The following is a 72089-nucleotide window of genomic DNA, read 5'->3' as shown; positions in this document are numbered from 1 at the left end:
TCAAACCCAACACAATTAGAGTTTTCAAATGAAATGACGATTAGGGTTAATTAGAAATACTTAACCCATTAAGGACATAATCTGTTAAGTCCATTAATCTACTAGGTCAATCATGCAATGTAATTGGGCATAATTCACACTTCAATCCACTGGTCCAAACGCGGGTCCTGACAATCCAAAAATAACATCTTCCAAAATTAGGGTTTTCTAAACCGTAATTAGGGTTTCCAACCCAACACAAGCCAACCAAGTCCAAGATTAAGTTTTTAGGTCCATTAGGGTCCCACTAGGCCAGGTAGCACCGACTACCACCTTGGATAGTGGTGGTCAATGACAACACACGGCGGCGGTCACCACCTCGTGGTGGGGGTGGCGATTATCTTCTTCACTTTTGACCAAGGAAACTGATATAGAATTTACCATTAAAACACAAACATAGTATGCACACACACAGCCACCACCCACAGTGGCTGGTGGCGGCAATGGGTGGCAGAAAATGGCAGCCACCATGGTTGGCTGCCATGGTGGTTCGCCTAACCTCCGGCCAACACTCTTCACAGGTTCAAGTAGCAACACTTGTAAAAACACGACATGAAATGACCACTCTCAGCCACCCACTTGGTGGTTGACGCTGCTCAGATTAAAAAAACGGTGGTCGTAGTTGGTAGCAAAAACAACGGCTAAGTCGTGCAAACAAGGAAGAAATAAGGCTTACCGTGAACTTCCGGTGGTGGAGCAGCAAGAAGACGGGAAGTGAAGGGGGGTGGTTGCAGCGGAGAATACTCATCCCGTCTTCATCGGAGGAGGGCAGCGGCGGCGGCCCACTACTGGCGTCTTTGTTCTGCTTTTCGTCGCTGGCGGTAGCTTCACCAACGGTTGGATTTGGTGGTTTCCAGATTCAAGGTCAGTAGGTGTCACCGCTAGCGGCTTTGGCGGTCGATCTTGGCTAAGCGACGACAGCTGAAAAGGGTTCACATGGTGGTGGTGGTGCTGCATCATATTAGGTTTAGGGTTGAAAGCAAGGTGGTGGTGGGTATAAGCCCCGTCCATTTTAAAACTTTTACACATTTGCAAGTCTGGTCCCTCCCCATAGGATCTTTTCAAATTAAACCCAAAACTTACCCTTTAGCCCCTGTCTCCATAAAATCTTTTCAGCTTTAATCCAATATTTACCATTCAACCCCTCTTTTCAAGATTTTATTTCAATTTAAATCTAGAATTTTTCAAACAACCATTAACCTCCAAAATTCTTTATAAGCTAATCTAGGAATTACATTTTAACCGCCAAACTCTCAATTATGACTTTTTAACCCCGAAAACAAACACCTTGCTAAATTATTCCACATTTAGGGATACTATTCATTTATAAATCTTTATCTATTTATTTATTTAATAAACGGGATGTTACACCTACGCAACAAAATTATTAAACTTAATTAATTAAGGTCCAAAACAACTCACGAGTACAAATACCACGACCGAACCTACTAAGGGAAAAAGGACCATTTTGCCCTTCCCTTGGTCTAAAAATCCTAAACTTTGACCAAAGGTCAGAGCCAACAAAAGTCAATATTCGACGAGTATTCTGGGCATACCACACTTTACGTTGGGCGTATAACTGGATCAACATGTGTCGGGGGAAAATCAAACTACCTTACGTGTAGTCAGGATTATGCACAACGTACTCCAAAAATCTCCAAATCCACTATTTGATATCTTAATCCATTAATAAAAGCATTCCAACTACAGATCTAACTAATTTAAAGCCTCTTCATCCACAAAGTTATGGGCTTTAAGCCATTGCATGGATAGGAGAGGCTCAAACCATCATTTCATCCCTTATAATCTACTTGACTCATGCATGAGTCAGAATGGAAGATCAAGCAAACATTTTTCAATCTACATGTCTTAATATGCATGAATGGACAACTTAAACCCTTTGGGGAGCCCCAAGCTTAAAAAGGTCCAAACTTAGGGAATTTTAGCTCATATGTCTTAAACTAAAGAGATCTAAAAGAACACTAGCCAAGGTATCAGCTTTATACCTGAAAATGATGCACAAAGGTGGGCTGTTTCTGGATCTTCAAGGTTGCTAACACCTTCTTCTTCTTCTCTAACTTCATTCTTCAACTACAAGAGCGAAGAACACTCAAAAAATGCAATAACACACATACTCCAGCCACACACACGGGATTAGGGTTAATGGGAGGGTTCGAGGTTGATACGGGTTGTTAGAAATGAGGTCATAATGTTATTATATAAGGATCAATTCAAATATTAGGGTTTTCCACCTGAGCTCGTCGAAGTTTTACGGCAAAACCGACACGGCACCGGGAGGTGTAAATAGTGAATTTACGATAGATGACTTTTTGGCCTTAGTGATCTAAACAAAACTTGTAGTATACATTAAACCGAGAACATACAAAAAAAGAACGCCCAAATCTGACTTCGTATGAGGAAATTATGATTTTTCAAAGATTTGGCCTAGCAGTGCACGACCGGAAACTCGAGTTCTAGATCGAGCGGTTTTTTGGCCAAAGCGACCTAAATGAGAATTGAAGATCTCATTAATAGGAACTCAATGACAAAAATACAGATGAAAACATAGTCCGTATGTAGAAGTTATGAATTTTACGTGGACATTTAACTGTATAATCTGCTCGTACTATTAAATTTAAGATCTGTCGAGAATTAGCCGGCGGAGTAAAAATGAGAGTTGTAGATCCTATTTTTACCTACGTGTGGATATAAAGAATGTAAAAAATGGAGCTCATATGCGAAACGCATGGATTTTAGAAGTCAGAAGTGTGATGTGCGAAAATGGGCGACGTGGCACAATCTTGGCCATTGCTTTCTCCCCAAGTCTGGCCAACAGATGGTGACATGTAGCACCAAGTTTAGCCATATTTCACCCTATAAATAGAACCTCTCCCACCCTCATTTTCTTCACACCTTTCACATTCTTTCTTCTCTCGACACTCTCTCTATACTTCGCAAAACTCCCTTAGCGCTAGAAGAAAGCCCCAGAGCGCTCGATGGCTCCGAGAAGACGAGCTTTCGGCTCGGAAGTTCTGCCCCTGCAGAGCCCGGCTTCTAGCCAAACCCCCTCGTAGGTAAGATACGCCTACGTTATTTTAAATATAGTTTTTACTTAAATATAGTAATGTTACTAGGACCTTATAATAAATATTTAGGCTATTATTATGAGTTATATAAGTGTCGTTATAATATCTTTTTAACCAATCGCGGTACGGGGAATCTGGTTTGGAGGGCCGCTTGGGTTGCTGGATTTCAGAAGTGCTATATGCCAAAATGATCCTGCCCTCCGGTGTTCCATGTCCGGCCCCTGTCTGTACATATTGGATGAAAAGTATTGTGTTAACGCTTATATAATAGTAATAATAGTTTGACTATTAATTAGTCTCGTTGAGCATTAGACTAGACTCTAGTGGTAATGATACTAGGTTCTGTAAAAGGAATTGTTTAAAGTAAACGAAGTGTCGTCCGAGTGCTGAGTCACCACCTTTTCAAGTGAGTGCATTTCATCTTACACATAGATTTGAAGTATTTTAATATAAATTACGTGCTATGTGTGCATATTGTCTGAATACATGCTGTCTATGCTGGATGAACGATGTTTTATATATGTTTTAAATGATTTAAACTGTATATGTATTTTATATCTACAAAATGTGTTGCGTAAACATGGGTAGATGAAATAGTTTTTGTGTGATAACACGATGTTAACAGTGATCCAGTCATCTAGTGGAGTATGGATGACGACCACAGACGATACTAGATAGTCCAGTGGAACACTGGAAGGCTCGTAACCTGCAGGTGTTTTTGAACTAGGTGCTCATTAGGTATTTTGAACTGAGTGTGTTCACTAGGTATTTTTGAACTAAGTGTGTTCACTAGTTATTTTTGAACTAAGTGTTCACCAGATGTTTTGGACTACATGTTCACCTGTCGTAATCTATAAACCTAGGCAACGATGGACTTCGTACCTATTCCTTAAGATAATCCTTAGCAATAAATGAACTAGGAATAGTTGATTCTTAGGGCATATCCTTAAGAGTAAAGAAGATAATGGGGATGGATAATTAAGTTGATTAATTGTTTGAAGATTAAACATAATAATTATATTATTGTGGGTTGAAAACCCTATGTATTCATCAGGTTTCCCAACTTGATGCACTCAGTTTATTTATATCACATGTGTTGATATGAAGTAACATTACACTGAGAGATTAAGGAGATATAAATCACTAGTGATAATGAATGTAAGTTTTGTTTATGCTTATGTTTCTTTATTGAAGATGACATCCCAAATGTTTTAAAATGAATAAAAATACTTTTTTTTGGAAATGCCTTGATAACATATTTATCATGTTTTACTAGGAACAAATTCCGCAACATTTTTATTAAAAGAGGTACTCTGATTTTTATAAAGCATAAACAAAATCGGTACTTTCTGGCCTTGAAAATGGGGATGTCACATTGGTATCAGAGCATTAGTTTAAGCGAACTATTAATAAGGATTTATTTCTGGGCTTAAACTTAGAATGTAAGCGATGATCGTGAGGAGTGTGTCTAATATTTTTAGGTAATACACCTGAATAGACATAAGCACTAGCTTATTTAGGGAAAAATGCCTAACATGCTTTCATGTGATAACTGATTTATGATATGCATTATATGATTGGATCTATGGTCTATTGCCGACCGGATCTAAAAACTTTATGTGTTCAGGATTCTGAATGTTTAATTACGGTATTAGAACTGGCATATAACTTTTTGGAGAGATAAGGGGATTTCTACGTCAATGATAGATAAAATATTTCCTATCTTAATTCTCGTCATTACACACCGACCGTCTGATTTGGTGTATAGATCGAAATGGCAAGAACCCGAAGTGGAGTTGGGAACGCGAATGGAAATAGGAATCAACAACCCCTAGTGATTGAACAAATACCTGTTGTAGTAACTGCATCTAAGCCAATCACAACGGTCGGGGTACAAGCGATGATCCAAATGATGTATGATCATCAAATGGAGGAAACGTGACCTTTACTTCAACAAAATCGAGAGGAACTTACGATGCCTATTGAACAACCCGAGCTGAATGATGGGCAGTCAAAAGGAGGGAACTACAGTGGGACGGTTGGTCAAGCCAATCCACCGATAGTTAGATGAAACAATTAGGATGGAGGAAATGATCGATGTAGATGCAAGTACAAGGATTTCATGGCATCCAAACCCCCAAGTCTTTCTGGAAGCCCATCACCGGTGGAATTTATGGACTGGATCTACGAGATGGAGACAATGTTTGAGAGTTGCAAGTGTAGCAACAAATAGAAGACCGCCCTTGCGGTCCCTCTGTTAAAGTCTGGAGTACTGAGCCGGTGGAAGCTACTAGCTAACACGATCCCCAAGGGAGAAGCATTCAAGATGTCTTGGGAAGATTTCCAAGTGCAATTAAAGATGCTTTACTGTTCTGAGCATGATCTTTTGGAGATCAACAATGAATTCGAGAATCTGAAGAAAGGGAGGATGAGTGTCACCGAGTATGCTGCAAGTTTTACAGAGAAGATGAAGCTCGTTCCTTATCTAGTTCGAACTGAGCTCTCCAAGGTCAACAAGTTTGCCCACGGATTACCAGCGTACTTTGGTCCAATGGTCAACCAAGCAACCACTCTGAAAGCCGCCATCTCGGCTGCTAAGAATGTAGAGACCCAAATAAGAGAAAAGGGTCTGGAGAGAGCTAAAGTTGGCGAGAAAAGGAAGCATGAAGGATCTTCAAGGTCCAAAAAGGAGAGAAAGCTCCTGGAGTCTAGAGGAGGAGGAGGTGAAGCAAGATGGTGTGATAAATACAAGAAGAAACACTTTGGAAAATGCGGTGAGGAGGTGACATGTTTCAAGTGTGGAAATTTTGGGCATTACGCCAATGAGTGTACATCTAACAAGAGGGTGTGTTATGAATGTAAAGGAGGGCATTTTTCAAAGAATTTCCTAAAGAAGAATGAAGCAGCAAGGCCAAACACACCACCAAGGCCAAGGGCATTCCACATGATTCTCGATGAAGCAGAAAACAATGCGATAAATCGAGGATGAGGACTTCATCAAGTTATGCAATAGTCGTGAGGATAGTATCACATGGTGTATCCTATTAGAGGCATAGTCTAGGGTGAACTTGAACACCTATGTAATCATTTCAAGGATTAATATAAAATTGTTTTTTTTTATTATCTGGTGTGTTAAGTTGTTATGTGATTTTCTTATATGGTGACTTGGAAAACTATGAGACAATACATGGGATGAGTATGAGTAGGTGTGAATGGTAGTAGAGGCCTATACTACCGGAAGCACAGGACTCACACTTGGATCAGGGAAAGTTACAATGTTACCAAGAACCTAGTAATTGATTTCGTTTTATTCAAGTATGTTGTTACCATCATTTCGGTAATGATTAAGAAGATAGTTGTTGTTTTGACCCTATTGGTCATATCAAATTGAGTCCGACTAATATGAGTATGTTACATGGTTTAGAGAACCAAGTTTGATGTAACACCTAACTTAAGCCAGAAGATTGAAGTGAAAGATAATTAAAGTGATCAATAGAAGTATCATGCTAGTTAAAGAAGTAGGTAGCTAGAAATGCTACATGTTAAAATGTGATTATATCACATTAGAACATGAAGGAAAGTATATTCCATTTAGGAATTTGACTCTAAGAGACCTGAGTCTGAGCATTGCAACATACGATGAGAGTTCATTAAAACGTGACCCATCGATCTATCATGGAAATAAAATAAACTTATCTTAAGTTTGTTAAGAAGAAGAAGGAGTCTATGATAAAGAGCGATTTTGTGACATGAAGGTCATGATTGAAAGTGTAACAAGACATAGAGAATGGGTGCAAGATCAAGCATCGCTTGCAGTCAAGAAGACCAGGAGTTAGATATGCATATGAAGAAAGATCAAAGTTACGGTTATTACTTAGGATGAAGAGATAACATATGGATTCATCATGTGAGAAATGTTTCGTTGTTGATTTTGGGGACATAATCATCCTAAGGGGGAGATAATTTTAATGCCCGTAGATCCGGGCTAGTCAATTTAGAGACAATAAGCATCAAAAATGAGTTATTTATGGAATATTATTTAAAATTAGTAATCTTAACCAGGTGTTAGTATATTTTACAAGGGTTTTGTACATATAAAGAACGCCAAAATCCGAGTTATAACGAAGAAGTTATGGCCCGTCGAAGTTTTACGACAAAACCGGCACGACCCCGGGAGACGTAAATAGTGAATTTACGATAGAGGACTTTTTACCCTTAGTTATCTAAGCAAAAGATTTAGTATACATTAAATCTAAAACATAAAAAAAAAGAACACCCAAATCTGACTTCGTATGAGGAAGCTATGATTTTTCTAAGATTTAGCATAGCAGTGCACAACCCGAAACTCGAATTCAAGATCGAGCGGCTTTTTGGGCAACGCGACCTAAATGAGAACTGAAGATCTCATTAATAGGAACTCAACGATAAAAATATAGATGAAAAAGGAGTCCGTACGTAGAAGTTATGAATTTTACATCGATATTTAACTGTATGATCTCCTCCTACTGTTAAATTTAAGATCGGTCGTGAATTAGCTGAGGGAGTCAAAATGAAAGTTGTGGATATTATTTTTACCTACGTGTGGATATAAAGAATGTCAAAAACGGAGCTCGTATGCGAAACCTACGGATTTTTGAAATCGGAAGCGTGTTGTGCGAAAATGGGTGACGTGGCACAAACCTGGCCATTGCTTTCTCCCCAAGTCTTGCCACCAGATGGTGACATGTGGCACCAAGTTCAGCCATATTTCACCCAATAAATAGAACCTCTCCCACCCACATTTTCTTCATACCTTTCCCATTCTTTCTTCCCTCTACACTCTGTATAACCTCCCAAAACTCCTCTAGCGCTAGAAGAAAGCCCCGGAGCACTCGACGGCTCCGAGAAGAAGAGCTTTCGGCTCGGAAGTTCTGCCCCTGCAGAGCCTGGCTTCTAGCCAAACCACCTCGTAGGTAAGATACGCCTACACTATTTTAAATATAGGTTTTATTTAAATATAGTAATGTTATTAGGACCTTATAATAAATATTTGGGCTATTATTATGAGTTATATAAGTGTCGTTATAATATCTTTTTAACCACTCGTCGTACGGGGAATATGGTTTGGAGGGCCGCTTGGGTTGCGGGATTTCAGAAGTGCTATGTGCCAAAATGATCCTGGCCTCCGATGTTCCATGTCTGGCCCCTGCCTTTACATAGTGGGTGAAAAGTATTATGTTAACGCTTATATAATTGTAACAATAGTTAGACTATTAATTAGTCTCGTCGAGCATTAGACTAAACTCTAGTGGTAATGATACTAGGTTCTGTCAAAGGAATTGTTTAAAGTAAACGAAGTGTCGTCCGAGTGCTGAGTCACCACCTTTTCAAGTGAGTGCATAGTCCCTTTGATCTTACACATAGATATGAAGTATTTTAGTATAAATTATGTGCTATGTGTGCATATTGTTTGAATACATGTTGTCTATGCTGGGTGAAAGGTATTTTTATACGTGTTTTAAATGATTTAAACTATATATGTATTTTATATCTACAAAATGTGTTGGGTAAAACATGGGTAGATGAAATAGTTGTTGTGTGATAACACGAAGAAAGAGATCAATGTTGACAGTGATCCAGTCATCTAGTGGAGTATAGATGACGACCACGGACTATACTAGACAGTCTAGTGGAACGCTAGTAGGCTCGTAACTTGTAGGTGTTTTTGAACTAGGTGCTCGTTAGATATTTTGAATTGAGTGTGTTCACTAGGTATTTTTGAACTAAGTGTGTTCACTTGTTATTTTTGAACTAAGTGTTCACCAGATGTTTTGGACTACCTGTTCATCCGTTGTAATCTATAAACCTTGGTAACGATAGACTTCGTACCTATTCCTTAGGAATCCTTAGGAATAAATGAACGAGGAATAGCTCATTCTTAGGGTAGATCCTTTAGAGTAAAGAAGATAATGGGGATGGGTAATTGGGTTGATTAATTGCTTGAAGATTAAACATAATAATTATATTATTGTGGGTTGAAAACCCTCTGTACTCACCAGGTTTCCCAACCTGACCCACTTAGTTTATTTATAAAATAGGTGTTGATATGAAGTCACATTACACTGAGAGATTAAGGAGATATAAATCACTAGTGATATTGATTATAAGTTCTGTTTATTCTTATGTTTCTGTATTGACGATGACATCACAAATGTTTTAAAATGAATAAAAATGCTTTTCTTCGGAAATTCCTTGATAACGTATTTATCAGGTTTTACTGGGAACAAATTCCGCAACATTTCGATTAAAAGAGGTACTCGGATTTTTATAAAGTATTAACAAAATCGGTCTTTTCTATCTGGTAAAATGGGGATGACACATACGCCCAATGTAGTAACTGGCCCTCTGCGTTCATGCATGATGCATGAGTACACTGCACGTACTCATGTGTACGCCCCATGTACGACCTTTTTGTCAACTTTTCTCAATTTTAAGACCAACTTTGATAATTTAGAAAAAGATTCAAAGAATGATAGGTGTACCTTATTTCAGGGTGTTACAATTCTCCCCCACTAAAATCAGACTTCTCCGTCGAAGTCATCCTCCAGAACAACTGAGGGTACTGCTCACATATCTCGGACTCTGATTCCCAAGTTCACAACCTTCTTCCTCAAGGTTATCACTTTCCGATCAAAGATCGCTACAAGAGTATCCACATAATTCAGGTGATCATCGACCTGAATGTCATCCAAGGTAACCACGACCACCTCATCGGCTATAAACTTCCTTAGCTAGGAAACATGGAAGGTATCATGAATCTAACTCAACTCGTCCGGTACATCCAACTGGTAGGTCACCTTGCCCACATGGGCCAATACTCGAAAAGCTCCAATAAACCTGGGGCCCAGTGTGCCCCGCTTCTAGAAATGGATAACACCTTTCTAGGGTGACACATTCAGGAGCACTAGATTCCCAACCTGAAACTCTAACTCAGAGCATCATCCATCCGTATAACTCTAACGGCTCTACACTGTGAATAGCCTCGGTAGAACATGTTGTATTAGCTCAGTCATCTTGAGCATGACCTCCGTGCTCACCATTGTTGGATTAGATGTCTAAGCCCAAACTATTATTGGTATGGTTCGACCGAACTTGGCATGGCCCATTTGGGTTACATGTCATCGGAACAATTGGATAGACAAAATGAGAAAAAGGATACTAGTGATTTATATTAATATATTATAAGTTCTAATATATTAATATGAAGTCATATTATTTAATTAGTATTGATCAAGAATTAGTTTAGAATTAATTTAGTGATCAAAAGGAACTAATTAAATATGGACTATTGTGTATATAGTGGGCCGAGTTCATTTAGGTTGGGCTAAGCTTTCATGGATAGTCCATGGAGTGTTTAACCCATGGATCCTATGGAAATGAAAGGTCATGGGTATTAGGGTTTACATGAACGTAACCCTAACCCTCCACACTATATAAAGAGGTCCATGGTTCATGAAAGACGCACTAGTGCATACACTAGAGTGTGGTCACTAAGAGGGCAAAGCCGGTTTCATTGGAGTGAACTTAAGTATCCTTATTCTCTAGTTTTTCCAAATCTTCTTGGAATAACTAGGCTCTTAAGCTCCATGGAATCAAGATACAACAAAGAGGTATGTCATTCTACTAGGTTTTGTATTACTTGTACTTCATGTTATGCTAGTTAGGATGAAACCTTAGAATAGTGAATATTTGCATGTATAATAGAGAAAACATAGATCCAGGGTTTATAGGGTTGCATATACACATCGGGAGTGTTAGAATGCTCAAAACCCAACAGTGGTATCAGAGCCTAGGTTTGTTTCAATTATACTTGATGCTATTTGCAAGAAAAATCTTTTTTTTTTAAATCTGCCAGTTCACCACGAGGTGGTGACTATTTAGTGAATTTTTTTTAGCTCTTTGGCCTGTTTTGGATTCGAATCATTACCACAAAGTGTTTTTGTTTATAAATCTTGATTTTGATGTTATGGTAATGTTTATTCTCATCCAAATAAATGATAATTGTCAAAGTTTCAAGACTTGTTTTAGTTTATGTGATTAGCTAAGTTCTTGAAAATTGTTCATATGCATTATATTCGCTTATGAGTTTGATCTTGTTCACAGAAAAATTACTTGATTATTGTGTTAATTGGTAATTTGATCTTAATGCTTTTTATGTACTCCATAACTTGCCCTCAAGTTGTGGAAAATAAAGATTTTTTTCCTTTTAAAGTGTCATTAAAAGGCATAGGTTACGAAAATGGAAGAGTCTCTAATTTTAATTTCATCATAAAATGTTTTTTATGTCTTCCATAAGTTATCCTCAAGTTATGGAACTTGAAAAGTCTTCCATAAAAACCATACTAAACTCATAAGTTATGGAAATCAAGATCTTTTGAATAGTTCAAAACATGCCCTCAAGTTTTGGAATTTGTAAAATTTCCTTCATGAATACTTTAATTCCAAGTTAAACCCTTAGAATTTTAAAAGTTAAAATTCAACCCTTATACTTTATAGTATTATAAGTTAATAATATACACACAACACATACACACACACACACACACACACATATATATATATATATATATATATATATATATATGTGTGTGTGTGTGTGTGTGTGTATAAGAGCAAGTGAGTCTTACAGTTAGTATGCCTCATTCACGAATCCGGTCTATAAGGCGGTATAAGGTTACTGCCTATAAAATGGCAGTTTAATGGGTGTCCACTCCCACCCACCGCTTCCTTGACTGGTGGAGGGTCGTTAGCCGAACGGGTAGGTCAAGGACTAGAATTCTCCCTTCATTAAAATTATTAATGATAAATACTAAGTAACTAAACTAATATGAATTCCCAATCTTAGTTACTTAGGAAAATGTGAATTTGGTGCTAACCCATGAAATTACACTTTGCACTTTTCTTAAGTCGTTAGTGGTTAACCGGCACACTAGCTTGATTTAACAAGGTAGGCAAAGGGTAACTTAAAGTCTATCATAGTATCGGTGGAGCGCGTGTGGCTAACCGGCACATCGATTGAGGGGTAAATACTAAGGGTACCTAGTATATTTGCATGGTTATTCACACCTTGTTTTGTGATCCTCAGCATCCTAGTTAGAAAACTTGAGAGGGCACACTCGAGATTGAAACATAACATTGACTAGTTCAAGGAATCTCAAAAGATCTAGGAGTTTCAAATCCAATTAAAACCTAATAAATTATTTCTCTTTTCAGGGTGGAAATTGGTGAATCGTCTTTCACCTACCTTCAAATATTTTATAGCTTGGATTACGACATCCCTCTTCTAAGTTATAAAATATTGTGTTGGGTCCTAGCCTTAATATATCATATTGGGTGTTATATTAAGAACTTAAATCAACTAACTTGAATATATCTCCCATTGTATCTAGTTCAGACAACTATGATCTTCCCAAATCTCTTGGAACAAGCTTTCCTAATGAAGATGATGTCCCATAAATCTTTCTTCACTCCCTCCACTTCCTCCAATTATTCTCCCTATCCCACAAGTTCAAGGTCACTCAAGCCCTATTGGCAAGCAAGGTCTATGTGTGATCACATCTTGGAGATGAAGTCACATATTGACAAGTCGGGAGAGTTGGATGTCAAAGTCTTGAGAAAGTTAGATGTTCAATCACTTTCTAAGTCACACTGTGAGTTCCTTTAAGACTACTATGAAACAGACTACGACATGACCCTTAATGATCTTATCAATTTGCTTGGTGCTGCTGAATCAACAATGATTTGGAGGACTAGTAAAGCAAATTTCATTAGAAGATCAACTACCCATGGACATTGATAATTGAAAATTTGGATACCCATAAAAGCTTTCTCTTCCCAATGGAAAGGGACCGGCCATAATCAACTCGGTTGACCAAATGGTAAAGAGAAAGGCTAAGTTTGAGATAGTCCAGTGTACCATTCTCAAAGGGTCCATATGTTTCTATTGCCAAAGTAAGGCCATTGGTTACGAAGCTGCCCTGGCTACCTGAAAGATGTTTGACTCTGATTCAGGTAAGTTCACTATCTAACTCTGTTAAGTTCCTAATTGATGATTCTTAATAAATTTTGATGTCTGGAAGGATCAAGCAAATGGAAGGAAGCTTAAAAGAAGAGTATGTTGAATCTGATCGCGAAGATGGGTCTCAACTGCATGGTTCGAAGATCGGATTCTTGCGCTACCACTTAAGAGTTATGATAGATTGCTAAGAAATATGTAATAGCATACTTTTCATTTAAAGCTGCATTGTAAGGAAAATGTTTTTCCGCATTTTATAAATAAATAAAAATTTTATTTTATTTTATTTTATATCTCCTTGCAATGGCTTTTATTGAAAATTGATATTTGAATGTTTCTAGCGATAATGGAAATATGAATTGGACTCTTTCATGTGTGGTAGTGTCTAAATTTACCAAATAAGGAAGATTCTCATCACCCAAGTTTCAATTGGACCGAAACTTGGAATCATGCAAGTTAAATAGTATGATGAATGAAAATATTCATATTTGGAAAATTAAGACTAATTCCATGTTCACATGTATGTGTGAGTCAAGTGATAGACTAAGGAATTGAGTATACATTCTTATGCACTGGTCAAGTCCACCACAAAAGATCGATAAGACTATTCGTCATGATTTACTAAAGTTTAGTAAATATGGTTATACTTACAAGTTTAAGTATAATTATGAAGCATTGAAATTTTTTCGATGTATGGCAGAACAAATGAGAAGAATCAAATTAGGCAGAAAGATAAAAGTTTCTCGAATCAGAAAAGATGGGAGAGTACTAGAGTATCTTGTTTTATGATTATTTTAAACATTAAGAAACCATATCACAATTGGTCCTCTAAGGACATCTTAGTGCATTCCTATGGCTAAGAAGAGGAATCGTGAATTGTTGAAATGGTTAAATCAAGAAAATGAGTCATACTTTGTTCCAAAACAAGTCTTAGAGTTATACTCCAAGATTCTAATTTGAGTGACACATCTTAAAGAAGGTTTATCAACACTTGTCAAATGTAAGAGTAAAAGTGTCCTACTCTTGTACATTTGAAATTGGTAAGTTGTGATGTTTTGGATAAAACAAAGACCAACTAAGGCCAATTGTGTGAAGTGTTTGTCTTGATAAAGTATCCGCACTATCTCTTGAATATTTGGCAAGTGAGTCTGATATTTCAAGAGGACAGTGGGAGTCTAAAAGATCCTGGAAGAGTTTCAAGATCTAATCAAGAATAAAACCTGAAGTTCTTCACTAGCACACAACTTGAGGTTTATAACCTGTCGTGTTGAAATTTATGTACCCATTCCAGTTAAAGTTGGCTTTGCATAGGAGTTCTGAGAGTTCTTAATTGATTGCAAAACTACTTGGAACCAATGGCAGGCCCTTGTGCTGCCAGGTGGCCAGAATTTAAGATTGCACAAGTTCAATCCATATGAGTTTGGGTTTGTCATTAACCTTGTCTTGTGATTATGGTTTTGATAAATTCACATGGATAGGAACACATACACCATAAAATCTAAGTGTCATAACGTTTCTCTCCGATTCATGAAAATGATAGTGAGGAAATGCTTTCATTGAAAATATTTTAAGTAGATAGCAATTATGATATTTGCATTCTCAAAGTTGTTAGTGGAGCATGTGTGTTTAACCGGCACACTAACATGGACTTGTGAGAAAAGGAAAAGGTCTAAACAATTGAGACTATGATTACGACATCCCTTTTCATAGTTTTGAATTTGTATAGACACACATGAGTGATATCTAAGGAAAGGTGTATGAATTTGATAAAGTTTTATCACAGCATCTCGTATCAGAAGTCTGAACTTTGGTAAGAAAGTCAATAAAGTATTGATTTCTAGAAGTCCAACTGATTTCTGAGTACATGTCAAAGCTAGTGGGACCATAAGTGTTATGCTAATACTCATCATGCTAGTAGGAGCATGATTATTATGTTAAGTGTTAATTATAGAAAACAAGAGTTTCAATTGGGAAAATTTGTTTTGCTATAATTAAGGGAGAGGAAATTATACTTCATTCAATTCTAAAAGCCTAGATTGAGGTTTTAATCATCTTTAGTCAACGATATATATATATATATATATATATATATATATATATATATATATATATATATATATATATATATATATATATATATATATATATATATATGAATTTTATGTTGGAATGGCTCAACATAAGGAAATTCTATATATGGGTCCATTATTTGCATTCTAAAATTCGATTATGATTACGACATCCCTTTTCATAATCTGAATTATGAGAACTTTGCAAATAGAAATAGAAATATTATAGCAAAAAGACTGGTCTAGTATCATGTCTTTATATGAGACATCATGAATCGTGTCCCATATGCTTCGGATATAGAATCGATTGCATGTGCTATAATATTCATCATTTCTAAATTTTCCAACTGCTCAGGGCATAAAGAGGGGAAAAGTCTAGAATTGGATATAACTAAAATGATTACGCAAATGTCAAGGACAATCTAAGGTTTACCAAAGATTGGTTGCTCAGGGACAGTTGGAAGTATAGTGTTAATTTTGGAAGGAAAATATTGACATATTCTGAAAAGAGGCAACTCTTGTTCAGAAGTGATAGTCAAAATGGTCCTATGGAAATGTTTCATAGCAAAAAGCTATTTAATGTGTAAGATTAGAAAAACTTAATGCAAGAAGGATGTTCAAAGCAATTTACTTTGAATATGAGACTTCGTTTCCATAGAGTTGATCTCCATTGGAATACCCTGTAATGTCTGTTGACAAGTCTTTTGGACTTTATGCATAGTCATTATGAGAGGATCAATGCATATAAGCTTAGAATCTAACATATTTTAGTAAATGGTAGGAATTTGGAGTTCATACATTTACGGTAAGGATTTGGAATTATGAAATGAGTATCATTGGAATCATGTTCAATCGATCTATTTCACAAAGTAAAGATCATAGACAAACATAGTGTGCATACTTGGTGTATGGCATGACTGTTGTTTGGACAAAACATAGTGTGCATGCTTGGAAGGAAGGCATGACTATTGTTTTGATTCAAGTATAAAGTTGATTATTTGAAACATTATGCAATGAATAATGTGTGATCAATATGGTGATAAATAAAAGGTGTTTTATTTATATTCATAAGTTCTGAGACCATATTGGATTCGATTAATCTTGTGTTTCACTTTGCATGTTTTGACTTCAAGAATACCTAGGTTATTCTTCCCGAGTGACTTAGTTATTCAAACCATCCACAGTCAATAATACGTTGTAGGTAAGTATTAAGGTAAGACTGTCATGAATGGGTCTGTAGTTTGTCTGGGACAAAAGGGCTACAATGTTCATGAGTACTCCTGGAATAGGGATTCGAGTATTGGATTCAGCCCATGCTCATTTGAATCACTTCATGGATTTTATCACGAGTGATCATGAGATGATAATATCTTATATTCTTCAAACCTAGAGATATGAGTTGTTGACTATGATTTGGTTATACATTGATTGCATGAAAACGCATTGGTAACTCGATGTAATAAAACGCGCCTTTGTGTATGATTCAACAAGTAGTAGAACAAGCATATGAGTCGAAGTTTATCCATTCCTTTTACCCTTAAAGGGATAAAATCGATATATGTGGGCCCCTCGATGATTTAGTGATGACACCCATAAGTGCTTGGCCAAGCCTGGACTGATTTGATTTGTTCAATTAGTCAGTCGTCATAAATCGAAAATAGGGAAACAACAAATGGACAGAGAGAATGATTGTAATTCATGTCTCAGTCCATATGATATCTAGAATGGATGAATATATGATCCCTTATCTAATGGATGTGTCATTGATTTGTTCAGAGTACGACATCGGCTTTAAGAGCTACGATATCTAGTCGGGTTTTGGAGTCAGACGCAATAATAGTTTTAGACTTATCCAAGTGGGAGACTATTAGATTAGATTTCTAAGCCCAAACTATTATTGGTATCTATTCGACCCGACTTTGCATGGTCCATTTGGGTTGCATGGCATCGAAACATTGGATATACAAAATGAGAAAAGGATACTAGTGATTTATATTAATATATTCTAAGTTCTAATATATTAATATGAAGTCATATTATTTAATTAGTATTCATCAAGAATTAGTTTAGAATTAACTTAGTAATGAAAAGGAACTAACTAAATATGGACTCTTGTGTATATAGTGGGCCAAGCTCATTTAGGTTGGGCTAAGCTTTCATGGATTTTCCGTGGAGTGTTGAACCTATGGATCCTATGGAAATGAAAGGTCATGGGTATTAGGGTTTACATGAATGTATCTCTAACCCTCCATACTATATAAAGAGGTCCATGGTTCATGAAAGATGCACTAGTGCATACACTAGAGTGTGGTCACTAAGAGGGCAAGGCCGATTTCATATGAGTGAACTTAAGTATCCTTATTCTCTAGTTATTCCAAATGTTCTTGGTGTTGTGTGAACCATTTGAGGTGTCACACTTGAGGCACTAGGCTCTTAATCTCCATCGAATCAAGCTACAATAAAGAGGTATGTCATTGTACTAGATTTTATATTAATTGTACTTCATATTATGCTAGTTAGGATGAAACCTTAGAACAAGGTTTATAGGGTTGCATTTACACCATAGGAGTGTTAGAATGCTCAAAACCCAACAACCATGACCCTTTGTCCTACCTTACCCCAAAAAATAGAAGTCTGGCATCTCCCACCATAAAGGTGCTTGAATGGGGCATACCAATACCGGAATGATGACTAATGTTATATGAGAACTCAGCCAACAGAATATATGAGTCCCACCTCCAACCAAAATCAGTAACACAAGCAAGTAATATATCTGCAAGCGTCTAAATCATCCGCTTGCTCTGACCGTCCATTTGTGGATGGTACACAGTACTGAAGTGTAGGTCGGGTACCCTACTCTTCATGAAATCTCTTCTAGAATTTGGAAGTAAAGTGAACATCTCAGTCAGACACAATAGACGTCGACACCCCATGCCGAGCCACCACCATGCGAACATAAATCTCAGCCAACTTTTCTGCAGAAGAGTTCTCACTAACGGCTAGGAAGAGATCACTCTTCAGCAAACGATACACTATCACCCAGATAGTGTCAGCACCCATCAGGGTTCTCAATAGCTATATAACTACATCCATACTAATCTGCTCCTACTTCCATAAGGGAACCTCCAGAGTCTGCAACTTCCCATGAGGGCGTTGGTGCTCCACCTTGAGCTTCCGGCAGGTCAAACACCACTCCACAAACCATGCCACATATCTTTTCATACATGGCCACCAATAATTGTGCTTTAATTTAAGATATATCTTTGAAACCCCTAGGTGGATAGAAAATCTCTACTTGTGGGCCTCTTCAAACAAAATTCATCGAGTCCCACCCGTATATGGTACCCATACCCACCCATGAAGTTTCAAAAGTCCTCTACTTTCCAAATAAAATGTTGAAATCTAATCGATAACCGGTTTTCCTCTTTTATGGCCTCTGTATGCACTTCCTTGATGATCTCTAAAAGTAGAGTCATCATGTTCATCCTCATGCACACATCTCGCGTCGGTGTACTCGCCACCCTTCGACTCAAGGCATCAGCCACCACATTGGCCTTATCTGGATGATATAAGATCTCACAATCATTGACCTTCTTTATTTCTAACCACCTCCTTTGCCTCATATTCAAGTTAGGTTGGTCTATAAGGTATCTCAGACTCTTATTGTCCGTGTAGATGGTACACCGAAGACTATAGAGGTAGTAGCGCCAAATCTTGAAGGAGAAAACCACCGCCCTAACTCCAAATCATGAGTGGGGTATCTAACCTCACGAGTCTTCATCTACCTTGAAGAGTAGGCTATCACATTCCATATATGCATCAACACAACACCCAATCCCAAAATGCATGCATTAGAATAGACTACAAAATCCTCAACTCCCTCTGGGAGGGTAAGTACTAGGCCTCGCATAATCTCTGGCGAAGAGTCTCAAATAATGACAAGTTTGTAGGACCCCAACTAAAAGCAGCATCCTTCCTGGGCAACTTGGTAAGAGGAACATAAATCTTGGAGAGTCTCTGATGAATCTCTGATAATAACCTACCAATCCGAGGAAGCTTCAAATCTCTGATGGAGATCTCGACACCTCCCACTTCATCACCGTCTCTATCTTGGCTAGGTCAACCAAGATACCATTCTGATTGACGACATGTCCCAAAAACTGAACCTCTCGCTACCACAATTCATACTTGGAGAATTTGGCATAAAGCCTCTCCATCCTCAAAACCCAAGAATCTATCGAAGATGCTCCTCATGTTGCTCCCTAGTCTTCGAGTATACGATGATGCCATCGATACAAATGATAATTGGCCGATGCAACATGGGCCTACACACCTGGTTCATGAGGTCCCTGAATGTTCTTAGTGCTTTGGTGAGCCTAAAAGGCATCACTACAAAATCGTAATGCCCATAACGAGTTCGAACGGCTGTCTTCTGAATATCCTCCTCCTGTACCCTCATCTGATGATAGCAGGACGTCAAATTGATCTTGGAATACCAAGATGGCCCGTGAAACTGGTCAACAAAATCATCAGTCCTCAATAAAGGGTAACGGTTTTTCTCCGTCAGCTTGTTCGGTTCCCGATAATCAATGTACATCTGGTACGGACAATCCTTCTTCCTAACGAAAAGGATCGGGGCACCCGCAAGGAGAACTGCTCAGTCAAATGAACCCTTTTACCAATAGCTCCTTCATCTGAGAGGATAACTCCTACATCTCAAGAGGTGCAATACGGTACAGTGACTTGGCGATCGGCACTGCACCTAGAATCAGATTGATCCAAAATGCTACCTGCCTATTAGGAGCAACAACCAGTAACTCCTCGATCCATACACCCATGTTCTAGAAAACCCATACACCTATGCTGTAAACTCTGCTCTTTATGAGTTTCATGCATAAGAACAATCCTATGTGCTCATAAAAACCCTAATGCTTGGATCTAGGTTTACTCTATTGTACATGCTTTGAATCCAAGACTTGAAATCCTAGATCTATCATACATGATTTGAAATTAAGATCATGAGAATAGATCTAAGTGTTTTACCTCTTTCAAATGGCTTGAAATCCTTGTAGTCTTCTTAATCTTGAGCTTAGAGTCACAATTGTAACTCCTCTAATGGTTCACAAACCCCACAAGCAAGAAGGCAATATGAGAAATGGTGAGAGAAGCTAAAATCGGCCCTAAGGTTCCCTTGGAATGAAGTGTAGCCAATTTTCATGGCCTAGGGGTCATAATTATACTGTATGCTGCTAGGGTTTCAGTCTAAACCATAATGGACAGCTTAGCCGCCAAGCAGCCCAGGAACCTTCTAGAATTAAGGCCTTGGACGAAAATATGATGATCCTTCATCATAATTTCATTCCCTTTAGTCCATTAGGTATCCTAGCCCAAAACTCAACTATCACAGATTTGACAGTTTATGCCCCTTTATTTAATTAATCTCTTTTAGTCACCAAATTAATTCCTAATCAATTTATGACTAATACTAATTAAATAAATATGATTTCTCCTTTAATATATTATTCTTATAATATATTAATAAACCATAATATTCTCTCTCTCTATCTCTCTTTCTCTCTCCTTAAATTACCTTGTCAAGTTGCTTTTGTGAAGGCAACCCAAGAGGACCATGCACAACCAGGTCAAGTACATACCAAATATAGTTACGGGCTTAGACACTAATCCAACAGTCTCACACTTCGATAAGGCTAGTAACTATATCTCACATATGACTTCAGAATCCAATTTGCAATCGTAGCTCTTAGACGTTGCTGTAAACTCTGATCAATAACTCGTCCTTCAGATAAGGGATTGTATAATCCTTTGTTCTAGATATCATGCTAACAATACTTATTGTCCAACATTTGTTCCTCGATCTCTGATTTTTTCGACATAGAACTTAGTTGAACACATCAACTTCATTCTGACCGGGCCCGACACATAAGTCAAACCAAATCATCAAGTGACCAAGATATCACCCTTATTCTCATAGAATAAAAGGAACATATCAACTTCGACTCATATACATCTATTATTTACCAATTAACTCATGCACAACAACGTGTTTTATAACATCAAGTTACTAATGCGTTTACACATTAGCAATGCACAACCAAGTAGGAAACAACAACCATATCTCTAAGTTTTAAGACTATATGATATTATCGCTTTCCGATCACCTAAAGTTAAACACCACGAAGTGATACCAGCAAACGCGGGTTTACTCCGATGCTCAAATCACAATTCATAAGCACTCACAAACTTTGTAGCAAACTTTTGCTATGCCCAAAACCTTTTTGAGAATCTACAAACAAATTCGTGACAGTCTTCATTCATATCTACTTCTAAAATATGAATGACTGTGGACTGTTTGAATAATCTTATTATTCAGGAAGTCAAAACATGCAAAACAGAAACAATAGATAAATAACCAACACAAGATAGTATCTTTACTCATAAATAACACAACTTTATTTATTCATCAAATGTTAAGCACAAAATATCTATTACACGTTTCCTATCTAATCCAAACTTATATCATCCTTCAGCCCACTGCTCCTAACGTGCTGCAAGTGCTTAAACCTGCTCACTCTCTTCGTAAGGGGATCTGCTGGATTTTCTTCTGATGATACCCTCTTCACAACGAGGAGTCCCTCTTCTACCCGATGTCTGATAAAATGGTAATTTCTGTCGATATGCCTGGATCTACCGTGATCCTTTGGTTCCTTTGTTAAGGCAACCGCTCCTTCATTATCACAGAAAATTCCATGGGCTCCTTTATGGATGGCACAACTCCAAGGTATCCAATGAAGTTCTTCAACCATATATCCTCTTTTGACGCTTCACTTGCCGCAATGTACTCTGATTCACACGTTGAGTCAGCTACAGTCTCCTGCTTGGAACTTTTCCAAGTCACTTCTCCTCCGTTAAGGGTAAAAACTCAGCCCGACTGCGATCGATATTTATCCCGATCCGTCTGAAAACTAGCATCACTGTACCCTCGTACCCTTAAGTCATCACTCCCACCGAGGACTAGAAACCATTCTTTGGTCCTTCACAAGTACTTAAGAATATTCTCAACTACAATCCAATGAGCTCAACCAGTACAAGTCATAGCGTACATGATCGAGCCAACTGCGGAAGCGTAAGGTACTCGGCTGATATCAACTATCTCTGCATCTGTACTCGGGCTCTGAGTCTTACTCAACTTGGTCTTACTTTGGATTGGCAGTTCCCTTTTTTTGAATTTTCCATACTAAAATGTTTTAGTACCTTATCCAAATATGTATCCTGACTGAGTCATATTAGTCTCTTTTCCTTGTTTCTTACTATTCTTATCCCAAGAATCTAAGCAGCCTCTCCGAGGTCCTTCATAGCGAAACACTTCCCAAGCTAGGACTTAACCTCCTGCAAGGTTTGGATGTCGTTTCCTATGAGCAATATGTCATCAACATACAATACGAGGAAGCTCACTATACTCCCACTAGCTTTGACATATACACACGACTCATCTTCGCTTTGTAGAAAACCAAACTCTTTGACCTTTTCATCGAAGTAAAGATTCGACCTACGAGACGCTTGTTTCAATCCATAAATGGATTTCTCAAGCTTGAACACTCTATTTGGATGCTTCGCATCGACAAACCTTCTGGCTGATTCATGTACACATCCTCAGTCAACTTTCCATTAAGGAAAGCGGTTTTCACGTCCATCTGCCAGATTTCATAATCATGAAACGCAACTATTGCAAGCATTACTCTAATAGACTTTATTTTAGCAACTGGTGAGAAGGTCTGATCATAGTCAACTCCAAGAGGTTGAGTAAAGCCCTTCACAACCAATCGTGCTTTATAAGTGTGCACTTTCCCATCCATGTCCGTCTTCTTCTTGAAGATCCACTTGCACCCGACTGTCTTACGACCCGGTACATTATCAACCAAATTCCAAACTTGGTTGGCGTACATGGACTGAATCTCTCTATCCATAGCCTCTTTCCATTTAGCAGACTCCGGGCCTACCATGGCTTCCTTGTAGCTGCTAGGTTCGTCCAAATTTATCAGTGTTTCATCACTAATAAACGTATCCCCTTCAGTAGTAATATGAAAACCATAGAACTGGAGTTGAACACTAACCCTACTAGAACGTCTAAGAGCTAAGGACTCGTCAACGGGTTCAACAGAAATTTCCTCCCCAAATTGAGTGCTAGTGTTAGAGGTTCCTTCTTCACTTTGCTCCTGAACCTCTTCAAGATCAATTTGCCTCCCACTGTCTTCTTGGTTTATCAATTCCCTTTCTCGGAACACTCCTCTTCTATCAACGAAGACAACATTGTCACTCGGTCTATAGAAGAGATAGCCAAAAGACTTCTGTGGATAGTCGATGAAATAACACTTCTCACTACGAGGTTCGACCTTCTCGTGAGTCTCTCGTCTTACGAAAGCCTCGCAACCCCAAACCTTTATATGTGCCAACGAGGGAGCTTTCCCTGTCCACATCTCGTGAGGTGTTTTGACAATCTTCTTGTTGGGAACTAAATTAAGGATATGGGCGGCAGTCTCTAAGGCATACCCCAGAAAGCTATAGGTAACAAAGCCCGACTCATCATAGAACGAACCATGTCCAACAAGGTCCGATTACGTCTCTCAGCCACACCATTCAATTATGGCGTCCTCGGAGGTGTCAATTGCGAAACAATTCCGCATTCTTTTAGATAGTCGTGAAACTCAAGACTTAGGTACTCTCCTCCTCGATCCAACTGAAGCATCTTGATTTTCCTACCCAGGCGATTCTCCAATTCATTCTTAACCTCTTTGAACTTTTCAAAAGTTTCTGACTTTTTCTTGATTAAGTAGATATATCCATATCTACAATAATCATCCGCAAAAGTCACGTAGAGGCGGCAAGCATCCCTTGTGGTGGATCTAAAGGGCCCACACACATCGGTGTGTATGAGATCCAATAGACCTTCACCCCTATCACAAGTGCCTCTGAAGGGTGACTTGGTCATCTTCCCAAGTAAACAAGATTCACTCACGTCATCGTCCCTAAGGTCGAATGACTCCAACACTCCATCCTTTTGGAGTTGGGCTATGCGTTTCTTGTTGACATGGCCAAGGTGACAATGCCACAAGCATGCCTTATCTAGACTAGTAGACGAATCAATATTCAAAACAGCATTTCCTAAACTATCAACAACCATCACAGATTCATAAATCCCATTACAAGGTAATGCATTGAAATAAAAGAAACCATTCAGATAAACATTAATAGAACCATTACTATTATCAAAAGAATATATGAAACCTTGTCAAAATAATCCATGAAATGAAATGATGTTTCTTGCCATATCTGGCGAATAGTAACAATTATTTAAATCTATCCCTAACCCATTACTCAACACTAAAGAATAAACTCTGACTTTGGTCACAGGCGACGATCTTCTGTTCTCCATAATGAAGTTCTTCATGACATGCTCCACTTCCCTACTTCTTCTTAGGCCCTGCAAATCAGAACAAATGTGGAAACTCCACCCTGTATCAAGAACCCATGAAGCAGCAAATGATGAGTTATTAGATTTAATAGAATACATACCTACAAAGGTGGGCTTTATCTTCCCATCCTTTATGTCTTGCAGATACTTGGCACAACTTCGTTTCCAGTGGCCCTTTTCGTGGCAATAGAAGCACTCAGCTTCCTTGGGGTCGGAAGAGGGTTTAGCAGGGCCTGCTTTGGTGCCATTAGAGGATGAACCATCACGGGACTTTCCCTTTTGGTGGCTATTTGAAGGATCCTTCCTCTTCTTTCCCTTCCCTTGGCCAACTACCATCACAGAAGCAGCCACAGTAGGGGACGGTGCCACATATTTGTCTTTTAGGTTGCTCTCAACAGTCCTCAACAATCCTTGGAGCTTGCTCAAGGAGAACTCTTCCTTATTCATGTGGTAGGCCATTCTGAACTGGTTGTAGCAGGATGGTAAGGAGTGGAGGATTATGTCGATAGCCAAATCCTCATCAAACCTAAAATTAAGTTTGAGAAGACGATCAACATACCTCTACATTTTCTGCAAATAAGAGGTTAGGGATTCTCCACTCCCCATCTTAGCAGTGATCTTGTTAATAATGATCTTATAGCGCTCTTGCCTCGCGCTTTGGTGGTACCTGTCCAGCAAATCTTGATGCATTTCATACGGATACATGGCCTCATAGGACTTTTGGAGTTCGAGGTTCGTGGTGGCCAGCATGATGCATTGAACTTTCGTAGCATCATGCGCGTGGGCCTCAAAGGCGGTCAGCTCTTCCGTAGTAGCAACATCTGGGATGATCTTCTCAAGCTTTTCATTAAAGACATATTTTTTGTCCTCATAGTGTGTGATCATGCAAATATACCTCATCCACTCGTTGAAGTTTGACCCATCAAATGTCACCTTTTGACATTGGTTCATCAACGAGAATGACCCAGAAGTGTTGTTGTTGTTTACAGACATCTGAAAAAGAAAGGAACAAAGTTTGATTAGAAAATGTTGAGATTAAAACCCTAATTGTGATTTGATGAATAAGATGCGGAAAATATGAACAAACACAAATAATGAAGGTTATGTCGAATGATCACTCGATTTATTCAAATATGAGGAATAAATTACACTTTCAGCATAGACTAAAGAATCTAACACTACATAAGAAACCTCACGTGGCGGCTACATTTTGCCTCACTCTTAACCCTAATTGTGAATGATTCATGACTATTTATAGGGAAAAGACAAGTCTTGGGCTTTTAACCTAGAATTCATCAAAGGGGCCCATTGCCATCATCCATGGAGTGCTTTGAAACCCTACAATCTCCCCCTCAAAGTATGGAATGGATGACAATGCTTTAACTTCCAAAACAAGCATCTAGCAAATAAAAAGATCTGCAACGAGGAATATATGAAGCAATCCACGAATCTTGATTCTTCAATAGTCTTCAAACACGGGCTCTAGGATATATAAACCAAGCACTGAAGTAATGTATTTAAACTTCATTTTCGAATGTAATCCCAAAGAATCTTCATGAAAACCAAACCCGCCATAAAAATCCATTTCAGAACAAAGAAACCGAATCACTTCTTGTCTTTGAAGAGCCCCCCCTCCAAATCACAATGATCTTCAAAAAAAGCTAATGGTATAAGCCATCAAAAAATATCATGTAACAACCCAAACTTTAAGATTTGTAACGCCACTTGATCGAGAAAATACAAGAAGTCGGAGATATAACAAGTCCTTAGCAGAGCTCGATAAAGAACTTCCGCTGTAAAGGATACTTCTCTGTAAAAGCTTTAGCAGAGCTCGATGAAGAACTTCCGCTGTAAAAGCTACCTTCGTAATTCTACCACAAGCTTTATAAAAAATCTTCAACTTTGAAAAGTCACAAATCCAATTTCAAATGACCATACCAAATTCTCCCCCAATTTATAATCAAAAAACATGATTATAAAGCCTTCAAATGGTCATGAGAATGATCTTGAATGGATAAAAATTTACTAAGCTCCCCCGTGACAAAATGATATTAACGATGAAGTATAAAATCCGAAAAAGTCGTGAAAATTTGACGTTATCACGAAAAACAACTTTCCGAAACGCCAAGACTTGATGGAATCGTTATTTTACTATTCACGAAAAAAATATGTGCGTTAAAGAATTGAAAACTGTTCACCAGCCCTTAAAATTGCAAACTTTTCGAAAAATGGGCTGAAATTGTCACTTGCTGAAAGTCAGTGGGCTAAATAGTAATTTTGCATCATTTTCCCCATTAGATTGAAATAAATTCGAAATTGCACCACGGCTTTCATGTTGCTGAAGATACAGGGACCAAATATGTAACTTGAAGTCATCTTCCCCATTTACCCATTTACACCATGATGAATGAACGAATCCTCACAACAGGTAAAGAAAACACAAACTCCGAATCCAAACAACAATGCTGATCAATCATTCATTCCGTGCACCCTGATGCAACCGAATCTAATTTCGTTCCAAGATCGTGAATTATTCACCTGAAGCGAACCCAACCGAAGGTTCGGTTCCTTTCGTTTCTTATTTCCATATCAAGCTTCATCAGGCGAAACTCCTTTCGCTTTCGGTTCATCCTTCGTTCACTCCAACCATTAACAAGCGAACCCAATTTCATTGATACAAAAGCAAAACCGAGCATCACGATTAGAATAAGGAGCGAAACCTTTGCCAAGCCGAACCATAGGGTCGCTTTCGGTCCTCCCCTCTTTTGTTCCAAGTGCTTTCGTTCCAATGTTCACAGTCAATTTTAACTTTCCGTTTTGACCCCTGTTCATCCCAGTTGAGATACGATTTCATTTGTTCGCAGGTAAAGGCTTTCACAACAATTTTGAGTTTTCTTGTTTGACAATTCAAATCGAGATATGGAAAATGTATCTGTTCCGATTCCTTCATTTTGTTTGCGTTCATAATCCATTCCTTCCGATCACAAATAGACACCCTTCGTTCAGATCACTTGCGTCCAATTCCAAGCATTCAATTTCATTATCGTTGCGAATTCAAACAAAATTTTCACAATTTCGATTAAGTCTCCAAATCGTAAATCAAATCAGATTCCTTTATTGAATCTTGAAAAACGTTGGCCATCGGAACCCAATACTCGACAAACACCAAATTGATTTTCACAAATCGATGTAAAGATCAAACATCATTTCAATCGAATTTATCACCATCTTCATCTGTTCTTTAAACTCAAAAACATCGAACGACAATTCTGGACCACAAAATCACAATCGATCTTAACAATAACAAGAGATGATTCACGTTTAATAACATCCAGAAAAATCATTATCAATTAGAAAACAAAATCAATGTTAAGACAGGGTGGATTGAATCAGATCTAAAATCTCGAATGTGAACAATTCATGATCAGATAGATACATGAAACCAGAATTAAGAACAAATAAATTGGTCAATCGAACAAGATTCGAGAACATGTTATCAAGCAGAAGAATCGCTTGATTTGAACAAAGGATTTTGAGATGTTTTGACTTGCGTGATTCAAAACTAATGATTTCAAAGAACAATAGATGGGCTTAAACATATGAACTGTACAGCGACAATAATGGGCTCATGAAACAATATAGGATCGGCTGAATGAATATGAATAAAAAATCGGGCTAGATGATTTGGTTTAGGGTACGAATTCAGATTAGATCCAAAGACAAATGAAAAATAACAGGAGAATTGGATCGAGATTATACCCAGATGAACATTAGATGAACAGCATAAATCCCCATGAACAGTAAGTTGAACATAAATCTTGATTCCAAACAGCCAAAACACCAAGAATCTTCAATAACTTGTGCAGAAAATCATCAAATCAAGAACCGATACTTCAAAAATCAATAGATCTTCAAAGACCCGCTCTGATACCACTTGTTGAGATTAAAACCCTAATTGTGATTTGATGAACAAGATGCGGAAAATATGAACAAACACAAATAATGAAGATTATGTCGAATGATCACTCGATTTATTCAAATATGAGGAATAAATTACACTTTCAGCATAGACTAAAGAATCTAACACTACATAAGAAACCTCACGTGGCGGCTACATTTTGCCTCACTCTTAACCCTAATTGTGAATAATACATGACTATTTATAGGGAAAAGACAAGTCTTGGGCTTTTAACCTAGAATTCATCAAAGGGGTCCATTGCCATCATCCATGGAGTGCTTTGAAACCCTACAGAAAATGAGTCCCTAATTAAACACCCAAATGAGAAATTAGGGCTAGGACCCAACAACATTATTTACAACTTAGAAAGGGATGCCGTACTCTAAAAGTAAATAATTTCAAGGTAAGTGAATGACGATTCACTAATTCTCACCATGAAAAACAAAAAAGCAATTAAGTTTTAAATGTGTTTGAAAACTCCTAGATCTTTGAGATTCATTGAACGTTTCAATGGCATGTTTAAATCTCGATATGCACTTCAAATTTACGATTGGGATACCGAGGATCACAAACTAGTTGTGAATAACCATGTGAATCAACATGGTGCACTCAATGTCTCTATCACCTAATCAATGTGTCGGTAAACCACACACACTCCATTGATATATGACAAACATCGAGCCACCCTTTCCTACCAATGTCAACCTCATATTAGTGTGTCGGTTAACCACACACACTCCATTAACGTGTGACAATGGTACAAAGTGTAATTCCATGGATTAGCATCATTTTCACATTTTACCCTAAAGTAACTAAGATTGGGAATTTGTAAAAACATATTAGTTACTTTGTATCATTCATTATACTTTTAATGAGGAGAGGATTGCCCTATCCTACCCGTTCGGCTAACGACCCTCCACCATTCAAGCAAGCGGTGGGTGTGAGTGTACACCCATTAAGCTTTATTTTATAAGCAGCAACCTTATACCCACCTTATAGACCGACTTCGTAAATGAGGCCTACTAACGGTAAGACTAGCACTTTATGTTATACATATATATATATATATATATATATATATATATATATGTGTGTGTGTGTGTGTGTGTGTGTGTATATATATATATATATATATATATATATATATATTAATTAAGCTTGTAATAATATAATAGTATAGGGTTGAATTTTAAACTTGCAAAATTCTAAGGGTTTGAAATTGAAATTACTCAAAATTAAACTTTTAATCATAAAATTTAAATTTCAAAACTTGAGAACAAGTTTTAAACTTTTCAAAACAAAAAGGATCAAATAAGAAATAATTTAAATTAAATAATTAATTTCATAATTATCTATATTTGAACTAATCCAATTTTAGTCATAAGATAATTACCAAATAATTTAAATAATCCATATTTATCATATAAACAACTAATATTTAGAAGATTTAAAATTATCTATTATTTTGGCAGGGATAATCATGCAAATATTATAAAATTCGGATTTTATACTTCAAAAACGATTTAGGCATCAATCCCATGACAAAACAGCAACAAAATCCTGAAATATCCTCTGTCTGACAGCAAAACTCGTCGAGTCCACATTGGAACTCATCGAGTTCATCCAACAGTTAGCACAAAAAACAATTTTCAGCAATCAAACAGTTAAAGCATCACATACAACTTAAACCAATCATGGCTCTGATACCACTGATGAGTTTCATGCATAAGAACAATCATATGTGCTCATACAAACCCTAATCCTTGGATCTACGTTTATCTATTGTACATGCTTTGAATCCAAGACTTGCAACCCTAGATCTATCATACATAATTCGAAATTAACATCATGAGAACAGATCTAAGTGTTTTACCTCTTTCAAATGGCTTGAAATACTTGTAGTCTTCTTATTCTTGAGCTTAGAGTCACAATTGTAACTCCTCTAATGGTTCACAAACCCCACAAGCAAGAAGGCAATATGAGAAATGGCGAGAGAAGCTAAAATCGGCCCTAGGGTTCCCTTGGAATGAAGTGTAGCCGATTTTCATGGCCTAGGGGTCACACTTATATTGTAGGCTGCTAGGGTTTCAGTCTAAACCCTAATGGACAGCTTAGCCACCAAGCACCCCAAGGAACCTTCTGGAATTATGGCCTTGGACAAAAATATGATGATCCTTCATCATAATTTCGTTCCCTTTTGTCCATTAGGTATCCTAGCCCAAAACTCAACTATCACATATTTGACAGTTTATGCCCCTTTATTTAATTAATCTCTTTTAGTCACCAAATTAATTTCTAATCAATTTAGGACTAATACTAATTAAATAAATATGATTTCTCCTTTAATATATTATTCTTATAATATATTAATAAACCATAATATTCTCTCTCTCTCTCTCTCTCTCTCTCTCTCCTTAAATTACCTTGTCAAGTTGCTTTGGTGAAGGCAACCCAAAAGGACCATGCACAACCGGGTCAAGTACATACCAAATATAGTTACGGGCTTAGACACTAATCCAACAGTTCTGCCCTAGCGGCGGAAAAGAAGGTTGATCCCGTTCTATTACCCTCGCCATCAATCAGAGCCCCAAACCGGCTCAACCAATCCTTACCCACGATCACACAAACATCCCCAAAGTACATGGCACAACCAAATATATAACAACATGCAAACCTAATCCATTAGGCTGACTCACCGCATTAAAAAACCTTCAACCTATCTCGACATCTCTCTGGGCCTTCAACCTAACTTGAACACTTAATAAGTCCTACAACCTATCCAGATCGCCCCATGGTGTCTTGGCCATCAACACAACGTAGGACCGCCTCAAGCCAACAAAGCATACATGTCAACATGTGCAACAGATAAACATAAACATATAACCAACAAGTACTTGTAATCTTATAGATCTACCAATCTACCAGTTTACTATATTTACATAATTTTGTATCCTAAAATAGGTGGGGGTAAAAAGAATCCATGAGCACTTTAGCTTCCTTAGTGGATAGAACACTAATAATCTTTTCCATTGTCTTTTTTGTTAAAACATTAATGATTTTTTGTTTGAAACAACGGACTTACAATACACATTAATGCACAAACACACGCCAACAAGTACATGTGTAATAGCCGTATCCCAGACTGGTCTAGCTTTACGTTTATTCGGTGCTAACGATGGAGTTTTGGAAAAACTCTATGACACAATACGGCACAAGGATACGTATGATGCGGCATCAAATAAAAGCATCGAGTTTTTATTGGACCGCCACAATGTGACCGAGGGTTACCACGGTGCAACAGTTGTTATGGATCAAGGCCATGGTTCTTTTAGAGTTCCCTTCATATTAACACTCTTCTAGGGTTCATTTCCTGCCTTCAACACTCTTTCACCTCAGAGAAACGCTAGACCTAATTCCCTTGGTAATTTGTGGCCCTTTTGGAGCATTTGTTAGCTTAGAGAAGAAGAAAAGAAACAAAAGAGGTGCTCTATTGGTGGATCTTCCAAGGAAACAACACCATCAACATCTCACTTTGCTATTGGACCTTTGTAAGTGTGAAAGGCTCAAACGTTATTTCTTAAAGTGGCTAGATCTAAGATATTGTCCCATGTTTTGATTTTTAAGCAACTTTGAAAGGAAGGAACACATCAAGTTGGCAAATTTATAACTCTCTTGAGTCCCATGAGCAACATACTTTGTAGATCTAAACTTTGGTTGGGGTTCTCGAACTTTCATGAGTTTTTGGGCATTTCTTAGCTCATTTAGACCTCAAATGGATTCTAGACATGTATTGGATATGCATGCCTATATTGCTCTCAACTTTATGATAGATCTTGTATTAGAAACCTTTCTAGAGTGGTTGGGTTAAAGACTTTTTCAGAGTAAGTGCTTAATGGTTAAGATATTGTGGTATTTAAATTTATTTGGAACTATGGTTGGAGATAATGATCTCTTTAGGTGCGTTAATGGATAAATTTGGAAACTTTATCCATTTAGATCATAGAATGGGCCTTATCTAATCTTTGGAGCATTTGAAATCGGAGAACCCCAATGTCAGACCACTTGATTATGTTATGTTATATAGGAAGACCAGGTGGTGGACCTTGGAAATTATATGAAAGACCTTGATACGAAACCTGACAAACTGTATGTAAGACTAGAGTCTAGACTATGACAGCTATATATAAAATGCTAGGTGTCTTTGTGATACATGTATGGAAGACGGGAGGTGGCTCTTGGTACTAATTTGTATGATCCGGGTTTTGGCCCCCGACATGGCAATGAAAGACCATGATATGGCTCATGGCATGATAGTAACTATAAGACAATGGATGACATATAAGACAATCTATTCTATGTATGGTATGTGGTATTTTTTGGAACTCACTACGCTTTGTGCTTACGATTTTATGTTTATGGTTTAATGTACGTCTGATTCCAAAGGGAAGGGCTCGTCGTTAATGCATTGCATCCCCTAGAGATTTTCGCATTGGCTATTTGTGATTTTTAGATGATATATTCACATTGACTAGCTTTGGAACAACTTCTTCGTATGGTTTATTGTTTTTAAAATAAAAATTTTACTAAGAATTTTTGGGACGTTACAAAATAGTTGTAAGTATGTTGCCTTTATATGTAAAGAAAGTTGATGTTGCTATCATTAATTTTGATTATATGTGTTTTGATGGACATCTATCGACAAGAAGCAAATTGCATGCAGATTGACAGTGGGAGGAAGTGGGTTGTGGCAAAGAGGTTGGGGTCAGAATCGTTCAACTAAGGTACATTTGAAAACTTGTTAAAGTTTGATCTTAATATTGGAAATTAATGATGATTTTATTATTTGGATATATTAAATCCATAAAATATAAATGTAGCAATTGTATATAATCAACCAACATTGGATCATTCTCACATACAAGAACCAAGTTTGTATTGTAGAATTGCATTGTTTAATAGGTTTCACATATGTCCAGCTCACAACATATTAGGTTGCAAAACCGGGTTATTTGAACTTTAAAATTCAAGTCCTTTTAGCTATTTTGTAGCAATAACTGCACTATTGATGCAAACTATTAGATTCTCCGATAGATCGAATGTTCTAAATAACATTAGGTGTGACTTTGGCAGCAATATCAAGTTTGAAACTTTTACGAGACATGGCGAGTCACGTCATTTGTAAGGTGTGACTTAAGACGACAACTTTGTATATAACTAATATTTTTATATGTATTTGCTACTATTATTCATTTTTGTATACATATATGACTAAAGACGACATTTTGTTAAAACTTGATGTCAAGTACAAGCATTGAAGTCATGACACGCCTTGACAAAGTTATGACGAGCTTTTTAGAACCTTGGATAGATGTATAAAACTTATGGGTAATGTTTAAAATTTATTTATGACTAAAAATAAAATCTATTACAATAATGTTAATTGTTAAAACTTCCAGGCGTTACACAATTTTATAAATGACTAGTTTAAACCCTTGGGAACCACGATTATAAAATTAATTAAGCTTTCATAATAAAATTTTATAATTATTAATCAATTATTTTAAATAAATTATTAATTATGAGATATATCAAAATTTTAAAGTTATTATAATATAAAATTTAACATATAATTAGAAAATGTAAATTTAATTTTTGAAATAAGTTGTTTAATATATATAGATGACAAATGACATGATATTAATTAATAGTTGTATTAGAATGACATTTGACAAATGAACATTAAAACTATTCATTTATTAAAATAAGGATTATCTTTAATATTTCAAAACGCACACGACTACGAGTAAACTGATATTTTTCAATATCTACTCGCTCGTAGGATTAATATTTTAGGGTTTTATATTTTATATATAATAAATATTTTCTATTTATGGTAAGGAAACTTAGTAATTCCAGCAAACAAGAGAAAATAATATAATAGAGAGGTTGTTAGAAAAAGAAAAAAAAAACATTTAGAATTGATTATATGATTACTTGGACGATCTTAAAAGAATAGTTAACTTGTATAGTTTCTTAGTATTAATTAATAACTTAAATATATTATTTAACTTTTGCGAGAAATACGTGCTGCTTTTATGTACTTTATTAAGCTTAGTCGACATGTTTAAAGCTTGCACGTTTAATTAAGAAGTATGACCATACCACCTCACAGAGTATTATATCTTATATCAATGTAAACGTTAATTAAATAAGTTAACAATAATACTAATAATAGTAGGTTTGTGTTTGCCTACTACCGCTCTCCACTTTGCGAGGATAGAGGGACAGGCTCACAATTTGAACGAAATACTAAAACACCGAAATACATTGTATATCTTCTTCTTGCCAAGTCCTAATTGAAATCTTTGAACGAAATACTAAAACACCGAAATACATTGTATATCTTCTTCTTGCCAAGTCCTAATTGAAATCCCAAGGACTTGAACACTCAATCTCGCATATAAATATACCACGGTCTTAGCCTACAAGATGGTTAATAATAATAATAATAATAATAATAATAATAATAATAATAATTGTTTATACAAACGTGTATCCTGTACAAATTTGTAAATTAAGCCGAGTCAAATTTTGAAATGATTTGAAGCCTAACTTGCATCCAAATTTTATACCCAAGTGAACAAGCCTTTACTTTTAACAACATAATACTATTGAAGAGGCGAGCAAAAAGATAATGCTAGGTGAAAGGGTTTACAAGACAGTGAATGCCAACTTAGGGCAAGGAGGGCCGGCTCAACAAGTTTTAGAGCTCTAAGTTTGGTGGCGGATGCAAAACGTTTTAGTAGGGTTGTTGGTGATTTTATCACAAAACATATTTTAGTGTAATAGACTTAATAAGTGTTTCAAGAATAATGATTTAGTTATAATACAAGTTAGGTGGTGTAAGAGTGCACACTTGTATTTACTAAAATTTATTAGTACTGAATATACTGTGTCAAGTCGGGGGTCTCGCTCCCCGGTGAGTGCACACTTGTCATTCTTGAAAAGACATTACAAAGTCTAATTTGTAATTCTTAAAAGATGGAAACTGTTGTGACTTATCCGTTGATTAGATAAACCTGTGAAAAAGGGTATTGAAACACATACGAAAACACAAAACGTTCTTTCACTTCATCTTCTTCAATTGATTCTGATTTTGTGCCTTAAATCGGAATTGCTACATCAAGAATTATCCTAAGTTTGGATTTCGTGATACTCTAGGCATATAGGGTTTAAATATCAAACAAGGAAAGTGTTTACACGATTCCTGTTTGTGATCTAGATTTCCAATAACCCTATTTCGAATTTCCCTAACAATCTTGTTTGATAATTACGTTTTCTGGAAAAGATGGCTGGCAATTCGCTGAAAGACATGAATACTTCATTTGGCAAATTAGAGAAATTTCAGGGCCAAGATTTCAGACGTTGGCAAAAGAAGATGCACTTCTGGTTGACTACTTTGAAAGTTGTCTATGTTCTTTCTACTTCAAAACTAGAAGAGGTTGAAGATGCAAGTCTGGAATAGATCAGAAGGAGAAGCAAATGGGAGAATGACAACTACATTTGCCTTGGTCACATTCTGAATGGTATGTGTGATTCCCTATTTGACACTCATCAAAACATTGAAACAACAAGTGAATTTTGGAACACACTTGAAGCAAAATATATTGTAGAAGATGCTTCAAGTAAAAAGTTCATTGTTTCTGATTTCAACAATTATAAAATGGTTGATTCTCGATCTGTAATGGAACATTATAATGAAATCCTACAAATTTATGGTCAATTCAAACAACACAACATGTCCATGGATGAATCCTTTGCTGTTTCAAGTTTGGTTGATAAACTTTCACCATCATGGAAAATTTTCAAATTATAAGTCCCTAAAATGCTTGTGTATCAATCAGATCCGTTTGATGGTGCAAAATCTCAATCAAACGGATAATGTCAGATCAAATAGAATAGAAGGAGAAGAAGAAGATGATGAATCTCAATGTATTAATGAATAGAATGATGATCCTTCACATGAGATTCACACACACTAACACACACTTGTTCTTGTCTCTTGTTTCTCTCTCTATAACACCTTAGAAAACACGCACATAAGCTCCTCTATTCTATTTCCCATCAATCCACTCCCCACCCCTTACACATACATTTATAGGGAACATGGGCTTGGTGAACATGGGCCGTGAATAGGTTTACGGCCGTAAACCTGTACACGACCGTAAACTCAACCATAAACACGTATACGGCCGTAAACACCAAGTTGTTTATGGTCCAAGACACAAAATACATTTTCCTAGAAAAGTAAAGTGTAAACCATATTTTTGACCCAATACAAACACCATTTGAAACATAGAAAGGAAGAGATAAGTTTGATTCAACTTGGGAGTCATTTGAAAATCAAAGAAGGACTTCGTGATAAAGAGAATGACAAAGGAACTGGAATGGGAAAATCTGATTTTGGACAGCCCCAAGTTCATATTGTTGAATGTGATAAAGAAGACAATTCTAATCACAAGGGCAAGGGTAAAAAAACGTAAGTATGAGGGTAACAACAAAAAATCCAACAAAAAATACAAGGATTCCAAGGAACTTGTGTGTTGGAGATGCCATCTGAAAGGGCATATGAAACGTGACTGTCGGGTGAAACTTGGAAATAAAGTTGATAGTGGTAGTGGAAGAGAGGGTGCTGGTGCTGGTGGTGGCAGTGGGTCTCATGATCAATCTACAACCAAAGGTCAATTAACTATTGATCTTGTAAGTTCAGTATTCAATGTTATGCTACTAACTCCTGAAGTTTCTTTTGTACAGGGGGATGATACAGATTCATGGTGGCTTGATACCTGTTCTACACATCACGTGTGTAATGATGAACGATGTTTCATGAAGTTGAACATAGTAAATAAAGGTTTTGTCTTACACATGGCGGATGAAGGATCAAAGCCAATTTTAGGAACTGGTGTTGTTAGTATTACGTTTACTTCTGGAAAAACAATTAGTTTGTTTGATGTATTGTATGTTCTAAAGGTTCGAAAGAACCTTGTGTCTAGTGGTTTGTTGAATTGTGCGGGTTATAAACAAGTAATCAAGTCGAACAAGTATGTGTTTTCTAAATGTGGAATATTAGTAGGATTTGGTTATTATTGTGAACGTGTTTTGAAGTTAAATGTTATAAGTTGTTTTGCATCACATGTCAAATCTACTTGTATGACTTCTGCATCTAATCTTGATAATTCTATGTTATGGCATAATAGATTAGGACATGCTCATATTAAAAGAATGGTTGAAATGTCAAAATCTGGATTGATTCCAGCTTTTGACATTAATTCTGAAAAATGCAAAACTTGTATGTTAACTAAAATAACGAAACAACCGTTTCCAAATCTTAATAGAAAATCAGAAGTGTTGGAATTGATTCATAGTGATCTATGTCATTTCCATGCTACACCTTCCTTGGGAAATAAAGAGTACATTGTTACTTTTATTGATGATTCAAGTCGGTTTTGTTATGTGTACTCGTTACATTCCAAAAATGAAGCATTCGAAAAGTTTAAAGTATATAAAACCAAAGTCGAATTACAGTTTTGTATTTCGATAAAATGTCTAAGGACAGATAGGGGAGGAGAGTACACCGATTCTAAGTACTTTCAATCGGTTGGAATCATTCATGAAACCACAACTCCTTACAATCCACAACAAAATGGTGTTGCTGAACGGAAAATCGAGTTTTAAAAGAAATGGTAAATTCGATGCTTTCTTTTTCGGGTTTAAGTGAAGGCTTTTGGGGTGAAGCTATGCTCAGAACTAATTATGTGCTAAATCGGGTTCCTAATAAACGGAACAAAGTTACTCCTTATGAACTTTGGCACAAGAAAACACCAAATTTGAATTATTTTCGAATTTGGGGATGTCGAGCAGTTATGAAATTACCTGAACCTAAAAAGAAAAATTTGGGTGACAGAGGAATTGACTACATATTTATTGGATATGCAGAACATTCCAAAGCTTATAAGTTTTATGTTATAGAACCTAATGAAGCATATTCCATTCATACCATTATAGAGTCGCGAGATGCGATTTTTGATGAGCTGCGATATTCTTCAATTAAAAGACCAAAGGATCTGATTCCAAGCACAAGTGAGGTGCCTAAATCAGATGGTAAGGAAGCTGTTTCAATTCCAGAAACACAGCAACTTCGTAAAAGAAAACGAGGTCGAGTCGCCAAAAATTTTGGTGAGGACTTTTAACTATTTTTAGTTGAATGTTCGAGGGATAAAGTGAAGAAACAATACTCATATTCCTCTCATCTTGAGACTGATCCAAAGACTTTTAAGGAAGATATGGAGTCTTGAGATAATTCGTTTTGGAAAGAAGTGGTTGATGAAGAAATGTCATCCATTATGGAGAATAATGTTTGGGTTTTATCTAATTTACCTCTTGGTTCTAAGCCTTTGGGATGTAAATGGATTTTCAAGAAGAATATGAAGGTAGATGGAACCATTGATAAATTCAAGGCTCGTCTGGTCATACAAGGTTTTAGACAAAAAGTCGGTATCGATTATTTTGATACATATGCACCGGTAGCACGAATTTCTACCATTAGATTGTTGCTTGCTTTGGCAGCTATTCACAATCTAGTGATTCATCAAATGGATGTTAAAAAAACTTTTTTGAATGGTGATCTTGACGAGGAAGTTTATATGAAACAACCAGAAGGTTTTGTTCTACCTGGAAATGAGCAAAAAGTGTGTAGACTTGTGAAATCTTTGTATGGAGTTAAACAAACTCCAGAACAATGGAATTTGAAGTTTGATGAAGTTATTCTGTCTAATGGTTTTTCTTTAAACCAATCTGACAAATGTGTTTACACCCGTTTTGATACATTTGGACCTAGTGTGATCATTTGCTTGTATGTAGATGATATGTTAATTTTTGGCACTGATCAAAATCAAATTAATGCAACAAAGAATTTATTGTCTTCAAAGTTTTCCATGAAGGATATGGGGGAGGCAGATGTAATCCTTGGAATAAGGATTAAACGGGTGAACAAGGGACTTGCTATTACACAATCTCATTACATTGAGAAAATTCTCAAACTGTTCAATTACAGTGATTGTACACCCGTTAGCACCCCTATGGATTCAAGCATGAAGTTGATGCCTAATAGAGGCAGGTCAGTTTCTCAACTGGAGTACACACAACCTATTGGCTCTTTGATGTATGCTATGACTAGCACTCGTCCTGATATAGCTTTCGCAGTGGGAAGATTGAGTAGATTTACTCATAATCCTAGTACTCAACATTGGCAAGCGGTTCATCATGTTTTCAAGTATTTGAAAGGAACCAAGGATTAATGTTTGTGTTATTCAGGATTTCCTTTGGTCTTGGAAGGTTATTCTGATGCGAGTTGGATATCCAATAGAGAAGATCATTCTTCTACAACTGGTTGGGTATTCATGCTTAGTGGAGGTGCTATCTCATGGGCATCTAAGAAGCAATATTGTATAAGAAGTTCAACAATGGAATCTGAGTTTATTGCATTGGCTGCTGCAAGCAAGGAAGCAGAATGGTTAAAGAATTTGATTTATGAGATTCCATTGTGGAGGAAACCGATTTCGCCATTATCTATCCAATGTGATAGTGTTTCTACTTTGAGTAAAGCTTATAGTCAAGTTTATAATGGTAAATCGAGACACATTGATGTTAGACATGGGATGATTAGAAATTTAATCATGGATGGTGTGATTTCGATTGAGTTTGTAAAATCACAAAATTTTGTGGACCATCTCACTAAGAGTTTGTCGTGAGACTTAGTGCACAAGTCTGTTATTGGGATGGGCTTAAATTCCTTGTAAATTCTTATGAATGAGACACCCAATTCCCCTCTAATACAATGTTAGAGGTTGAATTCAATGAGGAAAGCTTATTTATATGAATTGGAACACACATTATAACTATGCCAAGGTACGTGTGTTTGAACCTGTAGAGACCAAGATGAATTTGATTTCTTAATCATTCTTTTGATAATATGTATACAAGTACATGAATAAAAGAATCACCTATATGATCGTGAAGTGTAGCCGCACCTCAAAGAGCTTGGGACTTGGCTTTTATACGATCAATAATGGATTGGGACACACGGCTTTATAATTAGTGTCAAGTTATTTTGTTGAGATGATTGTAAAACTAATGTGTATATTATCTTCAGATATTCAAAAGAGTTGATGGGTTCAATCTTTAAGATACCTTGATTTCTCGAATGCTTGAAATGTGTAATATACTAACATGAAATTTCAATCGTATCAATGTTTTCATTTATGCATTAGTTTCGTTTCTTTTGTTTTTAAGTTTGTTAATTCAAGGTTACACTAAAATAGGGGAGATTGTTGGTGATTTTATCACCAAATATATTTTAGTGTAATGGACTTAACAAGTGTTTCAAGAATAATGTTTTAGTTATAATCCAAGTTAGGAGGTGCGGGAGTGCACACTTGTATTTACTAAATATTATTAGTATTGAACCGCAATCTACTGTGTCAAGTCGGGGGCCCACTCCCTGGTGAGTGCACACTTGTCATTCTTGAAAAGAAATTACAAGGTCTAATTTGTAATTCTTAAATGATGGAAATTGTTGTGACTTATCCGTTGATTGAGTAAACCTGTGAAAACGGGTATTGAAACACATACGAACACACAAAAAGGTTCTTTCACTTCATCTTCTTCAATTGATTCTGATTTTGTGCCTTAAAGCGGAATTTCTACATCAGGAATTATCCCAAGTTTGGATTTTGTGATACCCAAGGCATATAGGGTTTAAATATAAAACAAGGAAAGTGTTTACACGATTCCTGTTTGTTATCCAGATTTCCAATAACCCTATTTCGAATTTCCCCAACAAGGGTGACACTAAAAAAAATTTTAGAAAAAATATGAATTAGTAGTGACACTCGTATTTTAAGCCGGTGCACCTAATAAAAAAACATAAAAAAACATATATATTTTTTGCACGACATGCCGGAATTGGCTCCCCTAAGATCCGCCACTGTCTAAGCCAACCAAAATTTTAGGGCCTTTGATATTACTAACTTCAAATATGAACTCTTTTTGATTTGTAAGTCCATAAAGCTATCAGCATTGAAAAGTATAAACCCCTCCTTAAGTGTAAAACCCCATTTCATGCTTGGTTTTGGCATTTTGAGTCATTAGAGCCTTGCATGCACATAAAGTTTGCAACTCTACGTGATAAGCATGCCTTGGGAAGTTGGATCCGCATTATGGAGCCTTAGCATGGCTTAAAAAGCATCTATATGGATGCAGGACTGAATGGACTCGGCGAGTCGCATGGTAGATCGGCGAGTCATATGAAGATGGTCATGAATTCGGTGGGTCAGATGAACAACTCGGCGAGTTTGATAAAGATTGCCTTGGACACGGTGAGTGGCATGCAGACTAGCAAGGAACCCGGCGAGTAACTGAGGGTACTCGGCGAGTTGAGGTCAACATGGACAGTTGACGTTGATAGTTAACTTTGACTTTGACCAAGGGTTGACCATTTTGACTTTTTAGGATAATTGGTAAGAGGGTATTTATAAATTGGATCATTGATGGTTATAGGTGTTGTAGTTTGGGGTCGTTTTTTGGGAGCGTGATTTCGTGGTTCAGTTCGACATTACAAGGTGAGTTATCCTCATTATATCAATAAGGTCTATGGAACCAAGGCCAACCCTTTATCGGATTTGTATCTGGGTAATTTCATGATATGTTTACTGATCTGTAGATCTGCGTCCTGGTAGTGAGGATGGTATTATGTTTAGTGACCTCGTTTAGGTCGGTATCTTGGTATATAGGATCATGCTATGTTAGTGACCGGTTAGGTCGGTATCCTAGTTATAGGATGTTGTTATGCTATATGATCTGTTAGATCGGTTTGTTTTCCTATAGACTATTATGTGATTATCTTTTATATGTGCACATGTTTATTGGTTTGGGGAAAGGGTTAAGGTAGGTCCTGCTGTGCGTAGTAGGCCAAGACACCCTGGGCGGACCGGCTAGACTGCAGGCCCGGGCCGGGAAAATCTAGTCAGGCCAAAGGCCCGACGAGCGGTCCGGATAGGTTGAATGCCCCGAGAAGGCGGTCCAGACGTGTCGAGGCATGGAGAGTGGGCCAGATAGACTGAAGGACCGATGTGGGTTGTCCAGTCAGACTGTAGATTCAAAGAGTGGACCAGGTGGACTGAAGGCCCAGTGCGAGCTGACCAATCACACTGTAGACTAGAGATGCGTGACTGTTTTGTACTTGTTGATATGTTAAAATTATGGTTATATGAGGTTGGTATTTTGGGGGTAGCTCACTAAGCTTTCGGGCTTACAGTTTTAGTTTATTGTTTCAGGTTCAATGAATGGCCGCGGGTAGGCGACGACATGACCGTACACTTCCTCGATTGACGATTATGTTTTCTGGTAACTCTAATGTATAAACTATTTTGAAAACAAATTGTAATAATTGAATGGTTTCACATGGTTTAAAAAGTTTTAAATTGGCTCGAATTTTATGGGTGTTACAAGTTGGTATTAGAGCCTTGGTTTGAGTAAATTTGAGGAACACTCGTGTGAATCGTCTCAAACTAAGGAAAAAGATTTTCGAAATGGTTTTCAAAATAAGTAAATGAGGGTGTGAAGTGTACGATCAGCCAGAGCCAGTAAGCTTACCCCAAAATACCATGCAGTTTTGATTATGTGATATGTTAGAACAATATGCTAGTGATAAGATAGGGATCCTCAGGAATCATATGATAGAATTGCCTGATCTTTGATGCCATAACTTATGTAGAGTACCTCATTGATTGTTGTATGACTCTTTCGCGTGTGAACTAACTATTCGGTGAATACTCCAAATCACATGCTACATGGGTTAAATTGTCTTAGGGTAAGGGATTTGGTCTTGCTGCACAGCTCTTGTCTGAGTCCAACAGTTGTGGGATTAAATCTTTTAGTCTAAGATTGTTTAATGCATGCAGTATGTGATTGTATTCATGCAATAGTAAACTGGCACCAATGAAGGGTCATGTGGCAGTTGGTGGATGGGTGGGTAGTGAGAGGTCGGGAGGCTAGTTATGAGATATTTAGCATTCCTCTAGGAGTGAGGATGGATCGCTGGCTATGTTTATGAATATTTTCAAGGTGATGTGGTGATATTTGAAACAAATATGGGTAGGTATGGAAGGTAGTATGGGTCCGTACTACTGAAAGCACATGACCCATACACGTAGCAAGGAAGTCACAACCCCAATGGTTTGGTTGGGAGTAGGTTCCCCGTCATGTATGTGGATTATCTAATATCTTCCTGGTATATGTTCAGTATGGTGATGGCGAATCGATTTGAGACGGGATCTGGATCATAATCGGAAGCGAGTAGCCAGGATGGGCCGTTATTTTCCGTCAATCAGATACGGGAGATGATTCTCGTGGAGGTTTCTCATATTTTGCGAGAAGAATTCTTCAGTGTCGTGGACCTGATCACGGCCAGGGTGATCTCCAAGTTCGAGGAGCAGGTTGCAGCGCTGTAATCTGTGAGAGATGTTGCTATCGGGATGACTTCTGCGGGAGTGCCGGTGGTAGAGTCACAGCTAGGAAAAAGGAGGAGGGACTTTTCAGCAGAGAACGAAGAGTTGGAAATAGCTAACCTAAGTACTGGAAGTCAGGAGGGTCAGGAGGTGTGTGGCAAGTGTGGGGAACCTACGTATTTGCTTGTCACAAATTCAGGTGCTACAAGTGCGGGGAGAGAGGGCATGTGCAACGGGATTGCAAGAAGGATCATATATGCTTTCACTGTCGCCAGCCAGGTTATTTCAGGTCCAACTGTCATGTGTTGAGGACGGAAGGAATTTAGATTCCAGCGATCATCTTTTTTCAGGAGCTCAAGCCCGAGCCGCAAGAAGTTTCTGGTATATAGTTGGAAAGCCCCATTTTGTAATAACATTGTGGTCAAATCGTCCGTGATCAGTATTTATTTTGTCTTGGAATATTGTTGAATGTGGACAAGTAGTAATTTTGGGTTAGTTGCCTGTTCTATCTGATCTATGTGTCGCAGATTTTAACGAGCTATTAGGCCATTGGAAGTGTCAGTAGAAATTTATTTCTAAAGGATTGTAGGTGATTAGAGTTCAAGGATTCATTAGAAGATGGGAGATAGAGTGATTGATTAGAATTTTATCATCTACAGTAAGGGTTGTGCCCTTTCAGTTTTTCGAATGAGTGAGCAGGTTTGTGACCCCAGGATCAGGTTGTATTCCAGCTTGGGTCAGTTGGTTGCAGGGATTGGCGATATTATTTCAACCCCGGTGAGTGTAGGTGGGTCGATGTCGCATGAGTATTTTGTGAGGTCTGGTTTGCCTTGGATATTTTATATCAGGCAGTAAGGATTGTTTGTGCGGCCTATCGCACTTTTGGGATTGTAGACTATGTCTTGGGAGTAGTTGTAGCCCGGTTTAGGGCACAGGTTGCTTCAGCTACTGCAGTTCAGCTGTGGACATTGAGTAGGTGGGTGAGTCAGGGTGCGAGCCCTGAATGAAATGATTTCTAGAGCCCGAGAGCGGGAAACTTGTTTGAAGCACCTTGGGAAAAGGGGTATAATGTGGAAGGTTTGTGGATAGGGTTCCACAGGATGGTTATTCAGCATTGTCAAGATTCAGTGGTTTTAGCAACCGTTCATGATTGACAGACGCAAACGCCAAGGGAAGTGGTTCATTGCCGAGGTATTAGTGGGAGCATTTATCTTTTGTTCTTCAGAACATGAGTGTGGGGTCATTCAAGCATTAGTGGTTGTTGGTTTCACTGAGATTCAGGAAGTGTTCATCTATTTCTTAGAAGTGTGTGATCAATTGGGACTAACTAATAATGGAGAACTAGTGGGAAAGAGTTGGTTGTCATCGGATCGATCGTTGGGAAGTGAGAAGGATTGGGAATCGTCCAAATTTCATGTATTATGAAGTCTTAGTCGAATCTAAGTAGGGGAATGTTACCCCGAGATGCAGAAGTTGGAGAGGTTTTGAAACGGGGATAAGTTTCACAACCTGACAAGGAGAATGGAGGCTATAGTGGTTGCTTAGTTTGAGAGTTGTGTTGATTAGGGGTTTGGCAAAACTCTTCAGCGTAAGGAACATGTCTTCTTGGTGCTTGATAGCATAAATTAGGGGAAATAGGTTTGAGTTCTAGTCACAGATTGAGTTCAGTCAAGTATTCGGTCGAGGGTGCGCTCGACTCTGAGGGTTTTTGGATTGATAGATTGAGGGTTTTGTTAGTTGTCAGGGCTCGACAATACATTCAACATAGTAGTGCGGGTTATTTAGCGTATGTGGTAGACACGCGGGTCAGGGAACAGACCACGGATTTCCGAGAGGGTGGAAGATTGACATAAGGCCTAGGGTTAGGCTAGGGATATAGTCCACATAGTATATCAGGAGTTTGAAGCCCCAAATGGGTGAGAACAGGATGCATGGGAGAGAGCATCAGGATGGGTGGTCCAGGGAGATGCTCAACAGTTTAGAGTGATCCGGATAGATTGAAGGCTAGTGGGGCGTACCTGTCAGGTCGAAGGCTCGGAGAACGGTCCAGACAGGCTGAAGGCCTAGAGAGGCGGTCCAGACATGCTGAAGGTTCTGAGAGTGGTCCAGATAGACTGAAGGCCTGGTAGGGCGGTCCAGTCATGCTGAAGACTTTGTATGTGTTTGTAGATCTATGTTTGGGTATTGAGTAGGCTGCTATGCTAGAGCAATCAATAGGTCTATTCCAAGTATTGATCATGCTACTGGAGTAGGCTGAGCACTCCGATATTTTTTTGGTTGATCGGAAGTTGTTATTAGTGGTCAGATGGAGTTCAAAGGATCTTCGTGATCTCATCAGTTCAGAGTGTCTCCGAGGTTTCATCTTCTTGGTTCGGGTAATACTCCAGTTGGGGACTGAAAGTGGAACCGAATGAGTATTCGTCAGTTTTGGGAAGGTTTCGGATTAGAATATTCTGTCATTCAGTTTCTGGGAACCGGGTTAGATCTTTTCTTGATTGTTTATGGCATTTGGATGGGGTTGAGGTGGTCCTGCTCTATGCAGTAGGCCAAGATACCCGATGTAGGCCGACTGAAAGTCGTAGGTGTGGAGGCTCAATGGGAACGATAGGGTTTAGGCAGTAGGCCAACAAACCCTGAGAATTTCAACATGATAATGGAATTGATTGGTTATGGTTGGTATGCCAACCCGATGGTTGATTGGGCCAGGAATGAGTGTTCGTATTCATTAGTGGATTGATTATATATGATATTCTGTGAACTAAAGGATGCATTATCATGTCAACTCAAAGGGTTCTATTTAAGAAGAGGAAAGTTGGTTTTAGATACGTTGGATCATCAGGATTTTGTCAAGTTAGAAAGGTAGCATGCGGGATAGACCTTTTAAAAGGTTCGGTTGGGATTCATATCACCTTTCACGTTTCGCAATTACGAAAGTGCATCATGGATTAGGAGGCGGTAGTATTGTTGGATGACATTCAGGTCAGTGAGCGTATGGATTATGTGGAGAGGCTTGTGGCCATTCTGGAGATAGGGGTGAAGGTTCTGCAGGACAAGGAGGTACCTTTGGTAAGGGTACAGTGGGAGCACCAAAGAGGGTCCGAGTGGGCATGGGTGCCGGAGGCAGAGTTGCGGGAGCTATCCGAGGATTTTCACCGTAGCAGACTTCGAGGACGAAGTCTAGCTTAAGTAGGGGAGAATTGTAACGCCCCGATTCTTGAATACCAATTGATGGTTATAAATTCTCATGAATTCAAGATCTACTCGACAAGTTGGTTGCTTGATTCGTCGAGTACAAACGGGTTTGGGCCACGTGTTTAACTGACCAATTCGCTGAGTCGGAAGAGTGACTCGACGAGTTGGAGCTGGAGGGTGAAACCCTAATTTATGGGGTTTGGCAGCCTATTTAAGGGATCATTAGCATCCCTTAGTTCCTTTGCAGCCTCTTGAGAGTCCAGAAACCCTAATTCGTGTGTGTGCTCCATATTAGTGTTAATTTCAAGCTTGGAAAGAAGACCTTGATGAAAGAAGCTTCAAGATCAAGAAGTTGGGGGGAGAACGTTTGTAGGTTTGAAGTCTATCTCAGCTAGCTTCATTTGAGGTATCAATTCATGATCTTGGCCTCATTCCTTTCTAGATCTCTTTTGATGAAGTTAGGGATTCTTGGCTTGGTTATGAAGCTATTCTTGGGTATGAGCTTAGATCTAAACTTTTAACTTCAGATCTGAACTCTCTTTAATTTGTAAGTCCATAAAGCTATCAACATTGGCAAGTATAAACCCCTCCTTAAGTGTAAAACACCATTTCAAGCTTGGTTTTGGCATTTTTAGTCATTAGAGCCTTGCATGCACGTAAAGTTTGCAACTTTACGTGATAAGCATGCCTTGGGAAGTTGGATCTGCAGTATGGAGCCTTAGCATGGCTTAAAAAGCATCTATATGGATGAAGGACTGAATGGACTCGGCGAGTCGCATGGTAGACCCAACGAGTCATATGAAGATGATCATGAACTCGACGGGTTGGATGAATAACTCGGCGAGTCCGATAACGATTGTCTTGGACATTGCGAGTGGCATGCTGACTCGGCGAGTTGGCAAGTTATGCAAGGAACTCGGCGAGTAGCTAAGGGTACTCGGTGAGCTGAGGTCAACATGGACTGTTGACGTTGATAGTTGACTTTGACTTTAACCAAGGGTTGACCATTTTGACTTTTGAGGATAATTGGTATCTGGGTATTTATAAATTGGATCATTGATGGTTATAGGTGTTGGAGTTTGGGGCCGTGTTTCGGGAGCATGATTTCGTGGTTCAGTCCGGCATTACAAGGTGAGTTATCCTCATTATATCAATAGGGTCTACGGAACCAAGGTCGGCCCTTTATCGGATTTGTATCCGGGTAATTGCATGATTTGTTTACTGATCTGTAGATCTGTGTCCTGGTAGTTAGGATGCTATTATGTTTAGTGACCTGGGGTAGGTCGGTATCCTGGTATATAGGATGATGCTATGTTAGTGACCGGTTAAGTTGATATCCTGGTTATAGGATGTTGCTATGCTATATGATCTGTTAGATCGGTTTGTTTGCCTATAGATTGTTATGTGATTATCTGTTATATGTGCACATGTTTATTGGTTTGGGGAAAGGGTTGAGGCAGGTCCTGTTGTGTGTAGTAGGCCAAGACACCCTGGGTGGACCGGGTAGACTACAGGCCCGAGCCGGGAAAAGCTAGTCAGGCCAAAGGCCTGGTGAGCGGTCCTGATAGGATGAAGGCCCCGAGAAGGTGGTCCAGATGTGCCGAGGCTCGTAGAGTGGGCCAGATAGTCTGAAGGCCCGTTGCGGACTGTCCAGCCAGATTGTAGACTTAGAGAGTGGACCAGGTGGACTGAAGGCCCCGTACGGGCGGACCAGTCACACTGTAGACTCGAGATGGATGATTGTTCTGTACTTGTTGATATCTTATGATAATGGTTATATGAGGTTGGTATTTTGGGGGTAAGTCACTAAGCTTTCGGGTTTACAATTTCAGTTTAATTTTTCAGGTTCAGCGGATGGCCGCGGGTAGGCGAAGGCATGACCGTACACTTTGTCGATTGACGATTATGATTTCTAGGAACTCTGATGTATAAACTATTTTGAAAACAAATTGCAATCATTAAATGGATTCAAATGGTTTAAAAAGTTTTAAATTGGTTGGAATTTTATGGGTGTTACAATATAACTCCAAAAAATTCACTAGCTTTATCACACGAATTAGCCATATCACAAATTACTAAATTTAAACTATGACAACCACACGTAGTGTAGAATGCTCTAGGGTTAATGTATAACAATCGTTTCTATACACTTTGATATTTTCCTTTCATATTTGATACGTTGTCATAACCTTGAACCTTAACATTATTTATATATAATCCTATATTTTAAATGTCATCAACTATAACATCATATAAGCCTTTATCGGTTGTATTATCTTTAATTAAAAATCCTAGAAAGTACTCCTTAACTTCAATTGGAGTTGTTGAAAGTACTCCTTAACTTCTTCTCCTAATAAACTAATAAGTTCATTTTGAATATTGTGTCATAGATAATGATTCTAAATTTCTTTTTTATTAATTCTTTTAATATGTTCTTGCGTAATAAGATCAAATTCCACAATCATTTCAATTATAGTTAAAAAAATTACCATTATTTTATTCATAAATCTTTTCATTTGTTCCACGAAATGCAAAATTATTTTTTCCTGAAGTTTTTACTACATCAATGATTCTTATTAACACATTTTTCCAATGTTCTTTTTCTTTATTTATATGTGATTGTATTTGCTTGTCATTTGTTTTATTATTTTCTAATCTAGTTTCTAAGTCAATCCATGACCTCATATTAAGAATGTGTTCGTTACTTGCTTCATGTCTTTTTAATATACTTGAAACATTGTTCCAATCATTATTACCTTTATGTGCTAACGAACATGTAGATGTATACACATTAAATAATTTACAACAAAAACAAAAAACTCTATCTACATTTATGGATTAAACCAACCATGTTCCTTTGAATTTTTCTCCATTTGGTATTTTTTGCATATAAAGAGATGTACTAAGCTTCTTAAATGTTGATCTTTTGGAAATTTAAAATCATAAATTTTAATATGACCTTTTTCTACTATTAAATCTCTTAAATTAGTACTAATATTATTCCATCTACTTGGATCATATACATTTAAAGGCGTGTTATCATCTTCACTATTAGTTTGTTCATTATCAATTTCAATATTAGTTTGTTCGTTATCATTTTCACTATTAGTTTGTTCGTTATCAATTTCAATCTTAGTTTTTTCATTATCACTTTCAATATTAGTTGGTTCATTATCATTTTGAACATTAGTTGGTTCATTATCATTTTCAGTATTAGTTGGTTCATGATCATTATTATCAACATTAGCTTGTTCTTGTTCATTATCAACATTAGTTTGTTGTTCGTTATCAATATTTTTGTTTGTAGTTAAATATTTTAAAAACGACCCTTTTTGTTTATCTATAAAAGCTTCTTCTTGCATTTTTCATTTCCTTTTTGAAGTATTGGATTCGTATTTTCTATTTGACGTGATTATTAATTATTTGATTAATAATAACTATAAGTATATAAGATATGGATTAGGATTATACCACCCTTGAGATAATGGAAATCTGAAAAACAATGGAATCTGTCGAACTGGAATCAATGAACAATGGAATCAGCCAATCTGGAATATGTGAATAATGGAATCAACGAACAATAGAATCTTCCAATCCGGAATAAAAAATCAGAAAATTGAAAAGATTAACAACTTTGATCATTCATGCCATTTGGATAAAGCCAAAAATAATTAAAATACAAATTACATAACTTAATAATAGAACATTGTGTTTTAATTAAAAGAAATTATATAACATGATGTCAAACAAGAATCTTATTCAAAACAAAACCAAATTATGAGGCCAAACAACTTAAACTTTTTAGGTAATTAAGTTAACAGTTATGTGACACCAAAAAATATAAATTCAAAAAGTTTTCTATTTTGTATGCTATATTTCTAATGAAATCAATTATATACAGATCTAATTGAATTCTCACATGAAAGTCCACATGATTCCGCCAGTAATCAAGAACCAAACATTATCCAATACTATCACAAGTTAATTTATTATGAAAAAAATCGTTCATTAGGTTGCAAATAAGGTTGATTTATTATAAAAAAAATCATTCATATGTAGTCTGCCAATTTCAACATTCCTGGCTGCAATCAAGTGGATTAATAAGTACCGATCATCTGGTCCTACACGACTGACTCGGTGAATTCTATGTATCGGTTCTTTAGTTCTTTAACAGTTTAACAAATAACAGTTCATTGAAACTTGAAAAATATATGGTTATGTAATGTCCATTGTCAAAAGATTAACCTTAATTAATTGGCTATTAAACCCAATTAGATAATCAGAGATAATAGAAAAATCAAAACTGAAAAGTGAAAATGCATATTACCGTTTCAGTGACAACAGACGAGAAAAATATAAGCGGATCATCAAGAGAAATCGAGAAGGCGAGAATAAAGAAGCGAGAAGAACTGAAGACAGAACCGATCGCTTGATTGCTTGAAGCCTTGAATTGATTGGAAAAGGGAGAAAAAGAACAGAAGTTTAATCACCGTGTGTACTGACTCGATTGCTTGATTGCTTGAAGAATTGATGCAGCTTGATTTATTTAGAAACTCGAAGCTTGGATTGAAATTAAATGGGGCCCCTTACAATTGGGGGCCATAAGCCCTATATTAACTCATCAAACAATAAGGTCGGCCCTGAGGGCATGTTCTCCAAATCAACCAATCAATGTTGTACTTGAGTCAGCTAATAAATACCCAAACAAACGCACTATTGACTACCATATCAGATAAAACATGAAAAACAGATTTGATTTTTTGAAACACAATTCCAATACGCATATTCCAGAGAATCCATAAAATAGCATGCAAAACTCCATCTAAACCATTTTAGGGCCACATTAAGACGAGAGGAATTGGCTATAGAGATTATAAGTTTTAACAAAATTCACCTAGAATGATCATATTGTATTCCATAGTATTTATAATACAAGGATATACATGAGTTAATAACTAATTGCTAAAATACAGGAGAGAATCTAAATTTAAGTATTTACAAGACTTATCTCTAATACCTTTCTTCAAGTGCAGATGTGGTGGACCAACATGTTGCTTGGCTCGAAATTTCTCGATTTTGGGACACAATAAAGTTTTGGTAAAAATGTCGGCTAATTGCAACGATGTAGGAACAAAACATGTATCGTCCCGAAGCTTCTAAGTCACAAACAAAATGGTAGTCAATATCAATATGTTTCGTCCTCTTATGAAAAATGGGGTTTTGACTAAGAAACAATGCACTTTTGTTCTCACATAAAAGTGTATAGAGAGAGGCAAAGCATGAAGCTCACGTAATAAATGAGTAATCCACATAATTTTGATGATAGTGTTAGCCATTGTTCGATATTCTAATTAACAACATGATCGATAGATAATAAGTTGCTTTTAACACTCCAAGAAACCAGGTTCCACCAAGAAATATTGAGTAACTGTAGGTAGAACGACGGGTTTCAATACATTGTGCCCAATCCACATTAGAGTAACCAATAAGAGAAGATGATCATGGATGTGTAAAATGCAAACCATAGGATAAACTACCCTAGAAATATTGGATAATTAGTTTGACTGCTTGAAAATGATCAGATGTAGGTTCATGAAAAAATTGACTTTCTTGATTTATTATATAAGACAAGTCAGGTCTAGCGATGGTGAGATATTATAGAGCACCTACTAATGCATGATATATGGTTGGATCTAAGGACATAGAGCTATTAGAGGTAAGATAATCTGTTGTGGCTAATAAAGTAGATGCCAGTTTGGATTCTAGCATTCTTGCCCGGGTTAGAAAATCATGAGTATATTTTGCTAGAGTTAGAAACAAGCCATCTTATGTATAGGAAACCTCAAGTCCTAAAAAGTAGTTTAATTGCCCAGGATCCTTAACTGCAAATTCAACATTTAGTTTAAAGATGAGTTTGCGAATGAGAGGATAGTGATTTCCCATGAGATTGATGTCATGCAGGAAAATATAAGACAGATTATTATGAGTATAGGTTTGAATGTTTATATATATATATATATATATATATATATATATATATATATATGTGTGTGTGTGTGTGTGTGTGTGTGTATATATATATATATATATATATATATATATATATATATATATATATATATATATATCCATCGTGTAATCTATATATAATAAATAATACAACTTATTTATCAAGTTATCTTGGTATTAAAGTGTATTTTCTCTGCTAGGTTGCAACCCTAGTTGCGGATCAGTTCCATTCACAAGAGCGATCCTCACAGAGCCTTCACACAATTCTCTTCAAACGATAATCTTTATAGAGTCTTCACATAATTCCTATAATCTTCACAGAGACTTCACAAGTCCAGAACCATAATTTTCACAGTGCCTTCAGATGTCCAGACCGATGTTCACAACACCTCAATAGATGACGATCATCAATCCTTTCTCTACAACCGAGAAGACTTCACATAATTCTTATAAGTTCCCTTTTACCCTAACACCTACTAATTATGGTTTCTAGAAGATTATGATTCAGCCATTCCTTGTTACCAACAATCTTTTTGGGTATATCGATGACAGTATTCTATGTCCCAATCAAACTCTTCCGACTGTTGACAAGGCTACATCTATAGATCCTACACCAAACCCCTCTTACACTGTATGGCTTGCTAATGATGCTCATATACGTATGCTTCTATTATCCACCATCTTTGAAGCATCATATCCTCATGCATAAGGAACGACAACCAAGGACCTTTGTCTCTCTCTACAATGAGCCTATGCTCCGTAATCTTCATATAGAGAGGATACTATTAAAACGCGAATTCTCAAAATCGAGATGAAACCTAATGAAGAAGACTCTACATACCTTCTACATGCTCAAGAATACTCAGATACTCTATCCAATATTGGTGAACCTGTCAAAGAGAAAGACAATGTCATGCTTGTGATCTTGGGTCTTCGCGAGGAATACAATGGGATAAGGTCCACCCTTATGGCTCGACAAGTGAAAAAAAAGTCTTGGCTGAGAGACGTCATTAAGACTGGTCTGACATTACTGGCTTAATCAGGTGTTCATAACAATTTCTGTCATTTCACATTCGACACTGTAGTCTATCTTATTAATCGAATGTCATCTCGAATCACCTCTCATATTTCACCATTTGAGCTTCTCTTTAAATGCACTCCCGATTTTTCCTTTGTAAAGGTTTTTGGGTGTCAATGTTTTCCCCATCTAAGACCTTATAACCAATATAAGATGGATTTTCGATCCATCCTATATTTCTTTCTTGGGTATAGCTCCTCTCAGCATATATACTGGTGTATTAACTCCACCTCTGACAAGGTTTACATCTCCCGCCATGTTCTCTTTCATGAAACCTATTTTCCCTTCTTGACACTTAAATATATACCACATATACCACCTGCATCCGACCCATACATCTCAACGTATCCTACTCCTACCATACCCGAGACATCACCAGCAAACAATTCACCACCACTTGCCACCACACTGTCACCTCGACAAACCCCCTTCTCACCATCTGTCGACCCCCTATGGTTCCATTAGTGGCATCACCTACTACCCCTTACACATTTATTCTTGCCTATGATCTACCGGTACTACTCCAGACCCAACAACTTCCTTGGTTCGATCTGAGGCTTCCACTGATGCCACTACCGCTCGGGTTTGACCTCCTCAGCTTCGACAGAAACCAAAACCTACAACCTGGTTTGATCCCTCGACTCTTCATACTTATGATGCACATGAGTCAGAAACACAAACATTCTTGACTGCTGTCAAACACCCCCATTGGCAACAAGCAATGACTGATGATTATGTAACCTTACTAAAAAATGGTACTTAGACTCTTATACCTCCTGCACCTAATATGAAAATTGTTGAATGTAAATGGGTATAAAATATTAAACGAGATCAAACAAGAGCTATGACACGATACAAGGCTTGTCTTGTCGCTAAAGGTTTTCACCAACAACCAGGGATTGACTATCATAACACGTTTCGTCTGGTTTTTAAGTACACCACTATTCGAACTGTTCTTTCTCTTGTTGTGTCCAACAACTGGCCCCTTTGACAATTGGATGTAAAAATGTCTTTCTTCATGGCGATCTCAATGAAATGGTCTACTTACGCCAGCCTCCAGGTTTTATTAACCCACATAAATCTTTATATGGACTAAAACAACCTCCATGTGACTAGTTCCACTATTTGTCTAAGGCTCTCTACATTATTTGCTTCAAAGGATATCGTACTGATCCTTCTCTTTTCATATTACAGCTCAGGGTATGCGAATTTGCATGTTGGTTTATGTTGATGAGATCATCATTACATGAAACAATCAAGGCGTTATTGATTAGATTGTTTGCAGACTGAGTCAGACCTTTGCTCTTCAAGACATGGGAGATTTATCTTAGTTTCTTGGCATTTCGGTTGCTTATTGTGGCACTGACCTCTTTCTCTCCCAAAAGTAGTATGTGTTGGATATTTTACAACTTGTCGGTCTTACCGAGGCTAAGCAATTTAGTACCCCTGTTCCTATGGGTGCACCTTTGTTTCTTGGTGACAATTCTCTTTTTGACAATCCTAGTCGGTATCATCAAGTAGTTGGTGCTTTGCAATATGTCACTTTATCCAGAACCGACATCTCTTATGTAGTCAACAAAGTTTGTCAGTTCATGCATTCTCCAACTTTTAACCATTGGTTTGTTGTCCAATGAATTCTTTGGTATCTTCATGGTACCGGTACCTTTGGTATTTGTCTTACACCATCTCGTAAGGAGTCTTATGTGGAAGAGTCCCTTTGAACATCCTTACCAATTGTTTTCGATGTTGCATTTTTAGTTAAGGATGGTGATGTTTATGCGAGGATGTTCAAGTACAGGATCAGGATTAGGACCAGGTTTGGGCACTGGTGCAGAGCCCATTAACAAGAGGCTATGCGGGCTTATCACGGCTAAGGTTACTCATGGTATCCTTAACGCTATCCTGATGATTTCCGATACCGTCAAGGTGGGGATCATGGAGATTATGGTCGAGCGGCACAGGTCCTTTTGAGCTGAGATCGATGCGGGTCAGATTGGGACTCGAACTCCCTCATTATGGGAGTTCAAGGCGTGTGGTGCGCTCGTGTTATTTAGGGCTAAGGAACCCATTGCTAGTTGTTGTTGGATCGCTGAAATGGATAATTCACAGCGAACGATTTTATGCTCCGTTGTGGTAAAGGTAGGATTTGCATCTTGTATGCTGAGTGACCGAGCGCGGGATGGCGGGAGGAGGTTAGCCACAAGGTAGGGATGATGGGTGTGAATGTGATGACATGGGAGGATCTTGTATGGAAGTGTGATCGAGATTTTGCATCGGCTATTGAGGTACAATAGATGGTAATGGAGTTTCAGGGCCATCACCAGAGGCTGTGGCGAAGATTACCACCAAGTTTAGGGAGAGGGCGCCACTGGTTCTGCAGTACGTTGCGGATGAGGAGATGAGGAAGAAAAGATATCACGCTATGTTGAGGGATTATATCCGAGAGTTTATGAGCGGGAGATCAAGTTGGAGCTTCGGACGAAGCGGAAGTTGGAGCAGGTTTAGATAGCAGTAGGATAGGCTAAGAAGCATAAGACCTCCAACATTCACAGTAGAGGCAAATCAGGCCGGGGCCTATGCGCCAAGTACGGCAAGCCGCACGATGGGCTTTTTCAATCACAGGGATCAAGGTGTTTTTGTTGAGGTCAGGCAGGCCATATAACTAAGGACTGCCCTAAAAGGGCCTTGTTTTGTTTCCACTATAGCCAGACCAGTCACAAAACGTTGATTGTTCGAGGTTGTCAAGAGGAGCAATGGTGGCACCTGGCCCACCACATTAAAGATTACGGATGGCCTCCAGGTCAAGGAGGAGACTCCTACGGTGAAGATCAGACCAACTCAGCTGACCACAGATGTGGCCCGATCAGCACCGTACGTCATGACTAGTATGTGACTAATCTCTATCTTATTTGTTTTATTATTATGCTTATGTTGTAATGATCTTGTATAAGGATCTTCTTGGTCAATGGATTATCGTCTCAAGTTTTTTTTGATTCGGGAGCTACACAATCTTTTTGTATCTCTTACGCTCAACAAGAAGTTTTGAAATGCTCTAGGGACATTGGAGTCCCTTTTGGTGGTGGAGATCACTGATGCTCATACTGTGAGAGCTGCGAGGGTATTCCGTAGGAGTATTCTGAACATATCCGGCGAGTTGTTTCCTATTGAAATTGTACCAATTCCCTTGAAGGGATTGAAGGTGATCAGCAGGATGTACTGGTTGGGGGCCAATGGGGTCATAATTTATTGTAAGCGATAGTTATTGAGAGTTTGAACCCCATGTGGGGTAGAACTAGTCATTTATGGTGAGATAACTTCTTATGGGCGAGATCTCTGCTCAGCAGCAAGGGCTAGGAGGCTTCTTTAACAGGGTTGTTCTAGGTTCCTAGCTTATGTTTGAAGTTCAAAGGTTGAGACCAAGATAGAGTTGGGTGGGGTACCTATTGTGTGAGACTTTCACGATGTTTTTCATGTGGAGTTTCCGAGAGTGCCTACTGAGAGGCAAGTTGATTTTCGGATTGATTTGATGTCTGGCACGGCTCTTATGACCAAGGTGTCATATTGCCTAGCTCCGCCTAAGATGCAGGAGTTGTCTACGCAGCTGTAGGAGCTGTTAGACAAGGGTTTCTTTCATCCAAGTCTTTCTCTATGGGGAGAATTGATCGTGTTTGTGAAGAAGAAGGATGGGTTACACAATATGTTTATTGATTATCAGAAACTAAATAAGCTGACGGTGAAGAATCGTTACCCGCTTTCGAGGATTGATGATTTATTTGATCAGCTTCAGGGTGCATATTGGTTTTCCAAGATTCATCTTCAGTCATGATATCCTCAGATGAGGATTAGAGATGAGGATATAGAAAAGGCGACCTTTAGAATGTGACCTTTCAGCGGGGTCTGGATCAACAGTTCGCCTTTAAGACTTTGAGACAAAATTTGTGCGAGGCCCCAATTCTTGCATTACCCGAAGGATTGCATGATTTTTTGGTATATTCCAATGCTTCTATTTTAGGTTTAGGAGTCATCCTTATGTAGAGGGGACATGTGATTGCTTATGCATCGACGCAGCTGAAGCCTCATAAGGAGAATTACCTCACTCTTGATTTTTTGGAATTTAGGTTGATGGTGTTTGCCTTCATGATCTGGAGGTATTACTTGTACAGGCTCTGATGCACTATCTACACTGATAATAACAGTTTAAAGTATTTGATGGATCAACTGAACTTGAATATGCGGAAGAGAAGATGGTTAGACGTGGTAAAAGACTATGAATGCGAGATTTTGTACCATCCCGAGAAGCCCAATGTGGTGGCCGATGCTTTGAGCCATAAGACGTCGTATACATTGATCCCAAATATTTGTTTGAGGATGACGGTTACCTCACCGTTGATGGATATGATTAAGGAGGCTCAAGTAGAAGAACTGGAAAAGGAAAATTAGAAGACTAAGCAAATTAGGGGACATATTACATTTTTTTGTCAGATACAGTCGGGGGTTATTGTCTTAGTGTAGTAGGGTTTCGGTTCCAAAATTTGGTGGCGTGAGGCAGAAGATTCTGTAGGAGGCGTATAAGTCCAAATTTTCTATTCATCTGGGAGCCACGAAAATGTACTGAGACATGATATTGAGCTACTTGTGGCCCTGCATGAAGAGGGAAGTTGCTTGGTTTTTTGAGCAATGTTTAACCTGTAGGAAAAGAGGCCTCACGAGAAGGTCCAACCATTACCCATACCCATGTGGAAATGGGAGGACCTCAGAATGGATTTTATCACAAAATTATCCAGGAAGGCATGGGGTGTTGATTATGTTTGGGTTATTGGGAACAAGCTGACCAAGAGTGCTCATTTTTATCCAATTGCTGAGACTATATCTTCCGAGATATTAGCGGATATCTATGTGCTAGAAATGGTACTCAGGCACGAAGTGTCGGTATCTATGGTCTCAGACCTATATGTTCGGTTCACGTCTAGGTTTTGGAGGATGTTTCATGAGGAGTTACTTACTTAACTACATCTTAGTACAAGCTATCACCCCTAGAATGATAGGCAGAGCATGCGGACGATCTAGACACTCAAGGATACGCTTCGGGCATGCATTCTAGAATTCAAGAGAGTTGGGATACTTACCTTCCACTAGCAGAGTTCTCCAACAACAACAGTTATCATGCTAATATTCACCGACCCCCATTCGAGATGTTGTATGGAAGGAGGTGTAGAACTTCGGTTTGTTGGGGGAGGTTAGGCATCGATTCATATGAAGCATCGAAGTGGTGCTTAAGACCACCGAGTTGATGCAATAGGTGCGCGAAAGGCTGTGAGTTGCGTAGAGCCGTCAGAAAATCTATGCGGGCCAACGTTGATCTGATCTCGAGTTTCAAGTGGGAGATTTCATATTGTTGAAGATGTCACCTTAGATAAGGGTCTTCTGCTTTTGGAAGAAGGGCAAGTTGGGATCCCAATTTATTAGTCCATTTAGGATTTTTGACTGAGTTGGCAAGGTTGCTTATTGGTTGGACCTCCCTAATTAGTTAAGCCAAATCCATAACACCTTCCATGTGTCTCAGCTGCAGAAGTGTGTACCAGATGAGACTGCAATTATTTTGTTGGATGACATTTAGGTGGATGAGATCCTGAACTACATTGAGAAACCCGTTACATTCCTAGATAGAAAACCTAAATCTCTTCATAATAGAGTGGTGAAGCTAGTGAAGCTGTAGTGGCAGCACCCGAGGGTTTCCGAATGGACTTGGAAGCCGGAGGACGAAATGAGAAAGCATTACTCGGATCTATTTACGTCAACATGCTTTAAGGACAAAGTCTAATTCAAGTGGGGAAGATTTGTTGTTGGATTAGGTGTCTAAGCCCATAAATATAGTTGGAGTGTACTTGATTTGAAAGTAGTAGGTTCCTTTTTGGTTGCCTTCACCCTAGCAACTTCACATGATGTATTTTGGAAAGAAAGGTTGAATTTATTATTTAGAATAATAAATTGATTTATTAATATATTATGAAAATAACATATTAATTAGAAATAATGTTATTTAATTAGTATTTAATTAGAAATTAATTTGGAATTAATTTTTGGATTAAAGTAACTGATTAAAAGAACATGGGTTGTTTTACAAACCATAGATAGTTGTGAAACTGGGGTGATGGACTACATAATTACGAGTGAACGAAATTCTATTGGGAGGCCCTATAGATTTTATCCAAGACCTATTAATGGGAGGTGCTAGCAAAAGACCCATAGTAGTTAGGGATTTCTCTGACTGCATGCTTGCGACATACCCTCGCCGAAATTTTAACTGCTTTATCCCTCTATCCTCTCATCCGTTTGCTAGTGGTGTTTGAGACCCATTATAGGTGCAACATTTAAGGCACTTAGCTTTCAAGAGTCAATGATCTACAAGAAGTCATTGTTATTACTACATAATAAGTAAGGTAATCATCAAAACGCTTTTTTTATATGATTTTCGAATTATATATGTTGCATCTAGGGTTTATTGCTTTGGTATTCAAATGCATGTTCAACTAGTAAAAAACTTAGATCCAAAGCAATTACGGTTGCATGATCACATAGGGTGTAGCTATGTTCAAAACCCATCAGTGGTATCAGAGCCTAAGATGTTTTCTAGTTGAATTTGATGCATATGTGAATTGTCCAAAGGAGGAAGGAACAAATTCGTCAATCAGTTCACCGGACTCGACGAGTTGAGCCTATTCGACGAGTGCATTGCAATAACTCGATGAGTCGAGCTGTCAGATCCCTGATTTTTTGATTTTGATATCTTTTTTTGATTAGGATAATTACCAAATTCGTTTTAAATGTGTACAATTGAATTTTCTGGAAAAGTAAATCAATATCCTTATCAAATTAAGAGAGTTGGTCAAATTCTAAGATAAATACAAAATTATTTGATTAATTTAATTATTTAGAATTTGATCTAGTATTTTTGATAAGTTTTAAAAATACCCATTTGGTTTTGGAATTTAAAATTTAATTAAAAGTTTAATTTTGAAATCTTAAATTCTTGTTTTAAAAGTTTAAAATACACCCTTATACTATTATAAGATTACAAGTTTATTTTATATATATATATATATATATATATATATATATATATATATATATGTATAAGAAAGTCAGTCTTACCATTAGTAGGCCTCATTCACGAAGCTAGTCTATAATGGGTGGAATTGGTAAATCGTCATTTACCTACCCTCAAATAATATACAATTGGATTATGGCATCCCTCTTCTGAATTGTGAATTATTGTGTTGGGTCCTAGCCTTAATATTTCATTTTGTATGTTATATTAAGGATTTCTTATAAAATTAATACCTGTCCTTATTCTTTTGTAGAAGTCTACCTCAAACAACGCTTTCGGTCCCTCTAGCACATTCTCACTCTTGAGCATCTATGCCAAGGTGACGTTTGATGGGCTTAATTTTAATGATTGGATTCGTAACAACCGAATGGCCTTTCATTTTGAGGAAAGGGAATACATCCTCGATAAGGAGCAAAGCGAGATAGATGAGTCATAACCTACACCTGAAGAAATAGCTGGGTATAGGGCTCACTACAAGGATGCTACCAAAGTACCATGCACTATGGTGGCCACTATAACTCCCCAACTATAGTGGTTCTATGAGGACTATTGGCCTTACAAGATGTGCAAACACCTGATGGAGAAGTACCATCAAAGAACACATCTAGAAAGGTATGAGATAGTCAGGTCACTCATTACAACTAAGATGAAGGATGGAGAGTCCAACACAACCCACCTGCAATGCATGTAAAGATATATGGGTTGTTAGCTCAAGCTGAATGTGAACTACGATTAGGAGCTGGCTATTGACATAGACTTGCACTCATTGCCTCCTTGCGATGATCGTTTCAAAATGACTTATCATTTGAGCAAAGAGGAAGTTACATTGATTAAACGTCAATGATTATTAAAACTTGTTGAAAGTGGATTAAAAGGAAAAGCTATTGAATCCACTCCTCCAACTGTTGGTGCTCTAGTCATGGAGATTGCACAAGGGAAGGGGGAAAAGAGGAAAGCTCCCTCTAAGTAAAATTGGAAGGGAAAGTCTCATGATGGGTCTTCTAGTAGTGGAACCAAAGGAAAAACCAATTTTGCTCCCCCCGCCTCAAATCGAAAGGATGCAACAGGATTCTACTGCCAAGACAAAGGGCATTGTTATAGAGTTTGTCCTAAGTACCTACAAGACATTAATGATGGCAAGATCAAGCCTACCTCGACAAGCATTTACACTATTTTGTCTGAATATTCATCGCATTCTAATTCTTGGATCCTTAATACAATATGTGGTTTTCACATTTGCTCTGACTTGTAGGGACTAAGAGAAAGTAGGAATGTGGAGCTTGGGAAGATGAACCAGATAATGGGAAATAGGAGATCGTCACCTGTTACCTAGATCGACATTAAATCATTAAATCTTAGTAGTGGATTATATTTAGACTTAAATAATTGTTGCTACTCATCGGAAATGACGAGAAATATTTTTTTCTTTTCAAGGTTTGTACGTACAAGGTTACGCTTATTATAATGGTGTATTTTACTTTTAAGCATTGCCTTGTGATGGTGTATTTGAAACTGTGATGGTTGTAGACAATTTAGAAAATAGTGTGTTCATATTGGTTCGTCAACTGGTTTAGACAAAGCATGCTCGTGACATCGTCATCTTGGACATGTCAACAACAAGCACATTTCCCAACTCCAAAAGGATGTAGTGTTGAAATCATTTGACCTAAGGTCAGACGATACATGTGAATCCTGTTTGCTTGGAAAGATGACTAAATCACCTTTCACAGGTTCGTGTGAAAGAGTTCGTTGATTGTTGGATCTCATACACAATGATGTGTGTGGGCCTTCAGATCCGCCATAAGGGATGCAAATTGATTTAAAGTGACTTTTACCGATGATTATAATAGATATCAATATATCTACTTAAACAAGCATAAGTCAGAAACCTTTAAAAAGTTCAAACAGTTTAAACATAAAGTCGAAAATCAATTAGGTAAGAAATCAAGATACTCATATCTGATAGGGGTGGTGAGTATCTTAGTATCGAGATCTATAACTACCTCAAGGAATGTGGAATTGTTTCACAATTGACATTCCAAGGACACCGCAGCTTAATGGTGTGGTTGAGAGGCATAATCGAACCTTGTTGGACATAGTTAGTTCCATAATAAGTCGAGCTTTGCTTCCTGTATCATTTTGGGGGTAAGCCTTAGAGACTATCGCCCATATCCTTAATCTAGTTCTGACAAAGAAGGCTGGCAAAACATCCCACAATATGTGGATAGGGAGGGTTCCCTCGTTGGCACATATCAAGGTTTTGGCTTGTGAAGCTTTCGTTAGACGAGAGACTCATGAAAATCTTGAACCTCGAAGTGAGCGATGTATTTTCACTGGCTACCCACTGAAGTCCTTTGCATACTTGTTCTACAGACATAGTGAGTGTTGGATTAGTGTCTAAGCCCGTAACCATATTTGGTAAGTACTTGACCCAGTTGTGCATGGTCCTTTTGGGTTCCCTTCACCAAAGCAACTTCACTAGAGAAATAACAGAGCAGGGGGTTATTATGGTTTATTAATATATTTTAAGAATAATATATTAAAAGAGAAATCATATTTATTTAGTTAACATTGTTCAAGAATTAATTTTGTGATCTAAAGAAGTTAATTGAACTAGGGGACTGAACTGTAATTATGTGATAGTTACAAAGTTGGGCAAGGAAGCCCTAGATGATAGGGTGGATAAATTCAAGGGCTAAGCCCTTAGAATTCGTCCATGATAAGGCTTCTAGAATTATCTTATGAGCTTCTTGGTAGGCAAGTAAACAGATAAGGATAATCACTGAAACCCTAATTCCTACACCTATATAAAGGACCCTTGGCATATGAAATTTGGCCACTTGATCCCTAGAGTTCCTAGAGCCGAATTTCTCCTCCCCCCTCTCTTTCTCTCTCTCTCTCTCTCTCTCTCTCTCTCTCCCTCTCTCTCTTTTGCTTCTTCATTTTCTCTTGGTGTTTGTGATCCATTAGAGGTACTACACCTATGGTACTTGCTATCAAAGACAAAGACTTCAAGAAACAAGTTGTTATTACAATATAACAACAAGAGGTATGTATTCTAATCTTCTATACGATTTTCGAAAATACTAGGAGCATGCTTGGTTTCTTTTTGTGTTCATAATGTTGTATGACTAATAGTGAAAACATAGATCCGAATCTAGGGTTGCATGCACACATATAATTGTTTGTATAAAACCCATCAGTGGTATCAGAGCATTTTGGTTTTGTTTTCAAATAGTTTTATACAAAAGTATGAATTTGACATATTAGGGTTTATAGAAAATAAACCCTAAGGGCTTGATTTTCGAAATTAGGGTTCCTAAACCCTAGATTTTGAAATTTTGATAGGGTTTCCCAAAACCTTTCCATAGCCTCCAAGATATCGAATTTTAGGTTTTTCGAAATTGCCTCCTCCCAAAGATAAGATTCATAAAATTGAGGTATTTGAATAATGCCATATCTTGTAATCATCTTTTTAATTGTAAAATATGGTAATTACATATTTTTTGAATTATCCCATCCCAATTTTCGTTTTAGGGGATTTAAGGGATTAGGTTAAATTCATTGTTAATTTAATAGATAATCTTTCAAGTTTTGATAATTCAAATTAATTGTTTAATTTTGGGATAATTATTAAATCAAAGTTTTAATATTTAAAATTTCAAATTAAAAAATCTTAATTTTCAGAAATTTTGAATTTGATTAAAACCCTAATATTTTGAAATGTTTAAAATACACCCTATACTATTATAATATTACAAGATTAGTATATATATATATATATATATATATATATATATATATATATATATATATATATATATATAATTTAAAAAGCTAGTCTTACCATTAGTAGGCCTCATTCATGAAGCCGATCTATAAGGGGGGTATAAGGTTATGGTCTATCAAAATGGCTGTTTAATGGGTGTCCACTCTCACCCACCGCTTCCTTGATTGGTGGAGGGTCGTTAGCCGAATGGGTAGGATACGGAAAATCTTTCCTCGTTAAAAGTGTAATGAATTATAAAAGTAACTAAATGTTGTTCCAAACTTTCCCAAACTTAGTTACTTTAGAAAAAAAAAGTGAACTGATGCAATTCCATGAAATTACACTTTGCACCCATGCTAAGATGTTAGTGGAGCGTGTGTGGTTAGCTGGCACACTAAATGGGCTCTAAGCAAAGGTGGCAAAGGGTGACTCATTGTTTGTCATAGTTCAATGGAGCGTGTTTCGCTAACTGGCACATCGAATCGGTGACTGTAACAATGAGGGAACCATGTACATTAGCATGGTTATTCACACCCACTTTGTGATCCTCGGCATCCCATTCACAAACTAGAGGGACATATCGAGATTTAAACATACCATTGAAAAGTTCAATGAATCTCAAAAAGAATCTAGGAGTTTTCAATTACCTTCAAATTATTTGCATGTTAGATTATGGCATCCCTCTTCTAATTTGTGGATAATTTTGTTGGATCCTAGGCCTAATTTCTCATTTGGATGTTTAATTAGGGATTAATTTCTATTCAAACTTTTTCCTTTTCTATATCAGATGTCTAACATTAACAACAATGCTTCCGGCTCGAACTCCTCCGGCTCAGTCTCACTCATGAACTTATGTGGGAGAGTGATCTTTGACGGGACCAATTTCAATGATTGGATTCACAACATCCAAATGGTCACTCGCTACGAGGAAAAAAAGTATGTCCTTGATGAGAAGCTGAAGGAAATCAACATCAACACTGCCTCCCCCGAAGAAATCGCTGCCTTTGAGGCCCACGAGCATGATGCCATGAAATTCCATTGCATCATGCTAGCGATGATGACTGTTAAACTTCAAAAGTCCTATGAGGACATGTATCCCTATGAAACGCATCAAGTCTTGCTGGACCGGTACCACCTAAGAGCTAGGCAAGAAAGGTACGAGATCATCACTTCGATGATCACTGCCAAAATGGGTAATGGATAATCCCTTACCGCTCATCTGCAAAAGATGCATAGATATGTTGATCGCCTGCTGAAGTTAAATGTTAACTTCAATGAAGAGCTAGCAATCGACATCATCCTTCACTCCTTACCTCCCTGTTACAACCAGTTCTGCATGACCTACCACATGAATATGGAAGATGTCACCTTGAGCAAGCTTCAAGGCTTGCTAAGGACTGCTGAGAGCAATCTCAAGGATAAGTCTGTTGCACCAATTCCTACTCCCACTGCTGCTCTTATCTTGGCAATAGGGAAAGGGAAGGTTAAGAAGAGGAAGGCTCCCTTAAAGAGCCACCACACGGGAAAGTCCCAAGATGGCACCTCTTCTAGTGGAACCAAAGTTGGTTCTGCTAAACCCAACTCAAAACCTAAGGAGGCAGAGTGCCACCACTGCCACAAGATAGGGTATTGGAAGAGAAGCTGCCTAGAATATCTGCAAGCTATCAAGGAAGGCAAGATGAAGTCATCCTTCACAGGTATTTACACTATTAAATCTAATGATTCATCGCATGATATTTCTTGGGTTCTTGATACAGGATGTGGTTTTCACATATGTTCTGATTTGTAGGGACTAAGAAGAAATAGATATGTAGAGCATCGAAGGATAAATCTAATCATAGGAAACAGAAGATCGTTGCCTGTTACCAATATTAGAGTTTATTCCTTAGTGCTTAGTAATGGATTACATTTAGATTTAAACAATTGTTGCTATTCGCCAAATATGGAAAGAAACATCATTTCATTTCAATGTTTATATTTTGAAGCATTGCCTTGTAATGGAATATATGAGACTGTGATGGTTGTAGATAACTTAGAAAATGATGTGTTATGTGTCGATTCTTCCAATATTATGGATAAAGCATGTTTGTGACACTGTCGTATTGGACATGTCAACAAGAAATGCATAGCCCAACTCCAAAAGGATGGATTGTTGGAGTCATTCGACCTTAGGGACGATGACGTGTGTGAGTCTTGTTTACATGGAAAGATGACCAAGTCACCCTTCATTGGCACTTGTGAGAGGGGTGAGGGTTTATTGGATCTCATAGACACCGATGTGTGTGGGCCCTTTATATCCACCACAAGGGATGCGAATCGCTTCTATGTGACATTTACCGATAATTATAGCAGATATGGGTATATCTACTTAATCAAGCACAACTCAGAAACCTTTGAAAAGTTCAAAGATTTTAAACAAGAAGTGGAGAATCAGTTGATCAGGAAAATCAAGATGCTTCTATCCGATCGAGGTAGAGAATACCTAAGTATTGAATTCCACGACTACCTCAACGACTGCGGAATAGTTTAGCAATTGACGCCACCTAGGACACCACAGTTGAATGGTGTGGCTAAGAGGCGTAATTGAACCTTTTTAGACATGGTTCGTTCCATGATGAGTCGTGCTTCACTACCTATCTCATTTTGGGGGTATGCCTTAGAGACTGCCGCCCATATCCTTAACTTAGCCCCTACGAAGAAGGTTGCCAAAACACCTCACGAGATGTGGACACGGAAGGCTCCCTTGTTAGCACATATCAAGGTTTGGGGTTGCGAGGCTTTCGTAAGACGAGAGACTCACGACAAGCTCGAACTTCGTAGTGAGCGGTGTATTTTCATCTGCTACCTGCAAAAGTCCTTTGGATATCTCTTCTATAGACCTAGTGACAATGTTGTCTTCGTTGCAAGGAGAGGGGTTTTCCGAGAGCAAGAACTCAGAAGCTAAGGGGACAATGGGAGGCAAATCGATCTTGAAGAGATTCAAGAGTCGAGCAATGAAGGAACCTCTAACACTGGCGCTCAACCTAAGGAGGAAACTCCGGTTGAACCGATTGACGAATCGTTACCTCTTAGATGTTGCAGTAGAGTTAGTGTTCCACCCGTGTTGTATGGTTTTCATATAATAAGCGAGGTGATACATATATTAGTGATAGTACACTAATAAATTTTAACGAACCTAACAGCTACAAGGAAGCCATGGCAGGCCTAGAGTCTGCAAAGTTGAAAGAGGCGATGGACAGCGAGATTCAGTCCATATACGATAACCAAGTTTGGAGCTTGGTTGATCATGTATCAGGTCGTAAGACGGTCGGATGCAAATGGATCATCAAGAAGAATATCGACATGGATGGGAATGTGCACACTTATAAGGCGCGATTGGTTGCGAAGGGCTTTACTCAAACTCCTGGAGTTGACTATGATGAGACCTTCTCAACAGTTACGAAGATAAAGTCTATTATGGTGATGTTGTCCATTACTGCATTTCATGATTATGAAATATGGAAAATGGATGTCAAAACCGCTTTCCTTAATGGGAAGTTGTTTGAGGTTGTTTACATGGCTCAGCTAGTGGGTTTTGTCAATGTGAAGCACCCCAATAGAGTGTGTAAGCTTGAGAAGTCCATTTATGGACTTAAGCAAGCATCTCGCAGAGTCGCAGATGGAATCTTTGTTTCGATGAGAAAGTCAAAGATTTTGTTTTTTTACAAAGCGAGGACGAATCATGTGTATATGTCAAGGCCAGTGAGAGTATAGTAATATTCCTTGTATTGTATGTCAATGACATACTACTCATCGGAAACGACGTCCCGACGCTGCATGAAGCAAAGTCCTAGCTTGGGAAGTGCTTCACTATGAAGGACCTCGGAGAGGCTGCCTATATTCTAGGAATAAGGATAGTGAGAAATAGGATTAATAGACTAATAGGACTTAGTCAGAATACTTACTTGGAAAAAGGTACTAAAATTTTTTATTATGGAGAATTCCACGTATGGTGAGTTACCGATCCAAAGTAATTCCAAGTTGAGTTAGACTCAAAGTCCGGGTACCGATGTCGAGATAGCAGAGATGAGCCAAGTATCCTACGCTTCCGCAGTTGGCTCGATCATGTATGCTATGACTGGTGCTCACCCTGATGTGGCCTTCGCTTTGAGCATGGTCAGCAAATATCAAGAGAACCCTGGCAAAGCACATTGGACCACAGTCAAGAATATTCTTAAGTACCTTCGAAGGACCAAGGAATGGTTTCTAGTCATCAGTGGGAGTGATGACTTAAAGTTGCGGTACAGTGATTCCATTTTACAAACCGAAAGGGACAACTACCATTCGCATTCGGACTGGGTCTTTACCCTTAATGGAGGAGCAGTGACTTGGAAAAGTTCAAAGCAAGAGACCGTAGCTGATTCAACGTGTGAATCAGAGTACATTGCAGTGAGCGAAGCATCAAAAGAGGCAATATGGCTGAAGAATTTCATTGGAGACCTTGGAGTTCTGCCAGCCATATAGGAGCCCATAGAAATTTTCTATGATAATGAAGGAGTGGTTGCCTTGACCAAGGAACCGAGGTATCATGGTAGATCTCGACATATCGATAGAAAATATCACTATATTCGACCTCAGGTAGAAGAAGGACTCCTCATGGTGAAGATGGTATCGTCGGAGGATAACCCAACAGATGCGCTTACAAAGGGATGAGTAGGGTTAATCACCTGCAGCACGCTAGGAGCATTAGGCTGAAGGACTATATTAGTTTAGATTAGATAGCTCAGAAACATGTAATAGATAAATGTAATTGACATTCTATGATTAAATAAATGAGTATTATTTATAAGTAAAGTTATTGTCTTATCTTAATTATTTTCCTATTGTTTCATTTTGCTTGTTTTGACTTCCTGAATAATCGATTATTCGAACGGTCCACAGTCAATCATATGTTGGAAGTAGGTATGAATGAAGACTATCATGAATTGGTGTGTAGATTGCCTAAATTGTATTAGACATAGCGAAAGTTTGCTACAAGGTTCATGAGTGCTTATGAACAAGTTTTGAGCATTGGATTAAACCCATTCTTGTTGGAATCACTTCATGGAATTTATCACGAGTGATCATAAGACGATAATATCATATGGTCCTAAAACCTAGATATATGGTTTATTTTTTGCTGATTGGTTGTGCATTGATAATGCGAAAACACATCAGTAACTTGATGTTATAAAACACATTGTTGTGTATGATTTGATTAGTATATAGTAAATGCATATAAGTCGAAGTTTATCTGTTCCTTTAATCCTAAGAGGGTAAAAGCGATATCAGGGCCCCTCGATGATTTGGTTTGACTTATGTGTCGGGCACGGTCAGGACTGAATTGATGTGTTTAATTAAGTTCTATGTCAAACGAATCTGAGGTCGAGAAAAAAATTATTGGGCAATAAGTATGACTATGTTCCATGTGATTGTCCACAACATATCTAGAACAGAGGATTATATGATCCCTTATCTGAAGGACATGTTACTGATAAGATCAGAGTTCGACAGCGTCTTTGAGAGCTACGACTGCTAATCAGACTGTACTTGCATTTATAGTTACTAGACTTATCCAAGTGGGAGACAAGTGTCTAAGCCCGTAACCATATTTGGTAAGTAGTTGACCCGGTTGTACATGGTCCTTTTGGGTTGCCTTCACCAAAGCAACTTGACTGGAGAAATAATAGAGAAGGAGGTTATTATGGTTAATTAATATATTATAAGAATAATATATTAAAAGAGAAATCATATTTATTTAGTTAACATTGGTGAAGAATTAATTTTCTGATCAAAAGAAGTTAATTGAAGTAGGCAGACTGAACTATAATTATGTGATAGTTACAAAGTTGAGCAAGGAAGCCCTAGATGATAGGGTGGACGAATTCAAGGGATAAGGCCTTAGAATTCGTCCATGATAACGCTTCTGGAATTATCTTATGGGCTGCTTGGTGGGCAAGTAACCAGATAAGGATAATGAATGAAACCCTAATTCCTACACCTATATAAAGGACCCTTGGCATAGGAAATTCAGCCACTTGATCCCTAGAGTTCCTAGAGCCGAATTTCTCCTCTCCTCTCTCTCTCTCTCTCTCTCTCTCTTGCTTCTTCATTTGCTCTTGGTGTTTTTGAGCCATTAGAGGTACTACACTTGTGGTACTTGCTTTCAAAGACAAAGACTTCAGGAAACAAGTCGTTATTACTACATAACAACAAGAGGTATGTATTCTTATCTACTATATGATTTTCGAAAATACTAGGAGCACGCTAGGTTTCTTTTTGTGTTCATAATGTTGTATGACTAATAGTGAAAACATAGATCCAAATCTAGGGTTGCATGCACACATAGGATTGTTTGTATAAAACCCATCAATGAGAACATGGTCTTCATGTCATGAAGGCGAGTTTTCTGCGAGAGGGAACTCATATGTAATGAGGACACTGTTAGTATATTTGATCTCAAAGAAATTAAAGAGCCAAGCGATGAAGGAACCTCTAACATTAGCGCTCAACCCGAGGAAGAAATTCTTATTGAACTAATTGATGAGTCGTTACCTCTTAGCGTTCCGCCTGTGTTATATGGTATGCATATAACTGCAGAGGGTGATACGTTTATCGGTGATAGTACACTAATAAATTTGGATGAACCTGTT

This window comes from Lactuca serriola, chromosome 4 (genome assembly GCF_051521515.1).
Source record: "Lactuca serriola cultivar US96UC23 chromosome 4, Lser_US96UC23_V15, whole genome shotgun sequence".
Classification (NCBI taxonomy): Eukaryota; Viridiplantae; Streptophyta; class Magnoliopsida; order Asterales; family Asteraceae; genus Lactuca; species Lactuca serriola.
Note: the sequence above shows the minus strand (reverse complement) of the source record.